Source organism: Ictalurus furcatus, chromosome 20 (genome assembly GCF_023375685.1).
Source record: "Ictalurus furcatus strain D&B chromosome 20, Billie_1.0, whole genome shotgun sequence".
NCBI classification, from domain to species: Eukaryota; Metazoa; Chordata; class Actinopteri; order Siluriformes; family Ictaluridae; genus Ictalurus; species Ictalurus furcatus.
The window spans coordinates 22,227,652-22,288,599 of NC_071274.1; the positions used below are offsets into that span (position 1 = coordinate 22,227,652).

At 39.8% G+C, this 60,948-nt stretch overlaps 4 protein-coding genes across 4 annotated transcripts; 2 read left to right on the plus strand and 2 right to left on the minus strand.

The window, feature by feature from the left end:
- Positions 1-9,577: 9,577 nt before the first annotated feature.
- On the plus strand, positions 9,578-19,766 carry dmbx1a (diencephalon/mesencephalon homeobox 1a). Its single transcript, XM_053652231.1, has 5 exons — positions 9,578-9,610; positions 17,011-17,176; positions 17,604-17,782; positions 17,918-18,296; positions 19,199-19,766. The coding sequence occupies exons 2-5, from the start codon at positions 17,023-17,025 to the stop codon at positions 19,615-19,617; spliced, it is 1,131 nt and encodes a 376-aa protein (XP_053508206.1). The 5' UTR covers positions 9,578-9,610; positions 17,011-17,022; the 3' UTR covers positions 19,618-19,766.
- Positions 19,767-27,176: 7,410 nt separating this feature from the next.
- Positions 27,177-34,313, minus strand: nsun4 (NOP2/Sun RNA methyltransferase 4). Its single transcript, XM_053652172.1, has 6 exons — positions 34,048-34,313; positions 33,363-33,709; positions 33,137-33,291; positions 32,887-33,047; positions 32,541-32,665; positions 27,177-31,716 (listed from the first exon to the last, which is right to left on the minus strand). Exons 1-6 carry the CDS (start codon positions 34,138-34,140, stop codon positions 31,440-31,442), a joined length of 1,158 nt encoding a protein of 385 aa, XP_053508147.1. The 5' UTR covers positions 34,141-34,313; the 3' UTR covers positions 27,177-31,439.
- Positions 34,314-34,563: 250 nt separating this feature from the next.
- On the plus strand, positions 34,564-36,489 carry LOC128624384 (cytochrome b-c1 complex subunit 6, mitochondrial-like). The gene is made up of 4 exons (XM_053652000.1): positions 34,564-34,694; positions 35,252-35,311; positions 35,396-35,557; positions 35,970-36,489. The coding sequence occupies exons 1-4, from the start codon at positions 34,653-34,655 to the stop codon at positions 36,000-36,002; spliced, it is 297 nt and encodes a 98-aa protein (XP_053507975.1). The 5' UTR covers positions 34,564-34,652; the 3' UTR covers positions 36,003-36,489.
- Positions 36,490-36,497: 8 nt separating this feature from the next.
- On the minus strand, positions 36,498-46,398 carry pif1 (PIF1 5'-to-3' DNA helicase homolog (S. cerevisiae)). The gene is made up of 13 exons (XM_053651999.1): positions 46,260-46,398; positions 44,834-45,407; positions 44,192-44,321; positions 43,798-43,923; positions 42,979-43,132; positions 41,652-41,766; positions 40,597-40,703; positions 40,331-40,470; positions 40,093-40,199; positions 39,915-40,002; positions 39,117-39,262; positions 37,979-38,170; positions 36,498-36,968 (listed from the first exon to the last, which is right to left on the minus strand). Exons 2-13 carry the CDS (start codon positions 45,404-45,406, stop codon positions 36,915-36,917), a joined length of 1,932 nt encoding a protein of 643 aa, XP_053507974.1. The 5' UTR covers position 45,407; positions 46,260-46,398; the 3' UTR covers positions 36,498-36,914.
- Between the last annotated feature and the right edge of the window lie 14,550 nt (positions 46,399-60,948).

The following is a 60,948-nucleotide window of genomic DNA, read 5'->3' on the forward strand; positions in this document are numbered from 1 at the left end:
ATCACTACGGAGGAACAATTAAGCTCTGAAATAAACACCTTAATTCACCCCTTATATCCATTGATCATCCCTCCTCAAGCCATTTAGCCTCTCCGATATCGCGTCTCCGTGTGCCTGAACGTTGCCCCATTTAACCGACGATGCTAATTACTGCTAATGGGAAAGAGATAAAGGGCCTCGGATGCATGATTCCCTCTGACAGACTCTCAAAACATCTTGATTACTGCAAAATAGCTCTGGCCTGGAGTCAATATGTCTCAGAGGAAAGAATGGTTACAGTTTTAATAGAAGGCTAAAATATAATTAGACACTGAAATTAGCTAGGAAGCTAGCATTTATAGACTTCAGATACTATCAACGATGCAGGGGTTTTGTTTTCGAAGCGATGCTTTACTAGCGCAAACAAAGGAACAGCATACTTTCACAATGTAACGTTGTTTTTGTGTTAAATCTACTGTATATAAATAGCATGAACAGGACTTATGAAAAATACTTGGACAGTTCGGGTTAGATTTTCCAAATTGCATTAAAATTACAAATGATACATGGATTCGTGAATGTCTTTACCAATTAAAGGGATATTCTGACCTTTTTTTTGGCAGAATGTACAGTTTTGTCTCATTATCAAATTTGCATCCATCAGCTAAAATGAAATCATTGACTAACTTGGATCTACTAGCCAATCATAGCTCAGTAGTGGGAATTTGTCTATCTTATTTAAAAAAAAAAAAAACAAAAAAAAACAACAATTTAGATGCTTTACATTCTTCACTTACCTGCGCTCGCTAGCTAACATGAACTAACTCTTTTAGGTCATATCCATAAATGCTCATAATCGTCCCTGCTAATGCTAGCTAACACGTTGAGCGAACTACAATTTCTGAGCTATTCACTAGATCTTGACCATTTCTGAGATTATATTTAAATCATAATCTTACATGCTAATGCTAGCTATCTAAAATGAACTAATGATCATTTTTTTAGGGGATTTTAAATCCTTTTCTTCAATGGTTATAATCCTTACTGCTACCATTATCCAGAGGAATTTCTGAGAGAATTCTCATAAATGTTAATAATCTACACCAATAATTCTAGCTATCTGGCTAAAGTATGCTATATTGAAAGGATATCTGGAAGAAAAACACACGCTTGCTGGTAAACATGACATGATTGAATGTTCACAATCTTACCTGCTGACTCTTATGTCTTTATATTTTAACTTATCTTAATATATTAACTGCTAATGCTAGCTAGCTAACATGAGCTAACCCAAAAGGATTTCTGTGAGGATTTTTAGGTGCTCATAATTTCATTACTAATGCTTGTTTTCTGCCTAATACATGCTAATAAACCTTCTCTATAATACTAGCTAAATCTTGACCCGATTTCTGAGAAGCTGTTTAAGTCATATTTATAAATGCTCACTGCTAATGCTAGCTAGCTGGCTAACCTATGCTTGATTTTTAATTACCCTCTGTGAATGTTTATTATCTCTGTAATGGTAGCTAGCTAATTTCTCAAAGGGTTTCGAAGACATACAGATAAATATTCTGAATGTTAGCTCTGAATGAGAGGGTTCTAAAAAGTTTTCAGTTTACATTGCTAATGCTAACTTAGCAGGATTTATGATAAAATTTAAGGCCTTAAACACGCCTATGAATTTGCAATCCACAGGATATAATGATCAGAAATGACTTGTGTTTGAGAAGAGAGCTCTGACTGGGGTTATGAGCTCTGACTGGACTCATAGGAAACCATTTTTTCCCCTCAGAGTATATCCTCTTGACACTCATGACCCTGGTGTTATAATGCTATTAGACAGTGACAGGTTGCTCTAAGTGACTGTTTTCTTGGGGGGGGGGGGTTTGAGATGCCAAGAGCTTTCTGAAAACAGGCTACTGTAAAACAAGGAGTTTAAACCAGATTAAAGCTCAACAACCACACAATCCGTCATGTTTATGCCTATAATTCTTCCCGAAGAAGAGGATTTATAGTTATCGTAGGAGGCTGAGCATCAGGCAGTTACACTGCAACGACATTTTACAGTGAGGCCAGGTAATCCTGTGGAGGTGCTTCGGAAAATCATGGGGGATGAGAACAGTGCGCGGATTCGAATCGAGGCTTTTCTAAGTGCCGCTAATGCTGGGAGCCACCTCAACACTTCTGAAGGATTGAGAGGGATTGGCTTAGGTGACTCTCTAATGAGGCTGTTGTTCTTTTGTTTGTGCTGTTAAGGGGAATTAGCCGTATTAAGGTGCGGGAGTCAACCTTCAAGGCCGAGACAGAGCTCCATTGTGTGCACTTACCTGAGCCATGGTTTAAAACACATCATCATTAGGAACGGTATAAAAATTCACACACTGATAATTATCTAACCCAAAGTCATGCATTTTTGTTGGTTTTTTTTTTATATAACATTATATATATATATATATATATATATATATATATATATATATATATATATATATATATATATATGTGTGTGTGTGTGTGTGTGTGTGTGTGTGTGTGTGTATATTTTAAAAAACATGGAATCTTCTTAACTCGTGTCATGTGGTGGGTCGATTAAACCTTCAAGCCTTCATACCACAGTTCTGTTAAACTCTCAATTGTGATTGGTGTTGATTAATTTTCTATAACAGCAGCTCTGACAGTAGCGCATGTTTATATTAATGCGCTCCTTCTAATACGTTATTGTTTCCATAGTAACAGCTCGTTCACAGGGACTCATACGGCGGGCGCTCCACGTAAACAGATCATAAAAACCATTGATATGGTGAAGTTTTCGGTAAGGCCACGTTTATTTAACATTTATGAAAGGAGTCTCCAGTGTCAGTACTTTGTAACAGTCAAGAGAAGAAGTCTTCAGGACAGAGGAGTTTACTCTGTGGCTGGTGAGAAAACGACTGGGACTATTAACAGATAAAATGGTGTCATTTTTTAACAAATAAACGTTGACAAATCGCTGTGGTATAAGAGAAATAAAACACTTCGGGTGATGCTGTTATTGGAAAATAATCATCTGTTCATGATGTCACACTGTCGTTGGTTATTTTCATATAACAGAATGATTTATTTACGGTGTGTTTTATTCTCAACTTATCACCACAGACGCACTTTTAAGACCTCTTCACTAAAAGAGTCCGAGGGTAAGATGAACGTGGTGAACAGAATGATATTTATATAACGCCTTTAACGCTAATTGTCGTCAAAGAAATCTGTGGAGCCGAGACTCGAAACAGGAACTCTTTCTCCTCTAGTGGACAGATCCGACTTTACGACTCCGTCACAGTCCTTTTCAAAATGTATTATAGGTCAGTCCTTCCAGCATTTTGCAATTTTGCGATCACAGAAATGAACGCAAAATCAAGCAAACGCCGCGATATTCGGTGGAGCTTGCGATGTTTTAATCTTACCGCAGATTTTTCGCAGGTTCGGGCCGAGACGCGTCGTGTGACGTCATCACGACACGTGTTCAGCCAAAGCCCTCTTCGAATCACGTGCGTCGATCACGAGTACAGCTAAAAGGTCTCGTTTACAACAAACATCACTGTTAAAGCCGATTCGAGTCGTTTTGCACAAGAAAAGAGCAAACAACTCCGCAAGTTGCATCGCAATTTTTGAAGCAGAAAAAAAACGCAGTGGCAAAATCACGCATTTTTGCCCGCAACGATCACAAAAAAACCTCCTGTACGAACTGATAGGTATTACATGTATTACAGTTATTCTCTTATGTACTGATCCACTGTTACTAATCATATGAAAGTGCCAAATGACGGCCATTAAAACAAATCCGAGCACACAAACTTTTAGCGTGTTCAACCACTCACGTGTTTGGTGTGTTAGAAAATAAAATAAAAAGCTCTCAGATCTGAAAAACCAGACCTTCCTTTCTGTCCTAATCCTTCAGCTGTAAATGTGTGCATAGTTGAACGTCGCTCAGGGCAGAAATCAGAAATCAATCTCCAATAAGGCAGCAGCGCCGCAGAGCTTCCTGTTTAATACAGAAAGCCACTCGATAGGCAGCCGGCCACTTAAAGGAGTAAAGAGTCTCTTTACCCGGTTAATTACCCAATTACAGCTAATAGACCCCCCCTCCAACACACACACACACACACACACACACACACACACACACCCCATTCAGATAATATTAACTCTGTCCTGTTTCTCTTTAACAATTACACGACCGATTTTTTTTTTTTTATGTTTAATTTCCACGTTATTTTCCTTGAAAGGCTTCTAATAATGAATGGTTTAAGGTTAATTAAGTAAAATCCTGATCACTTATCGTTCATTCGAGCGACGTCTCACAACAACGTTTAGAAGAAAGTTTGACAGTCATTAATTGTGATTTATTTATCATTCATTTAGATTAGATGAAATATTACCGTATTATTAATAAAGATGTATTGAAGCTCGTCACTTTGACATTTTAGTCCCCGTGAGTCGTTTAAGTTCCTGCTTTTAGAAAAAAATCTAATGGACTGTTTAACCTGAATAAAATAAAAAAATAGATTACTTTAGCAGAAAATCGATTTGTCACAGAAAGTTGGGTTAGGATAATATGCAGAAAATGCAAATGATTATAGATCTGAATGCACAGAGCTGTGCAGATGTACAGATAGAATGAAAACCGTACAAGAAGGAAGATTTTGCGATTATTTTAAGAAGTACAACTGTGAAATGGATCCGAAACCAGTTCTGAAGGTCTAATAACATACCTTAAAGGTGCATTACGGTAACGTTTAAGAGTTTCATATAAAGTTGTACACACAGGTACGTGTTAGATTACAGAATATACAAGATCTTCCACTTATGGTGCTTATCAGATGTGTTCGATATGCCTGGCTGAACATCTCTAGCAAAAAGAAAAAAAAAGAAAAAAGTTTCAATAAAATCCTTGTCATGCTTGATTCTTCACTTCACAATTTTGCGTTTTTGTCAATATCTGAGAGGTAAAAGCTTGTCAGAAGCAGTTAGTGAAATCTGCTTCTTACCTCACAACCCGAGTGTGTGAGATTTGGTTTCTTAGCCTCTCTTGGCCCTTTTTTTTTTTCCTTCCTCCTTTTCTTTTTTATTTTCGAAGCGAAGGTGGATTAAGGCAGAGGGACTTTTGTTTAGATAAAGCGAGGGATTAGGTGGAGATTTGCCCCCATAAAGTTGTGGGCTTGATGGGCCTTTTATCCCGCCATGTCGCTTAAGCTGTGTTGCTTCTGGATTAGGACGATACAATAGGGTCCCTTGTGCAAGGGGGATCCGGGCCAAAGTGAGCGAAGGAGACGGAGGGAGAAAAAGGGGGTAATAAAGGAGAGAGAAAGAGAAAGAGAAAGGGAGAGAGATAGAGAAAAGACAGTAAAGGATTGATTTGGAGGAACTGGCAGGTCAAAAAAAAACTTCCAGCATGGGGATTTGTTCTGAAGATCCTGGGATCTTGTTGTGAATAATGAGATTTCTCCCAGGAATCAAGAGCAGGGGGGAAAAAAAAAAGTCGCACTGCCCCTTTAATACAGGTATCTAATTTAGAGAAAAGGAAGGAAAAAATGGGTTTAAGATGAAGGTGCTACTAATAACGTGTCTAAGAGATGGCTCCTGGCAAATTGCTTTGTTATTCTTGTCAAAAAAAGGTCTCCTGGAAGCAGTCGATTTTAAACCATACATCAAAATGATTAATTGCGCTGGGAAGAACAGATGCTGAAATACCCTTGAATGGAGCCTGAGAGGCTAAAGCTCTGCGCACTGCAAACCTAATGTATTCATGGAGTTTGCAGAAACATCATTAGGGCTATTAATTAGCTATTAACAGCCAAACCTCACGGTGCATGGCACCAAAAGCCTTTGTTTAATTATTTCCTTCCCAAAGCTATAAAAAAAAAGTGCTATCTCAATTCTTTTAGATGTAAATAAAATAAGGGATTATTGTATGATGATATAGTCTTCTCATTTGCACTGATCTCTGTTTATAGATGGGGAAACATTTTGTTTTTGATATATTAAAATATATATATATATAATGGACATCTCAGCTTAATTTACATCTCGGCTTAAGATCTTTAAGTTCTATTTGTTCTGTCTTTGCCTAAAAGTAAAAACTTTCAGGATGTTGAAGTTAAACTTGACAGAACTGCAGTAAGCTTTGGATACCATTTCAATCAAATTCCAATTACTTGTCCAATTACTACCATAACTGTTTTCAATAAATTTAAAAAAAAAACAAAAAAAACGACTAAATTAATTATCATTTGTGTCAGCTTTACATTTCCTCTTTGGTAAATCAGAACTTTTTAAACTTCTGTTAACTTCTGCAACTCTAATAAACTTCACGACGCTGGACATCTGCGTCTGCGTCCTAAATGACTCCCTTTTCCTTAAATAAGTGCACTACGTAGTCGATGAAATATTGTCTTTCAGTGACAAAAGGATGGTTCGGTAGGTGCCATAGCTATGCGGCACCAACAACCAGCAATGTAAACAATCATACACAATCATCATTCATTATAATATCGACACTAATATATTAAATAAACACGTTCTGAACAATTTTACATAACTCGGTTTCTTTCTAATGTTTTAGAGCCCTTGTAAAATGTTATACAACCTATTCTAGTACTCACTGGTACAATCCCCGTTTCCATGGGAACCTTTCAAGAGCCAATCGGAGCATGACGCGCATGTAAGCGTAATATTTATGACGTAATAATGATAGCAGCTGGACGTAGCTGTAAAACAGTAGCTTGATATTAAATTAAGCAAAAACAAACAAACAAATAAAACAACGTCAACAGCAGCAGTAATGTAACTGCTACTGACATTTATAAACGCGGTAGTGACGTCAAAAATGTTAGCTTAGCTTAGCACGTTAGCATTACTAGCTATTACTAGGCTTACGGGTGGGTGTAGCATAAAACACCCACCCAGTTAAAACAACATGTTAATCTCGGGCAAAAAGATTCATGATAAATTTGCAAATATGAGAATTTAGAATAAAAAAGAGCGTTATGATTTTTTTTGTTTGTTTTAGGAGTCTAGTCTTCTGTTGTTGTTGTTGTTGTTGTTGTTTCTTTACCCACATGTATTGTATATTTATAATGTCATCTCTCCTTCATCATTCTGTGTAAGTGTAAGCTCCGCCTGTGCCCCCTACTCCATAACTAGGTGCACTACATAGGGTACACTCCATGTAGTGCACTAGGCATTCAGCAGTGTCCAATAGGGAGCTGCTTGGGATTGAGTAAAGCAGCTTTAAGGAAAGAGCAACGCTTTTTTCTGCCTTTAATTGCTTTAGAAAGGCTCCTCACTAAGCGACTGGGCGGCTTTACAGCTCGCGGTTAAGGGCTTTATTTCCATCGGCTCACAAGTTAATCCGCTTTCTTTCTCAGAAGAAGAGATAAGGAAGGATGGGAAAATGGGAGAGGACACACGGGTTTGGGTGAAATAATAATAATAATAATAATAATAATAATAATAATAATAGACAAACAGCTTGGACCAATAATAATTCAGTTTAATTGCCTGTTGTTATTATTATTATTATTATTATTATTATTATTATGTTCCGTCCATTGAATAGCCTAAATCAATAAAAAACAGTTGGGGGGGGGGGGGGGGGTTGGGTGAAGGTCCAAAATAAAGAAGTCTCTTCTAGAATTCTAGTTATAAAGTTGAATTCTCAGAGCTCGTGAAACTTCAGCAGTACACATTTGCCTTTGAGGGGAAAAATGCGACATGAGTTTATTTTCAAAAATAGAAAACATTTTCTTTGAAAAAGATGTATTTTTTTTTTCTTTTAGACTCATCCTGTATGATGAACTTTAAAACAGTTTGAGTCAGTTCATATGGTACCTGCTTTTATTATAGGTCTACACCTACTTTTATGCGCGCGCACACACACACACCTATTATATATATATATATATATATATATATATATATATATATATATATATATATATATATATATATATATGTATATACACACATTCAAATAAATATAGACGCATCAATTAAAACCATTTAAGCAACGTTTACAGTTAAGTTTTGGGTTTCTCCTCCTCGTTCCCCTGGATTTAAATAAATAATAAATCGCTCCAGATGAGACCCAAACACTCAGTGGAGAAATCTCAGGATTTTCATTCTTCTTTTCTCCGACACATTATGCGGCTTTACGTTTTTTGCTGCCCTTAATTCCAACCTAAACGCTTTTGCTCCGGGAGAAGAAATCTTTAAAAAAAAAAAAAAAACCTTTCAAGAAGAGAAGGGCATTATTGTTTTAATCCTCTTACCGGCAGTCAGTTTGAGACAGAGGACTGAAACAGCTCACACATTTTGCAGGCCTGCAGAGACCTGGAGCGGTTATTAGTGCTGTGGAAAAGCGCTCAGAGTCCTGCGATGGCATGACAAAGCTGTAAGACAAACACAAGCAAGGCAGGAGGTTAAAGTTCTGCTTAAGAAAAATGATTCATTCAAAATAAATAAATAAATAAATTAGGGAGGAAGGTCCGAGTTGGATCCTTTGTATTCCAAAAAAACAAACAAACAAACAAACAAAAAAAAAAACCGCAAGAAATAAAATAAAAAATTCAGGGAGAAGGGTCTGAAGTTAGTTTGCTTAAAAAGAAATCATAAAAACGATAAATAAATAAAACTGTATATACTTGGGGGCATTGTCCAAGGTGTACTGAAGAAGAAGAAGAAGAAGAAGAAGAAGAAGAAGAAGAAGAGAAGGAGGAGAAGATTCGAATATTTAAACTTTCAAGCACTTTTATTCCATGACAATAAATCACTTAATTAATATATATATATATATGTATGTATAAAATGCATAATCCTGAATCTCACCTGCTGGAAAAGTCAGGTGTTTTTAAAAGAATTTTTTTTAATTTTTAAAAAAATAATAATTTTAAGTAACCACTTCTAAACTGCAAGGAACTGTGCATGGTTCCTTATCCTTATTCTGCAGAAGAAACGCGTTAAAGTTCAAGTTGAAATTTGTACTTTTATTGTAGAAATGAAAATCACGCCTCCACGTCATGATCATCTGAATAATTCCACGCATTAAACACCAAACCTTAAGTTTCTTCTCGAATCCAAGCGCCGCGAAGAATAGCCTATTAAACCTTAATGACTTACATCACTGTTTGTTTTTAAATGAAGTAACTGATTTTATTCATTCCTTCTTTTTTGGCTCTCTGTAAGCGCGTGACTGGAGAAATTTAAAAAACGGGGTCCTGGCCCATCACACGAGTCCTCGAGCCCAGGGCAAAGCGCAGAAACCTCATCGGTTTGATTGACACCTGAAAGCACCAATAGAAATCCGAGCTGCTCTCAGCCGGCGCTCTTTAAAATCCCTCCCCGAACCTGGAGCTCATAGATGGCACCGCTGCGCGTCCGCAGGAGCACGAGATTGGAAACACGCGCACGCACACACACACACTCACACACACTGAGACACTTTGGATGGACTGAGAAAACTTGCAGAGACTGAAGGAAGTCCGGAAGTGGACACGAGGACAGGCAAAAGAAAATATTACCACCTGAGGGTTAACTTCTTGAGGTTCCAGGATACTTTGCGCGTTTTGTTTGTTTCTCGGCTAAGAAACACACAGAGGTAAGCAGCAGCAATGCAACTCTCTAACACCTGCATTAAATATTGATTTCACTCTTAGATCCAACAGATAGTCCATACATTACATTAATAATGTGTGTTTTATTTGTTTACATTGTCTGACGCGTCAATACGCATGAGTCCATAATAACCTCCTGTGTGGACACTTCACACTTTACTCTCTCTCTCTCTCTCTCTCTCTCTCTCCCCATACACAATCGTGATGACATCACAACCACAACCAGCTCGTGATTAATGCAATCTTGGTTATCTGAAAATGTTTGTTTAACAACTTAGGTAGGTTGCTGGAGACTGGAGATAGTGTTTGTTGTTCAGAACAAAGAATTTAGAAATGTTTTTGACTTTTCTTCCTCCCCCACACCTCGTCTAAGATTTCTCGCTGTAAATTAAACCCATGAATAAAATCCATGAAACATTTCTGAAGTCCTGACTAGAGGTTACCGTTTCTAATCCGACAGCCGAACCCAAACCTTGCTTGATCACGTTCCTACTGAGAATCCCGATGAATTGAAAGTTTTAGGCCAACCTGACCTGACTTTTCAGAGTATTATCTCACACTTCAGATATTATTTCCACTGAATGGAAATGAGGAAAAGTGTGTGTGTGTGTGTGTGTGTGTGTGTACAATTACAATACGTGTCAAACATCGTGATCTTTTGTGCAACCGATAAACCAATAAGCGGTTGAATGTTAACGTTAAATCATGAGCGCAACAAAAGCATATAGCTGAATAACAGACTACAATTTATTATTTATATATCAATTTGACAAAATGTATTTAGAAGATAAAGAGTATCTATCTATCTATATCTATATATATTTACACACACACACACACACACACACTTCTAGTATATAATAGAATTCTTACTAGTATATAATACTGCATACTTCTAATATATCATATTTATGTACTGCAAATGTAAAGCCAAAAGAGCCTTTAAGCCTTCATGAGAAGTACATAAGAACTATAACAACGAGATCATAACTCTAAATAACTTTATAAGAAGTTCTTTACCCCATCATTTTAACCATATTAAACTATATTATATCTTATGGAATCCAATTGATGTTGGTGATGTCCAATTAAATTCAGATTTTTAAAAAAATCTTTCATTTTATTCCAACACATAAAGCTTGATACTTTTTCTCAGTGCGCATGCATTAACTAATCATTTATATTTATATATATATATATATATTGGTTAATCCTGGAGTTTTCTGTTCCTGAGATCACGAAATGATGTCTAGCAGAGGTTTAAGGAACTTCTAATAAATAAAGAATAAATGAACGATACTTCTGTGTGGTTAGAACGGACGGATTGCTGTGATCGCCGTGATCGTAATTAGATCTACGGCCGAATGTTTGCAGGGCCTCCACTTGTGGACCTTGTGCCCTGTGAGCAGCACACATTTTGGGCTAAGTTGTGATCGAATTCCAAGTTTTACGAGCGTATCCGATCATTCGGATGAAACAGCGTAGATCGGTCATTTCTTTTCTAAAAACAAACAAACAAACAAACAAACAAATAACTAAATGCAGAACTCGGAACAGGTGGCGTTATAATGAATAAATAACCTTTTAGGCTTAGAGCTGAAGTATAGGATTGAATAACGACGACGTTTCAAATCCACAAATGAAGACACTTCTCTTGCTTACTGTCTGAGGATTTACTACATATTTTTAAAATAATCAATCACGAAAAAAAAACATTAAACTTCACTTACAAAGAGCTTTTAAAAAGTTTCCCAAATCTCTCTCTCTCTCTCTCTCTCTCTCTCTCTCTCTCTCTGTCGTCATGTCTGTTCTGGGATCTTTGAACAGCTTGCACTAAAAATTATGATTGACAACATAAATATCTGTCAGTGAGAAGACTAAAGAGTCGCTGGAGGCCTTTCAGAAAGTGGACAGTGTGCGTGTGTGTGTGTTTTGTCTAATGTTGTCCGATCAGAGGCTGAGACTGTACACGCCAATTTACATAATGATGTTTTAATAATGTAACCATGGAGTGCTGCTACACACACTCACGCACACACACACACACACACACACACACAGCCTCCAGCAAGAAGTAGCAGAGGAATAGAACAACAATGGCTGCGAAACATGCTATTAATATAAGCTGGGCTTTGTGCTAAATAGGCCTAGCATTTAACCTGAGGCAAAAAAAGAGGCCGTCTTAGCCGAGTTAAAACCAGTTTCCCACTTTGGCCATGTTTAATTGTTTATAATTGTTTAAATAAAATTTTTTAATGTTTTATTAGTTAACCAAGTTCTTTTGGAAACACAAAACATATATATATATATATATATAAATACACACAAACACACACACACATATATAGATCTGTATAGATTTATCTGTTGAAAATATTCCACTATTCTTTTATTAATGAAAAAAAAGTACTTTTACAACTGCATAATTCGCCCCTAAGCAACACTTTAAATTGTTTGTACTTCTAAAGTTGAGAGACAAAACAGCCTTTTCTTTCTTCCTTTTATTCTCCTTTTCGTCCTAACGTGATGTTTATCGAGCGATACGAACTTTAATCCCCATAGAGACGAATATACTTTGCATATTATTAGTCTATATGTATAATTTTTACATTTTCGCAGTGGTGAATGTGAGTTAGTTTGAGATATAAAACGTCGCCGGTGGGGTAGCGTGGAGTACGTTGTGTTTTGTACCTGTGGTGTGTGAAGGTGTGTAACGTGGCGACTTTAACCCAGTAAAGCTTTAATGGTGCTCCTTATGGTCTGATTGTGTACCTTCAGTTATTTCAATAAAGGTCAAAGATATGCACTAACGGTACAAAGGAGACACACGTGATGGTACCACGATGGCGAGAAGGAAAAGTACATGTTGGTACCTTCATTCCTGACAGTTTATTAGCGGCCTGTGAGGAAACCGCGGCGTATCGAAGGAGAATCCGAATATATTGCATTTAAATTTTTCATTTTGAACGTGGAACAAATTTGGGTTTATTGGAGTGTTGAAGAGTTTACAGGGAAGGTATCAGTCACACACACACACACACACACACACACACACAGCTATTTCAAGAAGAAGAGGAAGAAGAAATTTGTAATAATGAAGGCTCATTGATTTTTGGAAATAAATTTAGTGTAAAGAAATAAAGGATGTGACGTGATCAGATCAAATTTACACTTTTACACGGTTACATTTCTAACAAATTGGCTAAAAAAAACAACCCAAATTCTTGTATGCAAGAAGCACGTTTACATGTACAAGTGTGTGTGTGTGTGTGTGTGTGTGTGTACGTCCGTCCGTGTCAGTGCTGATGATAGATGAAGGCCTCCGCAGTCGAAACCTATTTGCACTTCCATTAAGGACGGAGGAAGCCAAATGGGGATCAGTGTGCATATTTTATAGCTGCGAAGGAGTCGAAAAGCGACCCCCCCCCACACACACACACCCAATCCCTCCTCCCACTCATCCCTCCATCCCCGCATCCCTCCATCCATCCATCTCAGCCAAAACGCCGCCGCGGGATAAGGGGCGCGCGGGGAAATCGAGCCCATTCACTTCCAAAAAACACTGCGGGGAGAAAAGTAAATGTTTAGCAAAGCACCTTCTGTCCGAGAGAATTAAACCAATTCCCACTTGGCCCCCTGATCAAGCACACTTAATAGGCTGTACAGGGAGGGAGGGAGGACGGGAGGGAGGGAGGGCGCATTCAACAACACCGCCTAATGTCTGTTTAATAATATTTAATAGCCAAAATGTCTGCTTAATGCATTTAATGCGTTTGCCACCCCCGAAAAGAGGCGTGTATAGGCAATGCTGTGGGTCTGCACGTGTGTGTGTGTGTGTGTGTGTGTGTGTGTGTGTGTGTGTGCGTGTGTGTGCGTGTACAGCCTACTTTACTGCTTAGTTCTTATCATATTATTGTGCAATAATAATAATAAGAAGAAGAAGAAGTACAAGAAGAAGAAACCAAATTAAACCAAATATCTAATACTAAAATAATTACAAAATGCCTAGAGGTGCATGCTACTGCACATTTTATTTAAAAAAACAAACAAACAACCCTCTAATAATAAGAATAATATAAACCAAAAATTGCCCGTATTTCTGTTTCTAAAATCATGATAATAAGGCTTAGGAAAGCTGCATGACCCTCTGTGTGTGATATTCAGTTATAAACATTTCATCATCACAATTACATTAGACTACTTTTTAGAATAAACAGATTTATTAATTAAACTACTTAATGTGCTTCAGTGTACTGAACTAACAAAAAATAAATAAAAATGTCATGGAACGTTCAAAAAATATTGAGATCAGAACGATGTGTTGTGATGCTGGAGTGAAAAAAAAAATCATTTTAAAAGTAATTTAATTACTTTATTAAACTGAATTAAATCACTCTGTTGATTAAACAAACACAGACTTAAAACTCATCAAATGCTCTATAGCCTGTTTTTTTTGTTTGTTTGTTTGTTTGGTTGTTTGTTTCAGATGAAATTAATAGCACTTTTTTGTTGTTGTTGTTGTTTTTATTTTTTATTTTTTTAGTAGTGTGATATTGGAGTAAAAAAGATGCAAAGAAAAACTCTTAAGAAATGTGTATTTTCGGGGTCGTGTCTAAATCGTTTTTAAATTGCACAAATTAGTCTTATTACAAATAAGTACTTTATCTGTTAATGAAAAATAGAATGAATAATAAACATAAACAAAAAGTATTGACTTTTTTTCTTGGTCATTGAAAAATGTATTCTCCTTCTTCTTCTTCTTCTTCTTATTATTATTATTATTACTATTATTAGCAGCAGTAGTAGTAGTAGTATTACATTTAATATTATTTATTTTTATTAGTACGTTTAACTTAGTCCTTGGTCTGCATGTGATATTTCGACGGCAGTAAAAATTCTGTCCGAATGACCAACGGGTTGCCAGTTCAAATCCCAGGACTCCCAGAAAGCCACGCTGGAGTTCATAACCATCAGCTGTGCTGCTGAATTCTTCTTTACGTAGATAAAAAGATTTTGCAGAATGAATTATTAGCAATTAAAAACACCTGCGTTAAATGAATATGAATACGAATACGAACGTTCCTGCCCTCGTTGTCAGCATCCTGATGAATCGGACGCCTCGAGGAATCAGCACCGGGGCCGCTCGCTGTTATTTTTAATCTGATAACCGACTCAGTAATACATCCATGTGCATTAGTGAGGAAAAGAGTCGCCTAAATCCGCACCTCGCCGTGTTAAGTGTCTGGGGACAAAGCAGCAGCCTCACGGCTCTTAACACCAGCAGGTGGAGATTTACTTTTTCCTCCCGACTAATGCAGAGTGCCGTGAGATACGCCGCTCTGTCCTGCGCCTTCATGCTAATACATATCTAATGCATATCTAATACATATCTAATCGTTCCTCCAGGGTTTCATCTTAAACCTGTCACCATAGTGGAAATCGCACACTACAGCAGGGGGTCGCAAACTTTTTTTCAGCTCGAAAGCCTTTCGAGAGAGAAAATATCTCCACCGAGCCACTTCTGACTGCAGCACAGGTTTATTTTAGGGATATAATGCACCCATACAGATGGACCATCATATTTCTGTACTAGATCCTTTAAACTGTCTTATTTCTTTCCAACTTTCCACATTACGCCGTGATTCGGAAAAAAAAAAAAAAGACAAATAAATCCTAACAATTTCCTATTTTATTAAAATTGCAAAAAATTCTAAACTGAAGCATTATTGCGACACAAGATTTATTTTAGGGACATAATCCACACAGAAGCAATATGGACCCTCATATTTCCATACAGGAACCTTCAGAGGGTTTTATTTATATTCCTTTCCAACTTTCTTTTCACACGCAGGAACAAGTCGCACTGTGTTAAAATCTCATTTAGAAAAACCAAAACAATTAAAAGTCATTTTCTAGTGTTGTTAAAAATTGCAATCGGATTCAAATGAACATCATCTGGATTTATAAAACAATAATAATAATAATAATAATAATAATAATAATAATAGAAAGAACTATAATAGTAGATATATAGCCAATGATGGAGATTGAAAGTTATGTTCAGTACTAAAGAAAGAAAAAGAAAAAAGAGGAGGTACACTCACCCTAATTTAAGAAGCATGACACTATTATTTAAATGCGTATTATAATTATTATTTTTTAATCTAAATATTAAATAAATTGCATTTCCTAAAGCTTGGCTTAATGAACAATATTAAATATTCCTCATCGTACTGCTTTCAATAAACTCGTCAGTTATTGTGATCTAAATCAGATCTGCGTAGAAAACCTGAAACTATCGGATTAGTTACAGTAATTTAGCCGAACGCATAAAGTCACATTCCATTAGGTAAACAAGTGCTAATTGCGGCAATTAGGTTCTTTTATACGAATAATGGACTGGAACGAGGCGTAATGTGATACTAATGAACAGACCCCTCTTCCCAGAATGCTTTGCAAAGCAAACGAAATGCTAATATTAATGCTGCTTATGACAGTAAACCGACTCATTAATTAAAGCACTGATGAGACCGGTGCATTAATTAATCAATTAAGTCATTAATTAGCCTAACACGTTGATGACGTGGCTCGTTATTCACTCGTCTTCCTGACAAGATTCTGAACGGACGATTATAATTACGGTTTTAATTAGAATTATGGTAGGAAACCATCATCTCTCTCTCTCTCTCTCTCTCTCTCTCCTTAGAGAGACGTCAGGCCAAGTGGGAGAACAGTGTTTCTGCTCATCTTGTCTCATCTCATTTCATCCCATCTCACCCCTCTAACACACACACACACACACACTGTAACCTCATGGAGTGTGTGTTAATAAATTTATCAGGTGTGCAGACATGTTTTGCTCTCTCTCTCTCTCTCTCTCTCTCTCTCTCTCTCTCTCTCTCTCTCTCTCACACACACACACAGCTCGCATTAGGAGTGTATTGTCTAGAAACGTGGGTTGCGTAACATTTAGGAATGCTTTTTAATTGCTTTTAACATGGCGGCACAGCAGTTGGTTAGGGTTATTATCTAGTTATTATAGATTTATATACACGTTACAAGTCTAATTGACGGATTACTTCAGTGAAAAGGGTTTTATTGGAAGCGTGATATTTAAAAACAAGCAGAAATGATGTGAACTTGAATACTAATAAGACAAATCAAAAGCTGCTGATCTAGCGCTTCGAAACATGATGCGCGAGCTTAGATTTCTGTGAGAAGTTCCGGCTAAACAGGATCGTTTCTTTTCTTCTGACGTATCTAATATTTAAGATGGTGGTGAATGGGATGGTTGTTGCACGGGCTACAAAAAGGGCTTTAGCGCTGTAAATAAAACGGAAGGAATCCTTTGCATTAAGACTCGCGGTGTCCGTTTTGTTTGCAGGCATCACACGCCATGCAGCACTACGGCGTGAACGGGTATTCCCTCCACGCCATGAACTCGCTGAGCGCCATGTACAACCTCCATCAGCAGGCGGCTCAACAGGCCCAGCACGCACCCGACTACCGGCCGTCGGTACACGCGCTCACGCTCGCTGAGAGGCTGGCTGGTGAGTGAGAGGCTCGGTGTGACATAACAATAACATCTGTACATACAGTAATGCTATATGCTAGTCATGTTGTGTTCGAGTTGCTGTTCGTCATATGAACAACTGAACCGAAGCCTAACGATGAACAAGAGGGGAACGATCCGTGACCCGAAACCTGCGAATGTAAAATTTAAACCGTGCTTCGAAACTCAACAGCACTTTACATTAAGCAGTCAGGCTCGGTACATTCCGACTATTCCGATATTCAATTACTCGACGATACGATACTTCTGATCACTTAATTTGATTAATTAACTTCATTGCTTGCTTTGTTTCCCATTAGTCCCTACCACTGGGGACACGTATACAAAAGCGTCAAAAGTGTCACGTTCAACTGATTAAACATCTTTCTTTTTTCTCTCTTCGAAAAACGGCTGCACATTTCAAGACATTATACTCGAGGCTCGTTACGGCTCTCAGCATCGTAAGCAGCGGCGGAGTCGCACGGCCTTCACCGCGCAGCAGCTCGAGGCTCTGGAGAAAACCTTTCAGAAAACACACTACCCGGACGTGGTGATGCGTGAACGTCTGGCCATGTGCACCAACCTACCCGAGGCCCGAGTCCAGGTGAGACGTTATTCAAACCCATAAACGTTTCACTACAGCATCCTCGGATTCAAGAATCACACGATAAGAAATAGCCGAGGTTTCCGGAACGTCTCCGCCTGTTTCAATCGGAAAGCATTCTTTTTTTGAAATCAGGTGTGGTTCAAGAACCGGCGGGCGAAGTTTCGTAAGAAGCAGCGCAGCCTGCAGAAGGAGCAGCTCCAGAAGCAGAAGGACGCCTCACCTGAAGGAACGTTAGGAGCAAGCGAGAAGAACGACACTCCCTCCACTGTAAACCTGGAGAACCCGCTTCCTCCTTCGTCCACGTCCTCTTCCTCTTCCGTCGAGGCCGAGGGGCCGTCGGAGCTGAGCGTGGAGCTAAACGTCACCTCCGCGGAGCAGTCAGGGAGCGAGTCGGCCACAGAGGACAACACAACCGACAGGGAAGAAGAGTTAAAGCTTCACCAGGACGACATGAAGGTGGACAAATCCGGGAGGCTTTCTCCTCCCTGTAAACGTCTCAGCCCCAAACCAGGTAAAGACGTGAGCCGAGATGATATTTTTCCACGTCTAATCATGATATCCTGTCATAATACACTGATGCAGTTTATCTAACACCATTAATGATGTTTATAGTAATACGGTTATATTGTAAAACAGCATCTGTCCTGCACCAGGGTGGAATTTTAAGCGTAAATGAAGCTCAGCTGCATCTCATTTGGAATTTCCCTCCATCATACATCATCCCTTTTGCTTTTTGTCCTTTTCACTCAGAATTACAGGTGCTGAGGTGACATGATGGCTATTTTTTAATAAGGTGTGGTCATGGATTCATATGTTGATGCTAAGCAGGCTAAGCACAAACCCACTGACACAGATCGCTGTTTTGAGGAATTGTGTAACTTGAGCACACGACTTCATGTTGTGGACCGTCAAACTTTATCTGTGGCTAGAAGTTCATTATTTGGCTGAAAACATCTACTCAGGTTTGCTTAAGAGAGCATTTGCTCAAGGTGCCGTGGGGTTAATGGTTAACGCCTGGAGTAACGCCAGTGACTCCAGTATACGTCTTTCCATCTCCATGCTTAGACCACAACGGCCTTATTCTATTAGTTTCTCTGTGATGATGTTTTTATAGCTGATAATCGACTTAATGTACAAGAAAACATTGACTGCTAATGAATAATTCATGACTCCTCCGTTTTTAAAAATTTTCTTACAAAAAGAGACCACAGTCCCGCCCACTTTTTTTCTATTGGCTCAAGAAACTGAGGCTCATGTCCTTTCCCCTTCAGTTAATCAGCTTTTCCAGTGCATTTATTACGAAAAGTTTTCAAGCGTCTCCCATATTCACGCGGCAAGGACTCAAAAAACGTTGCCACGTCTGTGTAATCGACCCCACATTTTAACACACTGTCTCCATGTCTTTCCTTCCAGATTCTCCCCTCGGCTCGCCGGCGATCACATCCGGGGCTAACGGCATGACTGGAGGCATCTCTCAGAGCCATTCGTATTCGTCGTCACCGCTGAGCCTCTTCCGCCTGCAGGAGCAGTTCCGCCAGCACATGGCGGCTACTAACAGCTTGGTGCACTATCCGTCGTTCGACATGGCCGCCCCGTCCTCCTTGCCCTACCTGGGCATGAACGTGAGTGTCCCGGCGCCGCTGGGTTCGCTGCCCTGCCAGTCGTATTACCAGTCCCTGTCCCAGCACGCGCAGCAGGTCTGGAGCGGTCCTCTGCTGCAGGCCTCCGCCGCGCTGCCCGGCCACAACAGCAAGACGAGCAGCATCGAGAACCTGCGGCTACGCGCCAAGCAACACGCCGCCTCGCTCGGCCTCGACACCATGCCCAACTAAACACTAACTGCGACAAAACAGGACACGCTCGGCTGAACGAAAATGAAAACCCCTAGCTGCCACCTGGACCCGCAAAGACGATTCACAAAATCTATGTAAAGAAATTTGGTGTAATTTCTGAGCAACTTTTTTTTTTTCTCCCCCTTTCATTGTTGATGCCGAAATATTTTTGTACTCAAGTTTTTCATTGAAAAAATCTTATTTTGAAATGGGAAAAATGCATTTACCCTATTTTCCGGACTAGAAGTTGCACCTTAGTATAAGACACACCCCTCTAAATAAAGTCTCCTAAAAACAATAACCTTATATATATATAACATTTTACAGGATGCCGTATGGATGCCATTTTACCTACATGTTTGTTTGTAGTTGTTTTAGAAATAAGGCTAATAGCACAATTTTAACACGCATTGTGTCACTGTGGATGTAAGCAAAAAAAAAAAGTGCCTTATAGTCCAGAAAATACGGTAAATGTGATTCATTTTCACTAGGTGTCACTAAACGTATTACGAAAACGAAACACAATCAGCAGGCTGCAAACGTCCGGCAAAAAATCTATGCTAATGCTATACATTTTTTTTTTTTTTTTTAAATACACCTACATTTCTTCCCGTTTATACAAGTTACCGTAAACCTGCTTAATTGTAGCACTTTTTCCAAAAAAAAAGCTTCATTCCCTGCATGCATTGAGGCCGTCCTAATTCAATTAGTCAGTGTGCTCGAATTACACATTACATAATTCCGTACGTAACGTCTAAATCCCTGCCTTGTAATACCAGATTGCTTAATTAAACCTGACGAATTCACCTGTTTTACGGCCAGCGTTTAAACCGTGTTAAACCGCAAACGGCCGGATAATTAGGAAATAATATCACCGACTCCATATGCAAAGCTTTTAATTACATTTAGCCTTGGGCTGAGGAAGGAATGCAATTACAGTCCATGCATATCATTTCAGATCGCTGTATATCTAACGCTCCGAGGGGAAAATAATTGCAACCGACAGAAAATCCCTGCTTTGGTTTTTTTTTTTTTTTTTTTTTTTTTTCCTCCGCCCAGTGCATGTTAGCAATGTGGAGCGATTAGCCGAGACGGTGGATATAAATTAAATACATTTTTCAAAATTTTTTTTTTTTTTTACTGCTGTGTTAAAGTGACATCATTTGTTACACAGAATTTTTGCGTTTCATTTTTTTCCATTTGGGAACAAAAATAAATAAATAAATAACAACGCTCCAAGCACTTCCACACACAGGAAGTCCATATGGAAAGCACTTCCTCCTCTCGCCGTGTCTGTAAACTGTTTTGCTCTGTAAATTACACAAAGTCGTTTATCTATAAATGTCTACTGGTAAGGCAAATGTAAAAAGTTTTATGTTTTAGATTGAGGAAGGACACGTCCCGCCTCCCGTGATGATTCTCGTAGCTGTCCGTCGTTGAGATTTGTACGAGGTGGACGCTAGTCCTGCGTCAGATATTTAACCTTTAACAGTCTGGTCGTATATATATATCTATATATCTATCTATCTATGTAACTCATCCGGTTGGTTTTCATTGTTGCTGTGGTCATAAAGTTTTACTCGCTCGCACTGTTTCCATCACAGTAAAGTGGTGAACTCGTAGTGTACACTGGTGCCGGGTAAGAACAAATATATACCTTATACGTTTTTCTCTATCACACCTGTAGGCTTGAGAACTTGTAAAATAAGTCGTCAATAAAACGTTGCTTGAAGTTATTAAAACAAGCGAGGCTTCTTCGTTTTTTTCGGTTTCATGTCAAAACGCTCATCCAATCCCACGTTCACGAAGCTCTGTAAGCTCGGATGAATTAATCTTCTGAATGGATTGTAAACTTCATATTCTTTAAAAATCTAGCACAGTGCTTTGTCGAGAAGAGTAGCAAGTCGCTACTTTTTGGAAAAAGAAGTCGAAGTTACCAGATGATGTCGTAGACTGATTTGCATATTCATTGCTTCATCGTGATCATTTGCATATCAAAACATGCTATATAAAGATGGAAGATTTTCTGAAGACACTCAGCATAGAATAAAATAAAACAGCGACATAGCCACTAACGTCAGCTCAAAAAGCGCCAAATTTGTCACTAATCCACCCCCTTTTTTTTGTTTTTTTTTTGTTAAAGTAGCTAAAGGAGTAAATATGAGCTAATTCTGCGGCAACACTGATGCAGTAGAACCAGCTAAAGCTAAAGCGATACTCTGTAAATCTCCGCTTATTTACATTTGATCATTATTAGTGAGACTTCTTAGCTCTTCTTTCCATTCGCTAACAAACAGGCTAACCCGCAAAACTAGCATTAACTTACAAACTAGCAACGGAACTCAAACTTACACTTAAGAAGGCAACAAATTCCACTAATTTATCGAGAAGTCTTAAAAAGGAACAATTGTGAGACGAGGTGTTAGCCTGTACGTTAGCGTGAAGATCAGCTTGTTAACTAGTAAGCTAAATATACGTTAATGGCTACTCTTATTTATTTATTTATTTTAAAAAAAGGTCTAGATTAGACAAAGCTATCTTAAGGAATCCTAAACTTCCCTCAAATCCATCCATCATGTTTTAAAGTCTGTGATATTTGGTTGGAATTGATTAATTTGTCTTTTAGTAATTCTTGCAACAACAAAAAAAACAACAAATAAATCACAACCTACACTGTAACGAAGACTCTTATCTCAATCAGTTTGCTAACTTAAGGCTAACTCGCACACTAGCATAAGAAGATCATGTAAAACCCACATCTATCTCGGCTAATCTTCAAAATCGGCCATTCGTTCAGTCTTGCAAACTAGCATTCTTTAAAAAGTGAAGTTAGCAAATGAAGGCAAACAATACACTAATCTACTGATCGGTATTGAAATCGAATTAATGAACTTACAAGCTGTAGGTATTATCCTATAAGACCACATGAAAATCAGCTTCTTAACTAGCGTGCTACAAAACGTTTAGCTATTTTTTTCAGTTCGCTAACAACAGGCTAACTCATGAAATCGGCTGATTTTCATACCAATGTTGATGCAGTGTTACAGCACGTTTGTGAATGTCCTTAATCCCTATTAGTATGGAAATGATCTATACTAATATCCATATTATACCGAGCAAAATAAATGTACACGACTCTTTCTAGCTAGCAAACACAAAGCAAACAAGGCTAATTTCAAATCTAAATAACTAGCAAGCCCAATAGGACTAATGTATTGATCAGGGTGAATAATGAGACACAGTTTCTAGGTGGTCTTGTTAGCGTATGAGTCAGCAAGTTGCTTGTTAACTAGCAAGGACCAGCTCGCTGACTGGAAGCTGTTATAATCTTTCCATAAAACAAATTCTGCCATTTATATTTATTCTACATTTAAAAAAATAAAATAAACGCTAGCTTCCTGTAACCTGTCTGAGAGATTACAGCTTTTTTTTTATTATATTTCGAATAGAACAGCGTTTCTGCTAGCTAACGACATACCGTAAGAATAATGGCGCTTACTCCAGGAGCTTGTGTTTGCAAATCCATATATTTTATACAGCATTAGTACAGATTATGTTTATCCTCATATTTGTGTGGAAGAACAAGAAGCTGAGTGTGTAGAAATGGTTCGAGAACAAGAGAAAGACAGTGTTGGAGGAGAAGGGGAACAAGGTAATCTCATGAAATAAAATCGGTTTGGGGACACAAGCCATCCCCCGATGAATAAGCGGGCCATTATGCTGAAGAATGACGGCCTGGGGCCGTGATTATGCCGCTATTATATCTTAAACAGCGTGGTTTGTCAAAATGCATAAGCCCTTTGCTCCCCATAAAGAGGCTCTCCCTTCGGTGTGTATTTTACCAGCGGCACGATGCTGCTTCCACTATGCCCTTGCCATGGTCGCTAACCGCCGCTTTAAATACAGCAGATTTAAACAGGACGTAAAATATTCAGTCAATTTGCGAAGAGGCGAAATGTCATCGTCCGTATGACTAAGGGCGCTAAATATTCATACAATTCCATCCAGGGTTATTCACATGTACATGCTTGAACAGCACCGGCTGCACACATAAACACTTGAGAACACACGAGATGCCCGGAGGTGCGTGTTACAGATTGTAATATGGTAATAAAGGTCAAGGTCAGTGCTGTCTTGTTACTGTTCCTGTGTTCGGGAGGGGAAAAATAAATAAAACCGTGCTCAAAACACACAGCACAGTAGGTTATGTACAAAGGTTATGGCTGTTTATGAGCCTTAATATTATTCAGAACATCACAGTAACTGAACATACGAAGGAGCTAAAAGAGCGAAATACAGAAACACATCGACGGTAACTCAAAAAAGGGAAAAGACAGGTTTCCTCATCTCTGATTGGCTGGAGCAAGCGTCATTCATACGACGTTATGAGGAGTTACGAACGCTGAAAAGGAAGCCCGGTTACTCAAGAGAAAGAATTACTCACTATAACAACATACATCAAAATAATGAATTAGAAAGATTAATATGCAAGTCGTTCAGGATGGGTTGTTTTTTTTTTTTCTTACTGCCACATGACAAACGTGTCGAACTGGCACATGTAACCCATAATACTGCATGACACACGTACACACACTTACGACACGTCTGCCATGCGAGAATCTACCACGGACGCTGCGAAACAATACAATGAGACACTTAAATCTACAAAAAAAATGTTTTATTTGAAAACCCGAAACGCCGTGACCTCAGGAACATCACTGAAGATGCGTCCCCGAGCATCGTATGAAGTATCCGACGTAATTTATTTTATTTTTTTGTTTTAAATGTCCTCAACAGGATATAAGAACACGACCGAACACACAAATTGACATGTAAAGAAACACCTGACGATAAAACCGGACACGGGGAAAATCTGTTAATTAATAAACAACTACCCTTGCCCTAGTGTCTGACAAGTGGGACTCACAGGTCTTTATTTTATAATACAACCCCCCCCCTCCCAACACACACACACACACACACACACACACACACACACACACACACACACAATGGCCCTTGAGCATGCCCAGCACAAGAATCACAGTGTACCATTCAATCACTCCCTCCCTTTCACTTACTTCCCCCCCCCCCTTTTTTTTTTTTGGAGCTGCTAAAGGTTTTAGGTGCATGGAGAATGAAAGCTGCCAGCGTAAGGAACCCCAGTCCATTGAAGAAGTGACAGGCACTGCCAGAATATGATCCTAATCCTGTTCTCAGCATTCTCTTAGCCTGCTGGCATTGCAATTTCGCCGCATACTCTCCGGCCTGTGAACTGGGCTAAATCCCTCTAATAGCACATTGCCCAGATACACATCAAAGTGCTCATGGAAACCAACACGGAGGCCCTCGCGGCCCCGACGCCAATCCAGGAGCAGAAATTAGCCTCTGCGGTCAACAATAACAAAATACCGGCCACCTATTAGACATGTGCCAATGACGTATTGCGATATTGGGTCCTGACATTTATTCAGAAATAAAGTCATGATTGCGTTTAGATAATGGGGGTTAGCTCATTCACGTCATATACTATCACATACTGAATAGTATGTTCGCATGTTAGTCTCTTTCTCAGTGTAGTGACGAGCGGTACTCTCGACGGGGTCAAATCTCAACGTTCTCTATTTACAAAGACGTTTCTTTTGAAATAAAGCGCTGTAAGCTTGTTTGTCTTGTCAAAGATCGGTTCGGGTTGTTGTATTTTGTAAGAAATAAATCTTAATAAATGTTTGGCCTGTTTACTTTGTAAACCGGTATTACCAACGCGATCGGAAGGCGAGAGAAACGCCCATAAAGACGGAGTGTAAGGGGTTAGTGGCCGTGTACCGCGAATACATCGTTCGCCCGAAGACTTCTGCTACACGTAAGTGATTCTTACCGACAACCGTGTATTTAGAGTTCGTTTATATTTGCATCTAACGTCCTTGAAACAAATATAAGCCTTTCTGTTCTGGCTTATGTTACAGCAGCGATAAACAGTCGTTCCTTCACCGGTCTTTCATACTTGAAAGTAATACGATTATTCCTTATTATTAACGTTCCTTGAAATGTTAAATAACCGTCTCCAGACGGAAAACTTCACCATGTCGACGCTTCTGTACGTTTTCAACCCGTTTATGTTGAGCGTCTGAACGAGCCGTTCCGTTACTATAGGAACTAATATAAACCTGCGATAAACCTGTAGCCGCACTACCGTCGAAGATTACACCTTCCGACCAATCAGAATCAAGAATCCAACGGCACGGTGGTAGAAATATAGATCATTACCTAATAGAGTAGGCTCAAGTTGAATCTGAACTGCTGCTTGTTCATTATTTTGAATCATTTTCTAGTTACTTCCAGAATATCTTTAACGTCTTTTAAGACGTCTCGGAGGTCCGGACTGGGAGCATTAGCATTCCTGATAAATACCCACGCAGCAGAATGGACAAATGAACCCAAGAGAAAGTGAGTGGTGAAGGGGTGCAGAGGGGGACTGTGGGTTGTGACAACAGGTGATTGAACTCGGCTGCGAGAGGTCGCCCTCTTTAGTCCCAGCGGCCCTTTTCTGATTCAGTCCTTTTCCCTTTTTATCCCTCTGTTATCGCAAACCCACTTAATCCTCTTAAAGCCGAGGAGAAGCTCTTTTTTTGGTTGTGGGGGGGCAGGGTGGAGGCGGCGGCAGCACTCCAGTGCCTGTCACCGAGGTGCTGTTTCAGTCACACATAATTACGCATCAATGCCACACTACACATCGCTTTTAAAAGGGCACAGGGCATTGTGGGTAAGTGGACGGAGGCCAGGCCTCTCAGTGAATGCGGCGTGTACTCTCACGGCTTAAAGCCTCACTCGACGTAGTTAAGCGGACTCGCCGAAATCTGAAATGAGCAGGACGGGTTTAAGATCGTCGCCGACACAGCGAGTGCAATAGAATAGAGCGTAACTTCAGACCTACGTTTGAAGAATTTCTCAGTTACTTCGTATAAAGTTGGCTGTAGGAGAAGTCGTTCTCTGCCCCGAGTCAGTTCCACTCGAGTTCTTCTTCCTCGCCTTTCGGTAGCAGAGTCTCAATTTACCTCCTTAGGAATTCATTTAGCTGCATAACATAACATAACGTCAGCTATGTTAACTAGCAAGCTAATTAAACATGTAGATTCTGCAGTCACTCTTACAAATAAAGGTTCTTTAATGGTTCTTTACAGCACCATGTCTTCATATCTTCATTGTATAGTGTTCTTGAGTCGAGCTCTATGGTTCTTTGGAGGTTAAAGACATTCTTTAAGGTTCATTAGAGGTTCTCCAGAGCCGGGTATTGGTTCTTCAATGTATCGGCCTTTAAAAGGTTAAAGCGAACCCTGTGAGGTACTTTATGGGACTGGAAAATGTTCTCCTGGCGTCGCTTTTCAGAACCTTACGTCGGGTTTTTTCGAGAACTTCGAACAACATGGTTCCTTAGCGGCACTGCTGTGAAGAACCATTTCCGGGTTCTTTAAAGCACCAGTAAGTAGATGGTTCTCTAAAGAGTAAAAGCAACTTAAAAGGGTTCTCCTGTGACATCAGGCTGAAAAAAAAAACCCTTTCTGGTTCGAACTGGAACTTTATTTTTAAGAGTGTTAAAGATTCCAGGTATCCGCCCATTCGCATATCGAAGGTGGTTTAAAAGGTGTGCAGACGTACATAGCTCCGCCCCCAAAAATATAGAAGTACCGAGAAACTCCGTTTTAAATGGGAAAAAATTGGACTTTGGTGTTCTACAACAGCAGCTCTGACAGGAAGTGATGACACGGGGGTCGATCCGTTTCCTATAACAGCACACCCTGCCGTATTTTATTATTTACTTAATATTATATTCTATTTGAAAGATAACGGATTTGTCTACTTTTAAGCGATCGCGTAAACTCACTCTTTCGTTGCCATAGATACATGAGGAAAAGAGCAGTGCGGATCATTTAAGGCCAGAGTTTTTCATACTTCTTGTCTGTTTTCAATACATGTCTGTTTATAATAAATAAATAAATAAATAAATAAATAAATAAATAGGCTGTATAATTTAGGACCTTGCCGCTTTTTCACCTGTCTGGAGTTTTCATTTGAGTAATCATCTCAGAGAGTCCTCTCTAAACAATCTCTGTACAGCTATAAGCGCTTAATAGCACCATGTGTGTGTGTGCGTGCGTGTGTGTGATGCTCCATTTGTCGTTATTATCTTCTAGCTAATGATGTGCTTAACATGAAAATAATGATCCTGACTCTGCATAAAAGAAGGAGAAAAAAAAAAAGTGTCAATCGATATGAAACGTCACGTACAAAGAAAAGTCCATTGGTGAAATACCGATATTCGGTATCGTATCGGTGCGTCCCTGTGGTGCGCCGAACGTGATCTGACCTCACCTCGCAGGTCATGGAGGCTCCAGGTGCTATCAAATAACCAAAATTCGTCATTATAAAAAGATTCTCTCTCTCTTTCTGTCTCTCTCTCTCTCTCTCACACACACACACACACACATTTGCGGTGTACGATGCGATTCCGGCATCACGGGTGAAAATAACTCGTCCCTAATGATCCCTGTTTCCTGAGTGTTAAAAAATGTAAATTTATGTAAAAGCCCATATGGAAAGACATATTTACAATATGTTTAGGTAATCACAAGATGCAGGCATGGAGAACTATAGCGGGCCGCGAGACGCAGCCGACGCGCAAAATAGTTTTTTATGTATCATTAATTCTCTTTGCATTCCCAAATAACCCTATATTACGGCGGTAATACAGTAATCACTCACAATCGCACAGAAAATTATCTGCACTCATCTGTGGAATCAAAGGCGAATGGGAAAACGAGGGCGAAACATCCCATTTTGGGATCCTCTTGCGTCCTTAATGTTCAGCCAGAAGCCCGGCACCTAAACGACAGCGCGGCCAATCTCGATCCCCGCGCCGATGGAACACTGTTTTCGAGCAGCTTAATGACAGCGGGGAGTCGATGGCCTTCCCCGGTGCCGTCCTTAAAGTGCGCACACCTTTTCATGCTACATTGGCCCAAATGGGAGGCAGGTTCGGGGGGGATAGACAGGGTGAGGAGGGAAATTGAAGCTCGTACGCTCGTGGAAAACAAAACAGACCTCTCAGAGGCGTGGGGTCGGCCTCGGGGAGCCGCGGCGGTGCGCTGAACGCGTGACTCGACGTTAACACGGAATCGTACACGTGCGATCACGTGTCGAGGGCGTCCGAAAGCGCACTTCAACGCGTCGCGCCCCGAACGTGCACGCGAGCTCAAGTAAACCGCGACAACATTGAGAACGATACGTGATCGCACGTGAAAAAGAATCGTTCGTGTGAGAAGATCGTGAAAGAAAGAAAGAAAGAAAAAAAAAGTCATTAAAGAGATATAAACGAGTCATGAGAAAACAAATGAATCATGTGTATATAAATAACGAATCGTGGGGGGGCGGGGGTGGTTCACGGAAGGATTCGGGGTCGTGTGTAAAAACTCAGACGTGAAACAAATGAATGAATCATGTGGGAAAACAAAACGTGACAAAAATCAAACGTGAAAAGAAGTGGATGACGTGAAAATAGATTCATAGTGAGTAAAAATGAATGAATCAGGTGAAAAATAAATCGTGTGTAAAAAAAATAATAAATCGGATCACGTGAGAACTAGACGTGAAGCACGTGTGAAGCGTAACATGAAGCGTCTAAACGTGTAAATATGGTTGTGTGATTTTTCTGTAACACATTAACACGTAAGAGAACATTTCCATCGTGTGGTATTACGCATTTCGTTCCCGCGTTTAATTCTCCGCACGGACACGTTTGCGATTTGTCGCCATCTTCATACCGCGATTAGAAAACCTCTACACCATCCTGCAGCTCCTGGTTTCACGCTAACGTCCTGCTGAGTCTGACAATCAGACTGACAATCACCATCTGATAGAGTTCACACTCAGATAATATCACTGTATTTAATAAAGAATTTTATAAATAGGGTTTTAAACATATCTTAATATACATATGGATAAATAATAAATCTGACAGTTCCACTTTAATTTCATTCTAATATTGTGATAATGTTAAAAAAAATTTTTTTTTTACATAAAATACTGAATATTATTTTAATATGCATATTTCTAAAGTCTATTTGCAATAAATAAATAAATAAATTAATAGATAGGTAGGTAGATAAATAAATAAATAAAGGAGACAAAAAGGCTAAAATCCTCCACACGTGATCTGTGTACTGACTGGCCCTAAACTAAACCAAACCACTATTTATTTAATAAATATCATTTAAATGTAATTAAACTTCTTTTCTGCATTTGGGGGAACAGTAAAAAGTTTACACAGCTAATAAGAGGAGAAGTAAAACTGTGTAGTGTTATGATGGTTATGAGAGTTATACAGCACTTTTAAAAGAGCACAGCAAGTGATTTTAATAAATAAACTGCCAAATATCGCCATCTACGGGCCGGAGAGAGAAGTACCAATAATTAACACTTTACTTTTTTAAAATAATAATAATAATTTATAGGAAAAATAAATACATCAAAACTTTATTACTATTTCAGACGGAACTTTTGGACGCACGGACTCAAGGTGCATGATTATTTTCACTTTGTTCATTAAAAATAGTAATTATTTTATTTGAGATACCCTGACGATATAAAACCTCACAGAGTAAAAGGATCATTAAATGAAGGAATATTTTTGCTTAGTCTAGATTTGCTTGACCACAACGTATATTATTTTACACATTTAGAGAAGTAGTGTGGCCACAACGTAGGTAATTCTGCACAATGATTTACAAGCAATCGCTTTCAGAAGTCACAATAATTAGTGGAATGGAGTCCACAATTAAATCTCAGTATAATCTACTGCATCTGTTCCTGGAGTCTGAGATCACACTTAAAAACACACAGCATCATGAGGAATAAAGAGCGATCAAAACAAGTCCAGAATAAACTTCTGGAAAAGTAGGAGTCGGGGTTTGGTTATAACAAAATCTCAAACCTTTAAACATCTCGTAGAACGAAATGAAATCCATCATTTTAACAGTGTGATTCTTTTTGCTCCCATTTCAAATGTAGGGGCTATTTTGAGTAGATTCGTGACGTAAAAATCCCAGTTAAAGTCCCCTTGAACTCAAAACTGCAGTTTAGTGTGCCTTTCAGTATGAATATGTCAGGCTTAAGGTTATCTATACGCTAGTGCGCTCCAAAACAATGACAAAAACCGCTTTCACAAAACGCACGCGTTCGAAATTTACACGATACGGATCAACAGCTTTGATGACATCATTCCGCACTTCAGCTTCTCATCAGATTTTCTGTCCGATCAAACGCTCTCTAGAATCCGAAGTGCCCCGCCCCCGACGTTATAAATATCCATGGTACGAACCGTCAAATACTGTTTAGCCCGGGCGTTGAAGTAAGCTGAGCGCTATTGGCTATTTAAAAAGGGGGAGGAGCCACTGGAAATGTCCCGCCCTGACTTCCTGATTCAGTGGAAATTACGTCAACATGTCAAGTAACATTGCATGTTTCAAGGCGCTTCACGGGGAATTTAAGTCCGTTTCAGTTCCAGGTTTTGTGACACAAAAATAATGTTTAAGGGGGTGAATACTTATGTACGCCACGGTACGGTGTAAAAATCCGACTATTCGGATCGACGCATAGATTTAAAAAGGCAACGACTGAAATGAATGACATTTCCTCCTCTAGTAATAATTCCTTTGACCAGTCTTTAGTTACTAGAAAACACATTTTTAATATCTCCACCAGAGGGCAGTGTTGCAACGAGTCGTTTACACACAGCTGACCATGTATAAACCTGACTCTGGGCCTCTTCAGCTGACACGCAGCAGTTTGCACAAATAAATCGGCCCGAAGTTCGCGCACAGGTGCGGGAGGACGAGTTCCCCGAGCGCCGGCTGAGGGGCGAAGCGGAAAGTGTCCGAGAAGAGGCGAGCGAAGCTGCCGAGGTCCTGCACTCGCACCGTGATGTCCATCTCCTGCTGAGCGAGACCGAGCGCCTGCTCCACCACACACTCGTTCTGCAGCGGAGACAGAGAGCAGGTGGAGTAGAGCAGCTCTCCGCCCGGACGAGTCGCCTGGAGCCCCGCCCTGAGAGCAAGCACGAAGACACGTCAGAGCATTATCAGACATCACCATTGTGACCATTAACGCTTGGGCGATATTTTGCAAAAGATCAAGGTCTTTATTTATTTATTGGTTTATTGAAAAGTTGCATATTTTGACAGTCTTGGTGCGCAGCTTTCGTGAAAATGTTGCGTCTCCATCATTTGCTGTTTTGGAAATTCAGTTCAGGTTTCTTGTTATAAATAGCTTACAAATGAAACGTTTATTTTAAAGTTCGATTGTTCTATGTTTAGCAGATGAACTAATTTTAAACTAAATCTAACTTGATCACTTTGCTTCTTTCTAAAAAAATAAAAGCCTGAAATGAGTAAGTGTCCAGCGATACGCTGATTAATCCTACACCTGTCTTATAATAATCTGCTGAGAAATCTTAAATAAACGTGTCTGTATTATGTAAAGCTAGAATACATTTTTTAAACTTGTTTTTCCAGATGAATTATTGGTTAATTAATAGTCCATTAATGAATTATTACCTATTCCAAAAAGAACGAATGAATTTCAACTTTGTGGGTTTTTCCCTCTTCTTTAATGAAATCTTAGCAAGAAGGGAAAAATACAGCAGCTTATCTGACCAACTTCTTCCATTTTTTACTAATTAAAAAGCACATGCTGCCTTTTCGTATGAGAATCCCTTCATTTTGTTTACTCTGTTTACAGAGAAAACTCTAAACTCCAGTGTGAACAAAACAAGGACTGTCGTGAGCACTAACGAAGTGATGGAGGAATACTTAAAAAATATATATATATTTTTAAAGATGACTTGAAAAAATGACTGAATAATGACTCACAGCAGGAGTTCGATCTGCAGTAGGGGAAGCGTCTGTCTCTCTTTAGTCCTGGACCTTTTAAAGATGTTGTTCTCGTCCTCAATTAGGGAATGTCTGTCTGTGGTACAGGGGACGTCCACTAGCACCTGAGAGGAGAGAGAGAGAGAGAGAGAGAGAGATTAAGCACAAAAATACCATTTATATACAGAACACAGATGACATCTGAGCAGCAGTGCAGGATGCAAAGGGTGAAACGGTAAATGGTAGATAACACCAAATAAAACATACAACACAAGAAAAGCAAAACATGATCTTATTTGATATTTTCCATGTTTCCCTTTGCCAAAAAAACGTCGCTAATACTGACTCGGTCAAATTCGAGGTCTTCCATGTTCCTCCATTTGCGACCATCAAGAGACGTGACGCGGATCTTGTCTTCACCTCTCAGCTCCTTGGGCACGAAGCTCTGGAGCGTCCTCTGGAGCCGGGCCGTGCGAGACCCAGACAAGTCGTTGGCCCACAGAAACCCTGCGAGAATGTTAAAATCAGGGACACAATTCAGTTTTATTAAGGAAACACTACAACCAAAAACACAATCTTCAAATATCTTTACATACGGACAGCTTGCGTCTGCAGAATAGCGAGCGTCTTCCCTCCCGGGCCGGCGCACAGGTCCAGAACACTGTGACCCGGCCGGATGTCCAGCGCCAACACGGGCAGGACAGAAGCTGCGTCCAGGAGATAATAACTCAATAATCCTGCGCTGTCTGGTCTGAGAGAAACAAGACATATGAAATGTCACGTGATGGTCACAAAGTAGATCTAGGAAGAAATCTTCCCTACCTGGCAGGTTTGAATCGAGTTATGTCCCCTCTCGGAAAGACAAAACACTGGATATTTGAGCTAATACGGGCCGGTTCTGTAGAAGAATGATCATTTTGTTCAGATTCATCTGAGAGCTCGTGTGTTTCTGTTTCTCCAGCTCTGATGAAGTCTCTGCAGCCTTGAGATTGTAAAGTCGAGATCACGTCTGCATTAGAGGCGAAGTTGTTCATCAAGGCTCCATACTTCTGCTCGGACAACATCCCGATACGGACGGACGGCCACAGCTCCCCGAAGTATTTCTTATACGTGGCATCGAAGTGCTGCAGAGCCAGGTTAGTCGCTGGGACTTTGGCTCTGGTGCTGGCCTGGTAGACAATTCAAAAATAAAAGATATCACAAGTGAGTCATCTTCTTGTACAGTGTGATAATGTTTCTGTCTGGCACCAAAGAGCGACTAAAGATGAGCAACACTTTTAATATTCAGCAGGCACTTAACTATAATATTTAACATAATTTTAAACAGGTGAAAAAAGCATTTAATCATCACTTTCTTTTCCTATATATTTATAATTCTAATTTTGCTCGTTTTGTTTTACCTTTCGTGGTACTGGATAGTCATTATTCTTATCACAACAATAATAATATCATAAAAGCTCTCGCTTTACTTAGTTTCAGTACAATAAAAACAATCTAAATATTTTACCCATTTCGTTTTAACGCGATTCCGTCGCTGGATAAAACAAACAGAGTCTTTGAACTTGTTTATCAAAAATCTCGTTCTCGTGTGCGCCGCCATTTTGTGTGCAACTCCTAAAAGCGTCCGCGACTCACAATAACTTGTTGTTATTGGTTCCGTTAGTCATACGGACAATAGTCCCAGCACTCGAACATCCTTAAAATAGCGTGCTTGGCGATCAAATTACATTTTTATTACTTTTAAGACATTTTAGAATGACTTATTTATCATTCAAGCTACACTGACCCTCCACGGTTTTTTTTTTCCTCAACGTAATCTGATTAGTTTACTAAAATATTTATATGTATGTATTGATTATCGCACACGTTTGTCATTAAAAAAATGATGTAAAAATATGTAGTTTAAATATCGTTCATGTTTTTATTTTTAAATAACGAAATAATTTCGGAAATAAATTCCGCTGTGACGTACTTTTAACAAGCTAATAAACTACTTCCGGTGTGTTTCTAGCACTTTCCTGCGCGTGACCTCCACTTTCAGAGTGCGTGTGGGATTAAAAAGTTATTTCTCGCCTGTAAGGAAATTTTTTTATATATATAGAAACTTTAATCATGGTTCACGAAAGAGAACTGATCATACACGGAGATCCTGAGGTAGGACTTCATGTTTTTATTTACGATTAAAAATAATAATAATAATAATAATAATAATAATTAAAAAAATTATAAGCAAGAATTAACCCATTAAATCCCCAGTAAATTAAATGTCTTTTCACTTTTTTTTTTTCAAAAATAAATAACTAATAATAACACTTTTCAAAATAAATAAATATCTTTTCAAAACTGTTTAGGAAAAGATATAGATAGGTTTCAGATATATAGATTTTTTTTTATTCTTGGTCATAACCAGGAAACTACAGGCAAAAAATAAAATCAAATAAATAGAGTGAAAAACTCAAAAGGTGAACGCAAATTTCTTTAAACTCAATTTGTAGTGCACGGAAGAGACAAGTCTAATTAGAATGCATACAGCACACTTGTTTATATGCTTAATGAAGTGATTAATTGAAGTAATGATATGCTTAATTGTGGGTGTATCTGTATTTAAGTAATCCCCGATAGTGTTCAGCATCACCCGAACGTCTGACTGTTTTGAAATGTTATATTTATTAGAAACTTTGCAACACTCATTTTTTTCTACCGTAAATAAGGATGACGCTCCAGCAGTGGAAGAGGAGCCAGAGGAAGAGGAGGAGGAAGAGGAACTGGTGGTAAGTTGTCATTGAGTGACAGGAAGCTGTGTCCAACACTATATCACACCTGGAGCCACGCTCACCGTGTCTCTGTGTGATCAGGACCCGTTAGAGACGGTGAGACAGACGTGTGAGGGGACGGAGCACTGCGTACACACACGGCACAAGCTGGAGGCGTGCGAAGCCCGGGTGAGCTCACGGCCAAACACGGCGGAAGACTGCACCGAGGAGCTGTTTGACTTCCTGCATGCACGGGACCACTGTGTAAGTGCTTTACGTGTGAATCTATACAAGATATTTAACTGTACATGTATAGAATTGTATAAGACTTGTCCGGCTCTTCACAGATCTGAAGGAGTTGTGATAATTAATCTGATGTCTGAATATATATGCGCTGTTCTGATGTGATCAAAAATACTATAAGCACTTGGAAGTACAAAGCCATGCCTCCTTTGCTGGGACTGACACTGAGGACACGCCTCCTTCACATCAGTCTTGTCTCTGACACGCCTCCCCTGACTAAAAAAAATAATGTTATGTACAGTTAATCTGGTTACGAGCTTTACAATCTTGAAGTGCAGGAGTTTCCTGTATATACATTTAATTTGCATCATTATAGTTTAGTTTGTTTTCTGTAATTTGTTCATAATCATTCCTAATTTGTTTTGTTTTCCAGGTCGCACAGAAGCTCTTCAGTTTATTAAAATGAGCTGCACTACCCCCTACCTCACTGTTTAATACACTTATTTAAGAAGCATCTTTGTGACCAGAATACCTTATTGTACATGTCAGTATGATTTTTTTTTTTTTAAATAGAGGTTTAATTGTTTTAGTCAAATTATCATTCTACATTTACAATTTATTCCATTAGCCCATTTTAATGGCAAAGTTCTCTTTATGCAAATTTTGTCCTGTGCTTGACGTACTACTTTTTGGGCCATTGTTTAGCCAAAAACACACCTACAAAAAACTTGTAAAATAAAAAGCAGAATATTAACAACATACGTTACAAGTAACATTTTGTTTTCCTCAACACCAGTTAGCTTTTTATGGATCATTACTCCAGTTTAAAAACCAAGTTTCAAACACTTGAGAGTAAAATCTGAAATCCAAAGATACTTGCAGTTCTGCAGCGAGGCCCCAAGGTGGCAGCAGAGTCAACGCCACATGAGCAGAGGTCACAAATGCGTTCATTTATGCCGCTTTTGTTATTAGTGACATTTTATTGAGTTTGGCAACTTTGTCCGTTATATCTTCTAGTGCTGTTTTACTGCCGAACGTTTTAAATAAATATAATATTTAATTAAAGCTTATGGTTTACATACACAAATTGTAATAGAACAAAGTTCCTTCTACTGATAAAAACAAAAAGCTGGCATCACTATGCGGACCATGATCTCAAATGTAAAAATAATTGTACGAGGCATTGCTTCTTAAAAAAATAATTTATTAAAATCAAATACAACCAGGGATAAAAACTAAAATTCACTCCATCATGCCAACACTAACTACACAGAGTTTAACATTCTACAGCAGCACTATGATGAGGATGATATCAGAAACTGAAATCATGATAAATTAAAGCTTGATGGATCAGTTGAGTCTGGTCGAATGCACAGGATCACCAAGCTTCGTTCTCCTTGTTGCTTTTCCCAACAAAGTCGTTCATGGAGGACTGTAAAACAACCACAGGGATGCAGTTAGGGTAGTATCAGGACTCGTTAGCAACACCACATCCGCAAACGTTATCGGTTATACAGCCTTCTTAACACTACCACAAAACAATTAATTAGATAAGCATTTAACAAGACAGTAAATATACAAAACCGGTCAAGCACAGTTTAAGCCTCACCGTGAATTTTTTATTTTCTCGTTAAGCAGCGTTGTAATTTTTTTGTAATCAACAATTTTCTAAATAAAAGGCTCGTACACAGGCAGGTTTTTCCAGTCAATGAAAAACAAATCTGTGCTCTGATGACTTCAAATTTAAAAAATAGTATTGTAAATGTACTAAAAAAACCTTAAATCTGCAAAAAAAAAAAAAAAAAAAAATTTTTTAAAACAACTATAATAATGAACAAATAAGTTATGATTGCAGCTAAATGACATTTTTACAGATTAAACTGAACATTTTATGGCTCGTGTCATCACTAAATATTTGCCTTCATCCATTTTACATATTTCTAATGCACCACTCCTTCTAGCCCCAGTCCCCCCCCCCCCCCCCCAAATCCACTTAGATGTGGACCCGCGACCTAGTCCCGCCCTTAAATCGACCGAATAATACCGACAATGGTGTGCATGCAAAAATAACGGCACGTGACAGGATAACTGGTCAGGTCTTATCGTTACACCTCTCTTCACCGAGCTGGACAGAGTTAGAAGTTCACTCGATCTACGTTCCCTGACGGGTTTTAAAAATGACGTACATCTAAATCTTTTTACCCAGAAGAATGGACGTTTGCTCTTCAGGGAAGATGACGAGCTGGAAAATAAATTTCCCTTGCTGGTATAATGGGTCATTCTGAATACAGAATCAAGCTGCTTGCCACAGACGATCCATCTCCTCCCCTTATCTTTCAATTTCCCTCCTTCCTGTAGAGAAATTTTTATGGCGCCACATTTATCTCCCTACCCTCCCCCCCCGCCCCCCGTGACAGGATAACAGAGCGAGGTGGAGCTGACCTGCAGTAGAAGTCTGTCCCTCTTCAGCTTCTTGTAGAACATCAGAACGTCCGAGTTCGCCTGGACCACTCGCGGGTCGAAGTCCATGACACGAAGCCCCTCCAGACTGCGGGCTCGAGAGAGAGCTACGTAAGCCTGTCCGCTCTCAAACACACGGGCCAGAGAGATCTCCACGCAGTCCAGAGTCATGCCCTAAAACACAGCCAGCAGCAACTACAGCGTGAATGCGGCTGTACTCCGTGTTAATTACACTGTAATGAAAATAATAATTAGGGGTCCAAGCACAAAAGGCGCTGGAACCTCATGGCTTTCGTTAGGATGTTTATTTTGACCGCTCCTCTGAAAAACTTAAATGACCAAATGATGCCTCTTGATGGCGCTAGAACATAAAATAAAGGGTTTTCTTCACCGGAACCAAGAGGCCCGAACCTTTTCCAGCATGACACAAAGGGCACAAAACATGCGAGCTCCATGAAGATGTGGTGTGAAGGTTGGAAGAAGGTAGAAGAACTGGAGTGTCCTGCAGAGCCCTGACCTAAACCTCATGAATGCTCTTGTAGCTGAATGACCGCCCCCAAATCCCCAAAATCTGGAAATTCTTCCCGGAAGTGTGGAGCTTATTCTAAAAGACTAAAAGGAGAATAAATCTGGAACGAGATGTTCAACAAGCACACATGGCTGTGATGGTCAGGGGTGCACATACTTGTAAATAACGAGAGGTCATACGAGCCTCCGTCGCCCTGTTTAAACCAGGACCAAATGATGAGAAGCAAGAACGATACACTTCCATCTGTAGCTAATAAGCACAATTACCCCGAGCTCCAACTACAGCCAGCTCTGGCTAATTGAAAGCCATTAGTGCTGGTGGCACACGGCCTGGAGGCACTGCTGCTGTGAGAAATAACCAAACACCAATCTGCAATCTACACTAATGCTATAACATGCTGCAAATGAGCGAATCGCTGAATCTTATTTTACAAAAAAAAAACAAAACAAAAAAACAGATATGGACAGTCAAGACGTCAGCGAGGGGGAGAGAAAAGAAAAACAAGACCGAAGAGACACAGATGCTATAGCGGTGCGTCAGGTATAAATCAGTGGCTTGAAGTGATCGGATTCCAGTCAGAAGAGCTCTCACTTGACTCTTGTGGATGGAGATGGCCCAGGCTAGCTTTAACGGGAGCTGCTGTCGGCTCAGGTACAGGCCTCCCGCCGCTTTAAACGTCCAGCGCTCGCGCTTCATCACTTCTACAGCACCGCACAGGAAGCGCACTCTCGGGAGGCCTGATGGAGCGAGAGCCAGATACAGGACATGCAGATGATTAGATTACTACATTAGAAGATTGGATTAGAACAGGGACAGCTGGAGGAGGGAGAAGAATAAAACACAGCGATAAAAGTTAGAACGTCATCTATACGAAAGTTGTCCTAACGTACGTTTTTTTTTTTTTTTACAAAGACACATTACGTTTTACAGCACAACGAACAGACACGTACTGAAACACCTTTCCACTTCCGGGGTCATGCTCTTGTTAGGAAATAAATCAACAACAGGAACGAAGCCATGAAGTGGCGTTACTCTCGCCACTCCAAAGGTGATTATTTTTGTTTAAATTCCACAGCAATTTGGCAACGATTCATCAACCTTTTAGTAAAAAGTTGTGTAGATGTTTGGAGGAGCCAAACCAAACTCAGATTTTATGCCAGATTTACAAAATTTTCACGATGAAGCCGATTTTTTTTTTTTTTTTTATCGGTCTCGCGTGTTTATCAGCTGTAACGTGCGTGTAAAGCATGTTCCTGGCACAGCTCATTTGCATGTAGCGACGCCCACAGAACTCCATAAAAGGTCAAAGTGTACAGGCAGCGGGGAGCACAAAATGTAAAGACTGAACGGCAGAACTGGAAGTTATTTTGACACACTTCTGGTTTATACCTTGATTTCCTGGTAGGAAGTCGACCACGACACCTCTCGCACCGTTCACCAGCCCTCTCTGGACATCCAGGTTCTTAGTCAGCATAACCTAAACGATAAAACGAGTTATTCAGTCGTTTAAAACTGTAAATCGTTGCTCTGATATAAAATGAGCTTCGATAGCGTGCTAGCTCTGAACCTGAGCTCCCACTTTCAGCTGTAACGTCTGACCCGCTGGACTCTGTGCGTCGATGGTTTTAACCAACATGGGGTCACTGTCCAGCGCCTCAAACACACGTAAGGGTCCTAAAAGCAGAGCGTGAGATTGGAGAATATTTTTGGAATTGCACTATTGATTCAACCTCCTGGAACATCAGCACATCAACACCCGAGAGGAAAGAAGTCACTGTGCACAGCTTGAGACGGTTCCAACACACCTGGTAGCTGCTTGAGTTTGTTCTCGTTAGTCAGCTCCACGTCGTCCTTGTGCGTGCACAGCCTGGTCGCTACGATACCGTCCCGCTCGATGGGGTTACTGGCGCTCTTCAGGAGCCGGGCAGAGACTTCCTCAGTGACTCTGAAGGAGAGAAACGAATAAAAAAAAAAAAAACCTCAAACAAGACAGGAAGTACTGGGTCACTCGACGAGGCGATCGACTGCATGGGAAACAACACCGAACACGGCTGTATACGGGTTTGGATACCTGCCCACTCGGATGGCCTGCAGCAGCGAGATGAAGGTGCGGTCCGTCTGCCTGCGCACCTCCGTCAGCTCCATGTTCACCTGGATGCACTTCCTCCAGCTCCTCGCCTACGGAACAGCGAGCACACGGTTAACGTCCAATCCGAATCGATCGCTAATTAACGGGAAAGCGCAACAAAACTAAACATGAATAATTCATGTTGCCGAGCAACTAGATAAAGAGCACAAAAAACAACCCCATACAAATAGAAAGACTGGAACACACTCATCCTTTATCCCTTTAATTCACCAAGTTCTCCATCCCAGCTAAGCAGAAGCGCTTCGACCTTTTTCCTCCTAATTATAACCATTTTTAAATTGAAGAAAAAGCACAACCGTGCATGCAAACACCGACAGAAATCCGGGCCGAGTGTTTACTGAAACCGGAAAGAGACTAAAAATGAGTTCAGTAAGGAGACGTCTCCATTAAGCCTTTTTTTTTTTTGCTTTTGTGAAAATAATTAACTCGACGTCCAGAGTGGCATTTAATAAGCCTAGTCTCTCCACGATAAAGCACCAAGCTAAGATTTAAAATGAACAAATTTCTAAAAAATAAGACAGGGATGTATGGCAACTTTTAAATAAATAAAATAAAACAATAATAATAATAATAATAAATTAAATATAATAAAAAAGTTCAGTGTTTCGTGAAAATAAAAAGGCATAAGTGAAGAAAATACAAACGTAATTAAAAATTCCCCCAAAATAAAATAATTAAAACAAATCAAATAAGCAATTAAAATAAAAATTGAGCAAAGCAATGAATCATAGTGCCAGAGAGACGTGTTTCTCTTAGAGATTAATTTGATCATAGAATAACGTACTTAAAGACAGAAGAGTAATAAGTTGGGTAAAGCAGAATCGCAGCTGAGAAACAACAACAACAACAACAACTAGAAAAAGCAAAACTGCTGAGTACTGTACATAAAGGTGACACAAAGCAAACAGATAATAACTAGAGATTTCAGGGAGATTTGTGTTACAGTCACGAGTCATGAGGTGCGAGAGATTTCGTACCTGGAAGCAGAAGCTGGGTTTCTCTTTTCCTTTAGTGACGGGAGGAAGCTGGAGAAAATCTCCACACACGATCAGCTGAATTCCTCCGAAAGGCTCGGAAGATCTTCTAATTGACCTACAAGCACCAAAAGCACACAGCTCATGTTATCAGGACACACACACACACACACACACACACACACACTGCAGCTTGCGTGATGTTCAGACTCATTAATTTGTAATAAACCTCCTCGTTGTGCTGTGAGGTTTAAATCAGAAACACTCGCCCGCAAAGCAGACATTTACCATCTGATATTCATTTCAGCACACTCACCCGAGCGAACTTCCAGGAAGTCATTAACCTGAACCGCATAAATTAAGAAAACGGGGTGGGGGGGGGGGGTTAGGGGGGGGAAGAAAGAAAGAAAGAAAAAGGATTCCTGCTGTTGCAATCTCACCTGGTCCATGGAAAGTAAGTAAATAAATACATTAAATGTAAATAAAGAAAAATAAATAAAAGAACTTCACAATATAAATAAACTATAAATATTGGACGCATTATAAAATGTACAAAAACCACATTTATTAAATATAACATTAGCTAGATTAAATATAAATAAAAGAACTAGAAGCTGCAATTTCCTCTTCTTTCTGTGGTGTGAAACATTAATGAGGTTCATTTTAAATGAAAAATATATATTATAATAATAATAATAATAATAATAATAATAAATATATAACGATGATAAATTCTCACAATGATTTATCGCTAGATGTTGAAATTTTGTACCGAATCTAATATTCTAAATCTTCTAAAATGTTTTACTTTTAAATAAATTCTTTTGAAGACATTAAATAAAATCCTACTCATTTTTAAAGTTATACTAAAATGTTTTGTCAGCAATCTGTTAGCGGTCCTATAAAATCATAATACGCACGGCGTATCAGAAACGTTCGTGTCTCGGCCCTGGTGGAGGAGATCTAGCAAATCTGGGTGCCCCCCTCACCCCCAACCCCCGAAACAATGTTTGGAGATATAGAAATAAAGTCAAGAGATACTTTTCAGATTTACCCACTGCACCTTTAAACGTTACTGAACACGTTACTGAACGTAACAGCACCAAATAAATAAATAAACAAAGTTTTTTAAAAAGGAAAGCAAATGGAGATTAAGCCAAATGTTTAAAGTCTATAACGGTGGCAACCAGACAGGCCCGTTATTTATTTATTTAAACACTGAAACAAACGCTGGTTCTGTAAATAAGGAGAAATGAACTTTACAAAAAGGCATTAATAACAGTTGGAGGAAATGTGATGCTTCGGACACCAATTAAAACGCTCTACGTGCCTGGCGATGGACTCCAACTTGTCAAAGAACTCTGCCTCCACCATGGAGATCTCGTCGATGATGAGGTGTTTGCAGCTGGTCCAGTGCTGCAGGACTCCGGGCCGCTGTGCGAGCTCCAAACACTGCTCCAGAGGAGCCGAACCCGAGCCGATACCTGACCAATCGGAGAGCAAGACACATGAAGCATTCATAATCTTCGACTGGAACTGGGATTCAAATGATAAGTTACATATTACTATTATAATTTCATCCAACCAATCCAAATCCATCCCATCCAATCCCAAATTAGTAATCCTTCCAACCAGCCCCATCCAATCCCCTTCATCCATTCAAAGATAATCATCCATCCAATCTAAACATTCATGGAGTCATCAAATCCAACCAAAATATCCATCCTCCAACCCCAATCCATCCATCCATCCATCCATCCATCCATCCCATTCCAAACATAAATCCTCCAATCCCATACTAAATCATCCATCTCACCATCCAACCCCAATCCTACATCCATCCTGAAAGCCCAACAAATCCAATCCTCCAGCCATCCGATCCCAAGCATGTCCTCCAACTCCACACTAATCCATCCATCCATCCATCCAATCTAAACATCCATCCTCCAACCCCCATTCCAATCATACATCCTCCAATCCCACACTAATCATCCATCCGTCCCTCCATCCAATCTAAACACCCATCCTCCAACCCCAAACAAATCCAAATCATCCATCCACCCAATCCCAAACATATGTCCTCCAACTACATGCTCTCCATCCATCCATCCATCCTCCATTCATTAGCTCAAACATGGTGAAATCTGACCTGCGAAACTGTGTAATGTCGTCCCTCCTATATGACAGGCCGCTACACCGGTGCTGGCCGTGGCGTACGTGCTTTTAGGAGGCAGTGATCCCACAATCCTTTTCAACAGGAAGGACTTCCCCGTACCTCAGAACACAAATCATTGCAGAATGTTAGTGTGTTAGTTAGGCCCTGTCCAAAATAACACACTCGTGCTTATCATTTTTTTGGAAATTAGATAGTCGTGGCATAAATGTGACCATGTGCATGAACTAGATCATAAGACACATTTTCCCCCTGCGATCCAAACGAAAGTACAATTACTTCTTCCTACATCTAAAAGTTTTCTGATTTTTGACGTCACTGTGCAAACCACAGATTTAGGATTTGAGACAGGGCGACAATGTGTAAATACCTGCACTTCCAGTGAAAAACACATTCTTCCCGTTCAATACTGCATTCAGAACCGCCATCTGTTCCTTGCTGAGTTTCTGCGCAACTGGCAACGTGAGGACAGGCTTCTTGTGAGGGTGGAGAGCTTTAACCTGGAAAACCAAGAACCAGAAACCGGGTTTGATCTTCAGACCAAACTAAACGACTCATGAGACATGTTCGGTGTGTGCGAGATGTTTGCTTCTTTAGGTTTGCATTGAAAATACGAAGCTTAAATATGCATCCAACATGTAATGGACGCAGATAAGCTCCAGTTTAGCGTCATGGACTAAATCAGATTTGTGGAGCTGCTCAGTGTCTGCCTGATTTGTGTTTCCGGACTCTGTACGATACCTTACTATCTACAAACCTGGACAAAAAGACATCAGAGATGAAAACGGTCTTAGCTTTATCTTAAAGCACAGTGTAGTGTCAGCTCACACCAGCACTAAACTCAGGTAGGGGGCGTGGCCTAACGTCTGAACCTGATCCAGATCAGGTAGCACGTCTCCCTATTCAGACAGGATTAGGTTTACACGTGGAAGTCGAGGATGTGTTTTATCCCTTGATTACGTCCATAAGTGGGAGATTAATGTCTGATGTGATCTTAAAGCAGTGATCATACCGGGCTGGCGTCTCCGTCCGCTCGGGGTCGTTTGACCCGCTGTCGGCCATCTGTTCTGTTCACGGCTCTCTCGGTCAGTGCTTTCACCTGCACCGGGGTGTTCACTTTGCTCCTTAACTCGTTGGCTTTCTGGATGTCTTTCTGCTGCACAGGGCTGATGATCTCGAAGCTTCTCGGGACACCCGCCCGCATCCGGGCCCTTTCGCTGACAGGGTTAGTGCCCCGTGAGGCTTCGTGCTTTATACTCAGGGTCTTCAGGAAGGTTTTCAGTCGGTCAGGCGGACAGTCAGAGATCAGGACCTGCGCGTTGTTTTGCGGGAAGTTCACCGTGCACTTGCCGTCCTTGACAAACCGCATGAAGAGCCGGAAGTCACTACGTAAAGCAAAGTTCTCATGGGGTCCGCCACGGACGTCCTGAACGCGCAGCACCAGCTCCCGGAACTCGTCCCGGCCCAGAGTGACCGTGGCACGGCGGAGAACCCGGCGCTGAACCCCATGACCTGCTGATGCTCCGCTCACACGCTCTACTGCAACACTGCACTCCAGTCTCGCACCGTCCTCCGTGTGCAACATCCTACCACAAAGAACACTCACTCGAGTTTACACCGTATACAGAAAAGTACACAAAAACTAGATTACATTTCTGCATCTTATTATTATTTCTTTATTTAACCTTCAGTGCTCCTAAACATGCCTGAATATTTTATACAATATATAATTACTGGAAAAAAACCCCCCAGCATTTAACACCTTCTCCCTCAACACACCTGAAGCTCAATCAATCAATCAATCAATGGCTTGATAATGATCCGACTTAAACCTTTTAAATTACACCGGTGTAGAGAATAAGTACATTTTATTTGCTCAATAAACACATTTATTTAATATTAGTGCATTCTGACACACTTGTACACAACCTAATCTTCTTAGTAGGTGAGAATTATTGTGTTGTATTAAACATTAGCTATGCAAGATTTAATATTGAAATATTAATATATGAATTAAACATTAAGAAACACATGGAAAGATTAAGTCATTTTTTTGTTTTAAATCTTGTTTTTTTTCTTTTTTTTAAGCAGTGTCTTCTTGTTTTTGATTCATGGTGTCTACATGGACAGCTCACTAAGTGATATTTAAACATAAATAGAAAAGAAGTCATGTTTACCATACAAATGAGAAGTTTATATTAATTTGTAATGATACAATTAATATTAGGACAAGGGTACGTTTTGTTCCATTTATTCATGAAAGGGGTTTGATTGTGTTTTTAAAAAATCCACCAAATTCAGCATCAGGGGGAGTTCAATAGATAAAATACGCATTTATAGCTTTGCTATTTTTTAACCTGGGACGTTTAAAAAATATATGTTTTAAGTCGTTCAAAGTGTAATTTTGTAAACAAACGACAACAAAGTGATAAACTCACCCGGCTCGCCTCGGTTCACTTCACCGCAGCAAACAAACACACGCCGCAAATTTCAAACTGAAAGCTTTAAGCCGAAACAGCCAATCAGATCGGGGCATTTAAACACACAACCAATCAACGTCAACTTCCGTAAAAAAAGGCGCAGCTACGTCATCGGCAGGCAAGGAAGCTGGTTGCCAGTTCAGTAATTTTTCTTTCCGAATTGACTTTCATTTAAAAACATTTTAAACAAAGTTTTGTTTGTTTGTTTCTAGAGTTTGGGGATGTATATTTTCCCCATATACAATTCTATATTTACTGTGTTTTTAATGGTTACTTACATTTTCAATGCAAAAACAATATTTATAGTCTATTTTTGTTGGACTGTGTTTATAATTGTGATTAACAGGGATATTCATATACTGTATAGAACGTGCACATTCAATTAATAATAATAATAATAATAAAAATCCATAGTAGACTATTTTAAAAAATAAGAATATTCTTAATGTGTGTCACTACTTCTCCTAGACACTCTACATATGTAAAAGGCTAATACGAGACAATTTTACAACATACAGGCCTAAATTTAGGAAAAATACATTTTTTAAGACTGTTTCAGGAAAATTGAATAGAAAATGAGCAGGTTATTTAATGAGAGAGAGAAAGAGAGAGAGTTATTTCGATGCAAATCATATGCCTATATAGTCATCATACTGAAGTAGCCATATTTTATTGAATTTTTGTTTTATTTTTGCTCTGTTTAGTCAGTAGTTCCAGTTACACTGCATTAATTTCTGGAGGGAGGGGGAATGTTACAACTAGATTGTTTTTCCTGTTACCTACCCTTTGTAGTACCTCCAAGTACCCCTAGGTACCCATTTGGAGAAACACTGGTGCAACCAAGTATATGTTAATCTGTTATACACACGTCATCAATAAGTGACGGGACATCAGCGAGCGAGGACGCCTCGTATGACCTCGGATTTGTCCTGCCCTCGTGTCCTGCGATGAGCTACGATGCAAAGAAGGGAAGTGAGGAAATAAAATAACGAAATGAGAAAGACCCATGGGTTCTAATTACCGTAGTCCCCTTCACGTCCTAATCTGGTCACTCGCTTCCATCGCTTAAATAGTGGTGACAGGAATTTGAGACACGTCCAAAAGCTACCACTTCATTTCATTGTAATTAAACCCAAAACCCGAAAAAGCAACCCGCCGGCTCTCTCTTTCATATACCGATACCATAGCATGAGGCCAGGGATGCATATTTCTCAGGCACATTTCATTTTTCACACGTCTCCTATAGCCTAACCACGAAGGAGGACCACAAGACGAAAACCAAAACGCACACCATAAAATAATAATAGACGCCGTGTTCAGTTCTGGAACAGTGTGTGTTAGAACGAGATAAGATAACGATTAATAACCACTAACCCTAGCACACCAACACCAGCGTTAACGCTGACAGAGCATCAAATTATAACGACAGCCACAACCAGATTCAGCATTTAAATATATAAGCAATAAAACACACAGTGCTGTGGTCCTATGGGAAAATAATTCATAAATGGGATGGTGTGATGAAGCAGAGTTACTGCCCACCATCTCAACATGTTTTATTCCTCTTATTCCAAACAAACAAACAAACAAACAAACAAAAAACCCTCAAGCTGCCATTTTTGTCTAGCAAACAAAAGAACACAGTCTGAATGCTATAATGTTGGAATAACAGGGCATTTGCCATCCATTGCCCCATATGTCATGAAGATAGATAGACAGATGGATAGGTAGACAGACAGACATACAGACAAATAGATAGGCAGACAGTCAAGCAGGCATACAGGGAGACAGACAGACAGACAGACAGACAAATAGATAGGCAGGTAGACAGACAAATACAGAGAGATAGACCTGCAGACACACAGATAGATTGGCAGACAGACAAGCAGGCATACAGGCAGACAGACAGACAAATAGATAGGTAGGCAGGCAGGCAGACAGACAGACAGACACATAGAGAGATTGGTAAGCAGGCATACAGACAAACAGACAGACAGACAGACAAATAGATAGGCAGACAGACAGACACAGAGAGATCGATAAGCAGGCAAACAGACAGACAGACAGACAGATAGATAGGCAGGCAGACAGACAGACACAGAGAGATCAATAAGCAGGCAAACAGACAGACAGACAAATAGATAGGCAGGCAGACAGACGGACAGATGGATAGGCAGCAGACAGATAAGCAGGCAAACAGGCAGATAGACAGAATACTGGATTTTATATTAAATGTTATTAGATTGCAAGGCAACTTGTCAGATCATTTAGAGAATGATGAACGTGCTGAATCACCGACATGTTTACAGCTCTCGTGATATACGGCAGCACTCACTGAAGCTGATAGAGTATATATTTGTTCCTCATCGTAAACGCATTCAAATCCTAATTAAAGTTCCAGCAGCTCTACAGTTCAAACAGGATGGACATTTGATTGTATTTTTTGATTTAGAGACAGTACATGCAGTCGTTGGTGTGCTGCGCACTTCGTCATCACGGCTCGTTTTGCGTAGACAGATGTGAGAATTTCCAGGAATGCTTCAAGTGTCGCACCATTAAGCTTCAACAGCGTGCACAGTGAGGCCATCAGTCACGGCCATGACACGGGAGAGAGAAGAGGGCGGGGCCTTTAGACCTACAAACAACACATTTTCATCTATTTCCCTTGCTTCTCTCATTTGTCTCTCCTTTACTGGGAGCAAATGTTTTTTATATGAGCTGCTCGGGTCAGCGGAAACTTTATTTAAGGGTCATTAGATCTAGGTTTTTTCCTGCATGGAGATAAAAAGGCTGACTGTGCCACCCAATCAGACAGATAGATAGATAGATAGATAGATAGAGTTTTACTGTATATTGTAGTACACTATATAACGTGCAGTATTGTAGTTCACTATATACTTGTGAAATTCAGTTATTTGGTTATTGAAAATGTTCTCATACGTCTTCCTAATTATGTGAAATATTTCCAGCAATGCTTTTTTCTGTGACGTATCCGTATAGGAAATATAGGATAACGTCTCCTTATCATAGACTGCAGTCACCCTCATTTATTAGTGACAGGAATATTGCTGAAACAGAGAGTTGCGTAACGATGGAAATCGCTCTGGCCTAATGATTGAAGAACACTCTGTTGGGTTGATGTATTTGACGGGAAGGCAGCGGTAAATGGGCCGGATACCGAGGACACGCCGCGTTAATGAAGTCCCCCGTTCATGTTTACTTCATTTGTCACATTGAATAATGAGCCGTCGCACCGGGAACACATTATTAACATCACTGCTTTCTAAATGCGTCCCGGAATAACAAATAAGATCCGAGTATTGTATTCGATTTTTATGGAGATTCAAACAAATAGCACATTTTGGCTCATTTGTAAGCTCGAGGGCTTTTTCACGTCTTCAAAACAGGACAAAAACTAAACGGAAATGGATCGTGATACTAATGGAGGGCTAAAACAAAGCCACCTAATACTCAGGGGGGAAAAAAAACTAACAAATGTTGTCGATCAAGACATGCTTGTGGTGCTAACAAGTAATGAAAGCTTATTGCTACCTGTTTAACTTTAGAAAGAGCAGAGTAATGCAAAAAACTATAGTATTATCTAAATACTTTTGCCTGTACACATTAGGCCACGCCCCCTACCTGAGTCTGATGCTGGTGTTCCGTAAAACCAAAGTATAGGCGTCTGTCAAAATGCTCACGTCCCAGTACTCAAGAACACCAGGAAGTGTTCTTGATTCTCCCCAAAAACCGAGAATGCAACTTTCGGTAAATTGTCAAGGAGAACATCCCATGGTTCGTTGCGACATGGTGGCGGACTCAGCTCAGACCCATAACCGTACGTTCTGTAAGTTCTCATATTAATTAAATGGTGCATGTAAAATATTTTGACCCAACTTGAGTGGTATTGTTGTCAGCTCTGTTTTTTCGGTACAAACAGCACGTATTATGAAAGTTGTTTGCGATGTGATCGTAAACGCACTCCTCTGTTACAGCGTCAAAAACCTGACTGTGACGCTGAGCGACTTCACGATGCCGTCGGAGGACGAGGTTAACTGGAAGCTATGAGTTCAAAATGTGTAGTGTATACAGTGGATCTAAAAAGTCTACACACCCCTGTTAAAATGGCAGGTTTGTGTGATGGAAAAAGCTTGAACCCTGGATAAATCATGTCAGAACCTTTTCTACCTTTATTGAGAAATTTCAACCTATTCATTAAAGTGAAAAACAATAAGAATCATTTTAAGGGAAAGAAAAATTAAAAAAATGTATAATAACCTGGTTGCATAAGTGTGCGCACCCCTAAACTAATACTTAGCTGAAGCAGCTTTAGATTTTATCACAGCATTCAGTCTTTTTGGGTACGAGCCAATCAGATTGGAGCATCCTGACTTAGCAATATTCTTCCTTGTAAAAGCGTTCTAACTCGGTCAGATCTCCTGTACACGGCCCTCTGCAGGTCACCACACAGATGTTTGGTTGGATTTAGGTCTGGACTCTGGCTGGACCGTTCCAGAACCTTGGACTTGTTTTGGCGAAGCCGTTCCTTTGTTGATCTGGAGGTTTGCTTCGGCTCGTTGTCGTGCTGAAAGGTCAAACTCCTCTTCATCTTAAGTGTTTTAGAAGAAGCCTTAAAGTTTTGCACCAGAATTGACTGATATTTGGAGATGTTCATGATTCCCTCCACCCTGATTAAATCCCCAGTTCCAGCTGAAGAAAAACAGCCCCAAACTACGATGCTGCCACCACCGTGCTTCACCGTGGGGATGGTGTTCTTCTGGTGATGCGCTGTGTTTTTTGTGCCAAACATATCTTTCGGTATCGTGGCCAACAAGTTCAACTTTGGTCTCATCAGACCAGAACACGTTATTCCACACGGGTTTGGGAGATTGGATGTACTTTTTGATTTATTTTTTGGTTACAAAAAATAGGGCGGTTGCCGCCCTACCCCATCGCCCAGAGATACGAAGCATTCAGGAGATTACCGTCACATGTAGGGAGGAACCAGTACTTGCCAGAAATTGCTGCAGATATTTTAATGTTGCTGTAGGCCTCTCTGCAGCGTCCCTGACCGGTTTCTCCTGATCTTCTCATCAGATTTAGAGGAACGTCCTGTTCTTAGTAGTGTCACCGTCGTGCCATATTTTCTCCACTTTACAGTGTTCCATTGCATAACCACTGCCTCGGAAATTTATTTGTAACCGTCTCCTGATTGATATTTTTCAACAATGAGACCTGCTTTGTAAGCTCTTTGTGGCCCAGGGCTTTTCCAGTTGGATGGTGAAGATGTCAGGAGAATCCTATCGGAACAGCCGGACTTTATTTGGGGTTAATCAGTCACTTTAATTGATGGCAGGTGTACACTAATTAGTATTTAACATGAGTTTGAACGTGATTGGTTGATTCTGAACACTGCCACGTTCCCAATAATAAAAGGGTGTGCACAATTATGCAAGTATTGGAAGTTTTTAGTTTTTAATTTTTCCCCCCTCAAAATAAAAACATTTCCGGGTGTTTGTGACTTGATATTTATATGTTGCAATGTGAAAAAGGTTCATATATGAGTGTATATAAGTGTAAACTTTTTATATGAACTGTACATTAGAGGTTTACAATACAGATATGTTATTTTACAGTCATTCTAACATGACTACAACTCATTTTTTTTTATGTACTGTTCCTTTAAGATGATGCTTTTTTTTTTCTTTCTTTCTATTTCAGGCATTCGAGCTACACAGCGAGTATTAGAAAGTAAAAAATTGAAAAGGAAAAGTAAGGCCTCGTGTCGGTGGAAAGGTCAAACGAAGAACATGTTCTCTAGAGAGCGATGACCTTTATGGAAGAAACGTTCTTTTAACTCTTCGTCCGTATAATTGATGTAAAATCTTTTGTCTTCTTCCATCATTTTTTCTTCACCGTGATTCGTCTTTTCCACTTAGAGATCGCGCTCTTTTGGTTTCTGGCTGGCTGTTTCGTGATTTTACCGCACAGACAAATGAGTTTTCAGCAAACGGAACAGACAAAAAAAAAAAAAAAAAAAAAAAAAAAAAAAAAAAAAAGAGGCTTTCCAGGTGAAAATGATTCTGTAACAGTGACGGAAGGAATTCTGCTGTCTCTGGGTTGGCAAAATCTGATAACGTTATCAAATGACTGTGTCTGTTATTAACAGTGAAGGAGGCGTGGTCTGTCTAATTGTCAGCTCCAAGAAAGGAGGCGTGGCCTCTGTGTCTTAAAGTGGTACTGAAAGGAGGTGTGGCCTCTGTATCTAAAAATTTAAATGAACTCTTACAAAGGCCACTCCTCTTTCTCACGCCTGGGTAACATTTCTATTTAGATTTTCACAATTCTATGCAAATGACGTATGAGAAATAATCGTTTGGATTTGTCACAGTAAAGCAAGAAAAAAATCCAAATGATGGCTCGAATGATTCCTGGGACCAATCCTACGGAGCGCGTGGTCTGACGTTTCCTCAGTCCCTCACTCGCCACTTTGGTTTTTTATTCTATCTGCCAGTAGAATTAAGAAAAAGAAATGAGTAAAACAAATGTCTCGAAATAGGTTTAACAATCTTATTAATAATATCATCATCGAAAGCGCTAAATAAATTTGACTACATTCAAGATATATTCACTTGGTACGATGTCGGTTTTTGCAGTGTTCAAGACCTCCGTCATGTTCTCCTCTATTCATTCTCCTGTAAATACAAGTGAAGGTCGAGGAGACGAGTTCTGCGAGACACGTCTGTACTGACTGTGATCATATGGTGAAGAAGGATTGATTAGCGGAGATGGTGATGGTGGTGGGAATCCGTCCGTACGTTTGCACGAAACTGTGCTCCGTCAACAGGCATTGCATATGTGCAAGATATCTGGATGTGTGTAATGGTAGTTAAAAAAAAAAAAAAAAAAACCTTTACAAAATGGATTCATTTCTAAAAATTCTCCATTTTGTTTGCGTTACTCTGATATCTCTAATGCAGTTTATTCACAGTGCATTGCTGACAGATGTTTCGGCATGGCACATGTGATTTCCCGTGTATGTGTGTGTGTGTGGACTATATTTATGGACTCACTCGATCATTAGCTACTGTACAGTAAATGTCACAGAGCTATATATCTGACGGTATGAAAATGTGCACTAGAGGGCTAGAGATTACATTCGATCAATAAATCTCAGACAGATGTGAGGCTGTGCTGTGGAGAGAGAGGAACAGGCATGAGGAACAGAAAATAAAATAAAATCAAGCCTCGGGTTACCAGTCAGGGCCGCAGGAGATCAATTAAGGACATTTTCAGTAAAGGAGAAGGCGTCATAAAGCCCAGAGCTTTGGAGGGATCTTTTATTTGATTTTTCTCTCCCATAGCAGTGCTGCTGAATTAACCGTGTACAACTATTCTGAAATGAAACCCGTGAACAAAACGCATTTGTTTCCTGCGGGACGCAGTAGCGTTCATTCTGTCCTCACGAGAGTGAATCCTAACGACGCCATAAAGACGGCTTCCAAAGACGTTTCGCGCGTCTCAAACCAACCACGAAGCCTTCGATCCTCTCAAAACCGGTAACCTTCACGTGACAGCGGAGAACTCGCGTGTTTTCCTTTGCATTTTGTCTACGTCGACACACAGTTCACGGTCTCTACGGCTCTGACAGTAGCGCGGCTACGAATCATGGGTTTATATTAACGCGCTCGTTCTAATACGTTAGTTTCCATAGTAACGGCTCATTCGCAGGGACTCGTGCAGCTGATGCTCCACATGAACGGATTTTAAAAATCGCTGATATGGTTATAATTATCATGATTATAAGGGAGGAGATTTTTTTTTTTTTCTTTTTTAAATAACATTAACGTAAGGAGTCTCCAGTGTCAGCGCTTTATAACAGTCGGAGAAGTTTACAGCTTGCATGTCGTAAGCTGCAGGGGTTTTTTTTTTTTTTTGGTCTTATTTACTTCAAAAGAGAGAAAGAAGAGAGCGAGAGAGGCTGATGAGGGAACGATTGTTTATACAGTAGCTGCTATAACGTAAGTGATGCTTCACGGACATTCGACAACATCAAATGTGACTATAAACCGCTTTTTTTTAATTAAATGCTGTAAATAAATTGCAGTGGTGTAAAAGGAACGCATACAAGGACGGATCTGAACTAAAATGTAAAATCGGGGCTAGTAAACGAGTCAGCGATTTCATAAACTTTCTTCAATTTAAACAGTAACCTAGAAATATTCAAGATATTAAATATTCAAGGGGACGGAAAAAAAAAACGCATTCTTTGTTTTAAATTTTGGTCTCAGACTGTTGGACGGCGCCGTATACGTGTGAGGTCAGCTCTCAACGTTCGGCAAAAAGAGTCGATTCACAGAGCTGACTCGGGCACAAACGACACGTCTCTACCAGACATTCTATTAAAAGAATGACCAAGACGTCGTTTTCTCGCCTTTCTAAACGTCTTCGTTCTCACTTGGGGTCGGATCGATTATGCCTTTCAGGCCGGTGAAGTGAAACGTTGAAATCCATGACGATCGCGCCGTCTCACGATGGACTTCTCATGAAGACGTGTAATCAGCAAGACTGACGATCTTTCGATTCGACATGAATTAAATCTACAACCGTGTGAGAAAAAAAGACCTCCGGCTTGGACTTTGACCATACTTTAACCTTTAAGAAGATTTAGCTCATGAATTTGTTTGAGACGTTGTCTTGCCTGAGGTGTGTCTTTTTTAGGCTTGGTACCAGGAACCATACATTTCTGAATCCACAGTGAAACACCTCATGACATTATCTACATTCTTGAACTGTATTCTTATTGGATAAAAGCGTCTAACTAATGAAAGGCTGTACGTGTCCAGCTTCAGAAATATTAATCACCCGAGGTTTTAACATCTACTTGTATGCTAGCACATGCTTTGCTAATGAACAGGTAGACTATAGAAATAGACATGCTCAAACAAAACCCCATAATACTATGACGTGCGAAACAAATGACCACACCGGCGTATAAGGAGATAACACGGAGCTGTTAAATCAGCACTGCGGATTAACAGTACTCTTGTTTGCTCTGTGCTGATAAAAGGTCAGTGGAGGTTTGATTTGTTGCACCGCAAACTCCATTTTGACAAATTGCACCACGGACGTGGAAAGAGAAAAGTCCGCTGTTACATAAGCCTCTGTGAATAGCCGTCGAATCGGGTCACGGAGACTGAGAGATGGTTTGAGAGTCACGGTGGAGAAGCAGCTCGGGGAGGAGAAATCTGAGAATAAAACTCAGCATTCGAGTCCTTTTTGTTGTAAACATCGCTAACAGCTAGCTAACAAAGCAAAGCAGGCTGGAGATAAAACAGTAAAACGGTTCCCTGGAGAAGTCAGTGTGGTCACGACGGGGGCTTCCGTCATCATCTCATCAATGATTCAAATCTTTCCTGTAGGTATTCTGACTCACTCGTTCATTCGGTTCGTCGTTAAAAGGGGTTTTGGTGACATGTAGCCCAGTGCAAACATTAGCCTTTCTCTTTTTCAATCCATCCACATCTAAAATCCTGCCCTGAAGTTTGGAGAGTGGGTTATAAATTCCAAGATTTCCCTGATATCCACACGCCCTAGCTACAGAACGTCTATAAAACCATCCACTGGACAACAAATCTGACATTTCTGGACAGAAATGCTTCTGTATAAATTATAAAACTTTGTGTTGCTTATTTGATGTACCAAAGTTCTGTTTACTGTTTTTTAAAAAAAAAAACAAAAAAAAACGTATAACCATGATTTCATCTCATCCTGTCAGATCTCATTCATTTAAATATGTATAGAGACATTACGAAGGAAAATAAAGCTGGACAGGAACTCACGTCGATGATTCTGCTGAGTCTACGTAGCTAATCTGAGACGCGAACAAAGATAGTACAAAAGCACGAGCACTTAACATGTCAAGCCCAAACAATGATTAGCGTGTTATTTAATTGAGATTAACTAGGCAGCTTTAGAAGATCTCACTGGAACTAAAATTTTTTTTTTAAATCTCAGTACAGGCCACGCCCACGACAGACAAATTAATCAAACTTGTCAGTTGCTAGTGTGAACATATAGTAAAAGCGATCATTACAACACGATACGCTCTGAGTGGTGTTCGTTTATGGCATTTTATAGCATTGGTCTGTGATCTAGTTTCTTGTTTTACTGCCGCCATAAAGACATCTGGAAATTCCTGCAACTTCCCTCTGCCATAAACTTGTGAATTCGTTCTATTCCGATACGTGTCGACTTCAATGTCAGGTTTTGTTTAAGTGGGTAAGCATAATGTCTCACCTCGTGTTGTGAGTGGAAAACAATAAATCAGCTGCGATTAGTCCTCGACTCCAGCAGGAACTCTGCCAGGGACTTCATTATCTGATGAACTTGATGCGGCAGACATGAAGCGACGTTCAGGAGCAGGATACGTGTCTGTTGTCTGAACACTCGTCACGGAGATCACTAATTGCTCCGTCCTTAACACACCAGTTCCTTTCAGTTCCGCTGAACACGCAGGCTTTTTAATTGGCCGATCTTTAATATCGAGGAAGCGTCACTTCATGTGGAACTCGGCTGGATCCCATTTAAGCCCGAAAGTACAAAATATCGCTTTAATGCACTGGAAGGGAGCGCATGATGCACTTAGGTTGAAATGACACTAAAGCCGGGTAAAAGCATCGCTCGCTTCGGGGCTTTTTTTTTTGACCGCCGTGGCTTTAATGGAGTTAATCAAGCAGTCCTTGTTTCCATTTCAGTCTGATTATACAGAAATATATCACTCACAAACCAGGCTTATCAACTCCCTGACGTATCTATGATCCAATTATCATTGTAATTATAACGATATGCAACGTTTTTATTTGAAATCGCGGAAACGTGACACCTAAAACTTCCGACAGATCTCACGAAAGATATTTTATACTCAAACAAACCAATCGACCGAATCGTATTTCCTCCTCGTCGCCAAAAGCAGACGCCATTATGATAATTGAAGCTGAAACATTTTGAGATGATGTAAGTCACTAAATGACAGCACACACCCACACACACTCACTCACTCATGCCTTTACATCACCCAAGTGAAAAGTCCCATGTGTCATTGTGACCTCGGTGACATTGCTGTTGCCAGTTCTCTCGCTAATTAGAGACCTTCCCCCTGGAGAGTTCCACTCTCGACATCAATTCGGAGAAAAATCAAACACATTTTTTTTTTTTTTTTATAGCATTTTGCCAGACGCCCTTATCCAGAGCGGCTTAGATTTATCTCGTTTAAATAACTGAGCAGTTGAAGGTTAAGGACCTTGCCCAAGGGCCAACAGTGGTAGCTTGGTAATGCTGGTAATGCTTGAACTCCTGTCCTTCTGATCAGTAACCCAGAGCCTTTAATCTCTGAGCCTACACTGCTCATCTTTCCCGCCTCCTCCAGATTTCCGGATCACTCAAGACAATTGCTAACAACTTTTTATCGATCTTTTAGTAAAGTTGTGTATGAATGTTTTCCCCAAACTGAACAAAAAAAAAAAATCCCTACTGTATTTACAAAACTAGTTGATTTTCTTTGTACATGAGTCCGTTTGTACGTTTGTTTACATTTAGCCCCGCCCACAAGACTCCAACATAAAAGGGAAAGTTCGCAGACAGTTGAAAATAACAAAATGGCAACTAAACGAACGTTCAACAACATATATCTGTGACACTTTATACCTTACTCCTTCGTTCCGGCGTTCAGGAGCCGTGTGATGAGCGTTTGCAATAATCTTCCACGTCACGCCACATCACATCACAACACACCACCCGCTGTAGCCATCAGCCTCCACAACAACGCAATCTCAGCCAAACCCCATCTGCCTGACACACACGAGAGAACTCGGGATCGCCTTCTGCGCAACATCTTATAGCATCCGTGTGAAAACGTCTCCGCTGAGGCCCGTTTCTGAAAACCAAACTGCAATAGCGATAGCGTGAAAGGCGTCAAGGCTGAGATTTAAACCTGCAGCCAGTTTTTCCCTTCTCCTTCCTCTCTCCATCTCAACTTTAGAGTATCTCTCCTCACCCGGGCTTGAGGGAACGTTAACGTGTCCGAACCCCGAGTGTGTAGGAGGTGGAATGTAGTTTAGCTTCATTATTTTTATTTATTGCTGTGTGAGCACTGAAGCTCCATGATACAGTCCAGTCTCAGTTTTTCCTTCAGTTTTACTCAAAAAAAAAAATTCCAATACAATGGATCAAGTAGCTTCAGAGCAGCTCTTTCAGTCAGTTTCACGCTTTCTTCCTCGGAGCAGATCAATAATAAATGAGTTTCGGCATTTTAACAATTCAGAGAGCTTCAGGGATCACTTATATATACACTATATATATATATATATATATATATATATATATATATATATATATGTTTGTGTGTGTGTGTGTGTGTGTGCTCAGAGAGACACAGTCTGCATTCTAATAACGTCTGATATCAGACACTCATTTTATAGTCTTAGTATTTGTCTATTTTATTTGATCAAGTGCTTCAACGAGCCGTGATACTCGCTCTATCATGCTACATTTGTTCTGTTCCGAGTATGGACGTATTTATATACAGACATATTTTTAAAAACATGATCGGATTTTCATATTAACACTACAAAGAAATTCTATCATTTCGACAATAAAAATATTGTGTTACTGTAACTGAAACTGGAGACTCCTTCCATGAATGCTAAACAAACGTCAACAGCTAAACAAAAGTCCCTGTGAATGAGCGGTTACTACAGAAACAGTGAATGCATTGGAAAGACCGTTAAAACGATCTGTCATAACAATAACGTTAGCTAGCTAGCTTGCTGCTAACTCGAACAAACAAACAAACAAACAAACAAACAACAAACCTTCATGGAGGCATCCGTGTTGTTGTTTTTGTCGTCTCTTTTTTTTTTTTGGAGGATGAAAATGACACTAACTCCGAGCACTTAGCACTTCTGAGTTATTTAGCTAGGCAATGCTACGTAATACGAGTACCGAAACTCACTCAATATTATCGTGTAATATTTCTATTTAGCATGTTTGGGTTTTTTTTTTTTAAATAGTGTAAATAGCTCTTTTAATGTGCAATTTTGAGATTGATTTAATAAACACATCAGAATTTATCGATTGTTCACGGTATATCTGGCACTAAGACTGAAAATAGCAGTTTAACTGAACAGTAATTTACTGTTATGAATATGAAACCCTGTAAATATATACATATATATATATATATATATATATATATATATATATATATATATATATATAAAAATACAGCACAGCGAGTCATTCCTGTACGTTACAGAAAACATTACAGTATAAATGCTGTGAATATTTATTTATTTATATTGATTTGAGATATCGAATAGTTCCTGCTTTACATTTTATTTGTATTCGACAGCTGAAGATTCGTAATACTGTATAAACAGAGGTAAAAGTCTATTTATAATAAATCTGAATAAAGAAGTCACTCCAGTTTTCATTTATTTATCCATTTTCATAGGATTCATTTACATGTGATTCATATTCATGTGATTCATTTACATGTGATTCATTTTCATAAAGAAGTCATTCCAAACTCAAATCTGCGAATACTTAAAAAAAAACAACAAAACGTAATAAAATAGGCAATAAGAGGATTCTGAAAGCCTTAAAAGCCCCTATTAGTTAAAAATCGAATTAAAACTCTCAGGTTGCGCATCGCTGCGAGAGGGGACAAAATTACACCATGCAGGAAATTATGACTATTAAATACTTTCTGAGACATCCATTAGAATATGATTATGCTTTTGATCAGCCCTAGGACCTGTGGAAATAAGGGGAAAAGGAATGAGGAGAAAACAAAAGAGGGAAGGAGAGAAGGAGAACATGAGGTCAGATATGAGGAAATAGGAGAAGCGAATCGAAACAGAGAGAGACAGAGATACAGACACAGAGATCACTAATCTTCATCTGCGAGCATGACTGTACACCGAGAGGGAGAGAGAGGGAGAGAGGGAGAGAGAGGGAGAGAGGGAGAGAGAGAGAGTGTTAAAGCCTGCAGGGAGATACATGAGTCTGGCAATTTGGTCTGACTGTTTTGCAGGATCATTAGATCTCTAAAAGCTTTATTGCGCTGCAGAGGTGATGTAATGAGCTCATCTCTCACTCCACTCAGATCCACTCCGACGTCACGTCTCTCACGCAAGTCTGTTTTCGACGTTATATCTGACGTCACGGCTCCGCAAGTCCCATTTTCCCAGTCGGGGGATATTTTACAGCTTATGGGCTGAGAGATCCTCCAGCCTAGTCGGGAGCATGAAGACACGACAGCAACAACGGCTTCAACGAATAACGAAATGAAAAATGTTTCCGCAACTATAGAGAGACGTAAACCGTTAATAGGTCAGGAAATGGAGTCGAGGTTGATTATTTTCCTATAACGGCACGTCCCGGAGTGTTTTATTCCTCTCATAACGCAGCAGTTTGCGAAAACAATTCTCGTTTTTATTTATTTGATCCGTTTATGCTTATATTTAATGTTGCGGGGCAGCCATTAAATAAAGGATCGCTTACGTTACATCAGCTGTAAACAGCCGTTCCCTCACCAGCCTTATGGGGGTTTTTTTCTCTCTTTAAATAGCTACAGCTCATCCTC

What these genes read in the sequence shown, in the direction of transcription:
- dmbx1a (XM_053652231.1), top strand. Translation starts at nt 17,023, where the DNA reads ATGCAGCACTACGGCGTGAACGGGTATTCCCTCCACGCCATGAACTCG. An exon ending in GCTCGCTGAGAGGCTGGCTG is followed by an intron (nt 17,177 to 17,603) that starts GTGAGTGAGAGG and finishes GCACATTTCAAG; the next exon opens with ACATTATACTCGAGGCTCGT. An exon ending in TACCCGAGGCCCGAGTCCAG is followed by an intron (nt 17,783 to 17,917) that starts GTGAGACGTTAT and finishes TTTTGAAATCAG; the next exon opens with GTGTGGTTCAAGAACCGGCG.
- nsun4 (XM_053652172.1), bottom strand. Translation starts at nt 34,140, where the DNA reads ATGGCGGCGCACACGAGAACGAGATTTTTGATAAACAAGTTCAAAGAC. An exon ending in ACTCGATTCAAACCTGCCAG is followed by an intron (nt 33,292 to 33,362) that starts GTAGGGAAGATT and finishes TGTTTCTCTCAG; the next exon opens with ACCAGACAGCGCAGGATTAT. An exon ending in TCTGCAGACGCAAGCTGTCC is followed by an intron (nt 33,048 to 33,136) that starts GTATGTAAAGAT and finishes ACATTCTCGCAG; the next exon opens with GGTTTCTGTGGGCCAACGAC.
- LOC128624384 (XM_053652000.1), top strand. Translation starts at nt 34,653, where the DNA reads ATGGTTCACGAAAGAGAACTGATCATACACGGAGATCCTGAG. An exon ending in AGGAGGAAGAGGAACTGGTG is followed by an intron (nt 35,312 to 35,395) that starts GTAAGTTGTCAT and finishes CTGTGTGATCAG; the next exon opens with GACCCGTTAGAGACGGTGAG. An exon ending in TGCATGCACGGGACCACTGT is followed by an intron (nt 35,558 to 35,969) that starts GTAAGTGCTTTA and finishes TTTGTTTTCCAG; the next exon opens with GTCGCACAGAAGCTCTTCAG.
- pif1 (XM_053651999.1), bottom strand. Translation starts at nt 45,406, where the DNA reads ATGTTGCACACGGAGGACGGTGCGAGACTGGAGTGCAGTGTTGCAGTA. An exon ending in AAGTTGGAGTCCATCGCCAG is followed by an intron (nt 41,767 to 42,978) that starts GCACGTAGAGCG and finishes TGGTGCTTGTAG; the next exon opens with GTCAATTAGAAGATCTTCCG. An exon ending in CAGGCCATCCGAGTGGGCAG is followed by an intron (nt 40,471 to 40,596) that starts GTATCCAAACCC and finishes TCTCTCCTTCAG; the next exon opens with AGTCACTGAGGAAGTCTCTG.